This window comes from Mytilus galloprovincialis, chromosome 5 (genome assembly GCF_965363235.1).
Source record: "Mytilus galloprovincialis chromosome 5, xbMytGall1.hap1.1, whole genome shotgun sequence".
Classification (NCBI taxonomy): Eukaryota; Metazoa; Mollusca; class Bivalvia; order Mytilida; family Mytilidae; genus Mytilus; species Mytilus galloprovincialis.
This window is the reverse complement of record NC_134842.1, coordinates 27,170,721-27,242,809: the sequence shown is the minus strand read 5'-3', so window position 1 is coordinate 27,242,809 and position 72,089 is coordinate 27,170,721. Positions and strand designations below refer to the sequence as shown.

General features: G+C 34.1%; 3 protein-coding genes across 3 annotated transcripts in view; 2 read left to right on the top strand and 1 right to left on the bottom strand.

The window, feature by feature from the left end:
- Window positions 1-17,187: 17,187 nt before the first annotated feature.
- On the top strand, window positions 17,188-43,264 carry LOC143075513 (uncharacterized). Its single transcript, XM_076250949.1, has 7 exons — window positions 17,188-17,340; window positions 31,532-32,168; window positions 34,119-34,152; window positions 36,279-36,481; window positions 39,759-40,053; window positions 41,176-41,254; window positions 42,262-43,264. Exons 1-7 carry the CDS (start codon window positions 17,327-17,329, stop codon window positions 42,665-42,667), a joined length of 1,668 nt encoding a protein of 555 aa, XP_076107064.1. The 5' UTR covers window positions 17,188-17,326; the 3' UTR covers window positions 42,668-43,264.
- A 9,362-nt stretch (window positions 43,265-52,626) lies between these two features.
- On the bottom strand, window positions 52,627-65,231 carry LOC143075512 (uncharacterized). The gene is made up of 7 exons (XM_076250947.1): window positions 64,959-65,231; window positions 61,404-61,486; window positions 58,333-59,128; window positions 57,439-57,644; window positions 55,618-55,707; window positions 54,339-54,525; window positions 52,627-53,176 (listed from the first exon to the last, which is right to left on the bottom strand). Exons 2-7 carry the CDS (start codon window positions 61,442-61,444, stop codon window positions 52,856-52,858), a joined length of 1,641 nt encoding a protein of 546 aa, XP_076107062.1. The 5' UTR covers window positions 61,445-61,486; window positions 64,959-65,231; the 3' UTR covers window positions 52,627-52,855.
- Window positions 65,232-70,508: 5,277 nt separating this feature from the next.
- LOC143075511 (protein TEX261-like) overlaps window positions 70,509-72,089 on the top strand; it is a 13,847-nt gene continuing 12,266 nt past the window's right edge. The window contains exon 1 of the mRNA XM_076250946.1: window positions 70,509-70,631. Coding sequence (XP_076107061.1) covers window positions 70,562-70,631 — 70 coding nt within the window. The 5' untranslated portion in view covers window positions 70,509-70,561. The remainder of the gene's footprint in view (window positions 70,632-72,089) is intronic.

Below are 72,089 nucleotides of genomic sequence, written 5' to 3'. Positions count from 1 at the left end.
ACGTGACTAAAAGGAATTTGGGTACACTTCCTGTCTTCTATGTTTACGGTACGCCCAAAGTGCCAGTTGGATATTCAAATTTTATATCAAAAATCGACCCGAGACCGCTTAAATGAGGTTGAGACCCCCCTGGTCTTTCAATGACTATAAAAGTCAACCAAATCATTGACTCTGTATATATGAAGGTTGTATTAGATGGATTTTTGAGAATAACGTCATCTTCAATATCTACGGAGGGCTAAGATTGTCACTTTTCAGTCAAAAAATGTCAAATTTTTAGGACAAAGGGCACAGGGTTATGGTGAGAGCCCCCTGATCTCTCAATCTTTCTAATATTTTACGGACATTTAGTCAATAGGTAGATACAAACGTGACTAAAAGGAATTTGGGTACACTTCCTGTCTTCTATGTTTACGGTACGCCCAAAGTGCCAGTTGGATATTCAAATTTTATATCAAAAATCGACCCGAGACCGCTTAAATGAGGTTGAGACCCCCCTGGTCTTTCAATGACTATAAAAGTCAACCAAATCATTGACTCTGTATATATGAAGGTTGTATTAGATGGATTTTTGAGAATAACGTCATCTTCAATATCTACGGAGGGCTAAGATTGTCACTTTTCAGTCAAAAAATGTCAAATTTTTAGGACAAAGGGCACAGGGTTATGGTGAGAGCCCCCTGATCTCTCAATCTTTCTAATATTTTACGGACATTTAGTCAATAGGTAGATACAAACGTGACTAAAAGGAATTTGGGTACACTTCCTGTCTTCTATGTTTACGGTACGCCCAAAGTGCCAGTTGGATATTCAAATTTTATATCAAAAATCGACCCGAGACCGCTTAAATGAGGTTGAGACCCCCCTGGTCTTTCAATGACTATAAAAGTCAACCAAATCATTGACTCTGTATATATGAAGGTTGTATTAGATGGATTTTTGAGAATAACGTCATCTTCAATATCTACGGAGGGCTAAGATTGTCACTTTTCAGTCAAAAAATGTCAAATTTTTAGGACAAAGGGCACAGGGTTATGGTGAGAGCCCCCTGATCTCTCAATCTTTCTAATATTTTACGGACATTTAGTCAATAGGTAGATACAAACGTGACTAAAAGGAATTTGGGTACACTTCCTGTCTTCTATGTTTACGGTACGCCCAAAGTGCCAGTTGGATATTCAAATTTTATATCAAAAATCGACCCGAGACCGCTTAAATGAGGTTGAGACCCCCCTGGTCTTTCAATGACTATAAAAGTCAACCAAATCATTGACTCTGTATATATGAAGGTTGTATTAGATGGATTTTTGAGAATAACGTCATCTTCAATATCTACGGAGGGCTAAGATTGTCACTTTTCAGTCAAAAAATGTCAAATTTTTAGGACAAAGGGCACAGGGTTATGGTGAGAGCCCCCTGATCTCTCAATCTTTCTAATATTTTACGGACATTTAGTCAATAGGTAGATACAAACGTGACTAAAAGGAATTTGGGTACACTTCCTGTCTTCTATGTTTACGGTACGCCCAAAGTGCCAGTTGGATATTCAAATTTTATATCAAAAATCGACCCGAGACCGCTTAAATGAGGTTGAGACCCCCCTGGTCTTTCAATGACTATAAAAGTCAACCAAATCATTGACTCTGTATATATGAAGGTTGTATTAGATGGATTTTTGAGAATAACGTCATCTTCAATATCTACGGAGGGCTAAGATTGTCACTTTTCAGTCAAAAAATGTCAAATTTTTAGGACAAAGGGCACAGGGTTATGGTGAGAGCCCCCTGATCTCTCAATCTTTCTAATATTTTACGGACATTTAGTCAATAGGTAGATACAAACGTGACTAAAAGGAATTTGGGTACACTTCCTGTCTTCTATGTTTACGGTACGCCCAAAGTGCCAGTTGGATATTCAAATTTTATATCAAAAATCGACCCGAGACCGCTTAAATGAGGTTGAGACCCCCCTGGTCTTTCAATGACTATAAAAGTCAACCAAATCATTGACTCTGTATATATGAAGGTTGTATTAGATGGATTTTTGAGAATAACGTCATCTTCAATATCTACGGAGGGCTAAGATTGTCACTTTTCAGTCAAAAAATGTCAAATTTTTAGGACAAAGGGCACAGGGTTATGGTGAGAGCCCCCTGATCTCTCAATCTTTCTAATATTTTACGGACATTTAGTCAATAGGTAGATACAAACGTGACTAAAAGGAATTTGGGTACACTTCCTGTCTTCTATGTTTACGGTACGCCCAAAGTGCCAGTTGGATATTCAAATTTTATATCAAAAATCGACCCGAGACCGCTTAAATGAGGTTGAGACCCCCCTGGTCTTTCAATGACTATAAAAGTCAACCAAATCATTGACTCTGTATATATGAAGGTTGTATTAGATGGATTTTTGAGAATAACGTCATCTTCAATATCTACGGAGGGCTAAGATTGTCACTTTTCAGTCAAAAAATGTCAAATTTTTAGGACAAAGGGCACAGGGTTATGGTGAGAGCCCCCTGATCTCTCAATCTTTCTAATATTTTACGGACATTTAGTCAATAGGTAGATACAAACGTGACTAAAAGGAATTTGGGTACACTTCCTGTCTTCTATGTTTACGGTACGCCCAAAGTGCCAGTTGGATATTCAAATTTTATATCAAAAATCGACCCGAGACCGCTTAAATGAGGTTGAGACCCCCCTGGTCTTTCAATGACTATAAAAGTCAACCAAATCATTGACTCTGTATATATAAAGGTTGTATTAGATGGATTTTTGAGAATAACGTCATCTTCAATATCTACGGAGGGCTAAGATTGTCACTTTTCAGTCAAAAAATGTCAAATTTTTAGGACAAAGGGCACAGGGTTATGGTGAGAGCCCCCTGATCTCTCAATCTTTCTAATATTTTACGGACATTTAGTCAATAGGTAGATACAAACGTGACTAAAAGGAATTTGGGTACACTTCCTGTCTTCTATGTTTACGGTACGCCCAAAGTGCCAGTTGGATATTCAAATTTTATATCAAAAATCGACCCGAGACCGCTTAAATGAGGTTGAGACCCCCCTGGTCTTTCAATGACTATAAAAGTCAACCAAATCATTGACTCTGTATATATGAAGGTTGTATTAGATGGATTTTTGAGAATAACGTCATCTTCAATATCTACGGAGGGCTAAGATTGTCACTTTTCAGTCAAAAAATGTCAAATTTTTAGGACAAAGGGCACAGGGTTATGGTGAGAGCCCCCTGATCTCTCAATCTTTCTAATATTTTACGGACATTTAGTCAATAGGTAGATACAAACGTGACTAAAAGGAATTTGGGTACACTTCCTGTCTTCTATGTTTACGGTACGCCCAAAGTGCCAGTTGGATATTCAAATTTTATATCAAAAATCGACCCGAGACCGCTTAAATGAGGTTGAGACCCCCCTGGTCTTTCAATGACTATAAAAGTCAACCAAATCATTGACTCTGTATATATGAAGGTTGTATTAGATGGATTTTTGAGAATAACGTCATCTTCAATATCTACGGAGGGCTAAGATTGTCACTTTTCAGTCAAAAAATGTCAAATTTTTAGGACAAAGGGCACAGGGTTATGGTGAGAGCCCCCTGATCTCTCAATCTTTCTAATATTTTACGGACATTTAGTCAATAGGTAGATACAAACGTGACTAAAAGGAATTTGGGTACACTTCCTGTCTTCTATGTTTACGGTACGCCCAAAGTGCCAGTTGGATATTCAAATTTTATATCAAAAATCGACCCGAGACCGCTTAAATGAGGTTGAGACCCCCCTGGTCTTTCAATGACTATAAAAGTCAACCAAATCATTGACTCTGTATATATGAAGGTTGTATTAGATGGATTTTTGAGAATAACGTCATCTTCAATATCTACGGAGGGCTAAGATTGTCACTTTTCAGTCAAAAAATGTCAAATTTTTAGGACAAAGGGCACAGGGTTATGGTGAGAGCCCCCTGATCTCTCAATCTTTCTAATATTTTACGGACATTTAGTCAATAGGTAGATACAAACGTGACTAAAAGGAATTTGGGTACACTTCCTGTCTTCTATGTTTACGGTACGCCCAAAGTGCCAGTTGGATATTCAAATTTTATATCAAAAATCGACCCGAGACCGCTTAAATGAGGTTGAGACCCCCCTGGTCTTTCAATGACTATAAAAGTCAACCAAATCATTGACTCTGTATATATGAAGGTTGTATTAGATGGATTTTTGAGAATAACGTCATCTTCAATATCTACGGAGGGCTAAGATTGTCACTTTTCAGTCAAAAAATGTCAAATTTTTAGGACAAAGGGCACAGGGTTATGGTGAGAGCCCCCTGATCTCTCAATCTTTCTAATATTTTACGGACATTTAGTCAATAGGTAGATACAAACGTGACTAAAAGGAATTTGGGTACACTTCCTGTCTTCTATGTTTACGGTACGCCCAAAGTGCCAGTTGGATATTCAAATTTTATATCAAAAATCGACCCGAGACCGCTTAAATGAGGTTGAGACCCCCCTGGTCTTTCAATGACTATAAAAGTCAACCAAATCATTGACTCTGTATATATGAAGGTTGTATTAGATGGATTTTTGAGAATAACGTCATCTTCAATATCTACGGAGGGCTAAGATTGTCACTTTTCAGTCAAAAAATGTCAAATTTTTAGGACAAAGGGCACAGGGTTATGGTGAGAGCCCCCTGATCTCTCAATCTTTCTAATATTTTACGGACATTTAGTCAATAGGTAGATACAAACGTGACTAAAAGGAATTTGGGTACACTTCCTGTCTTCTATGTTTACGGTACGCCCAAAGTGCCAGTTGGATATTCAAATTTTATATCAAAAATCGACCCGAGACCGCTTAAATGAGGTTGAGACCCCCCTGGTCTTTCAATGACTATAAAAGTCAACCAAATCATTGACTCTGTATATATGAAGGTTGTATTAGATGGATTTTTGAGAATAACGTCATCTTCAATATCTACGGAGGGCTAAGATTGTCACTTTTCAGTCAAAAAATGTCAAATTTTTAGGACAAAGGGCACAGGGTTATGGTGAGAGCCCCCTGATCTCTCAATCTTTCTAATATTTTACGGACATTTAGTCAATAGGTAGATACAAACGTGACTAAAAGGAATTTGGGTACACTTCCTGTCTTCTATGTTTACGGTACGCCCAAAGTGCCAGTTGGATATTCAAATTTTATATCAAAAATCGACCCGAGACCGCTTAAATGAGGTTGAGACCCCCCTGGTCTTTCAATGACTATAAAAGTCAACCAAATCATTGACTCTGTATATATGAAGGTTGTATTAGATGGATTTTTGAGAATAACGTCATCTTCAATATCTACGGAGGGCTAAGATTGTCACTTTTCAGTCAAAAAATGTCAAATTTTTAGGACAAAGGGCACAGGGTTATGGTGAGAGCCCCCTGATCTCTCAATCTTTCTAATATTTTACGGACATTTAGTCAATAGGTAGATACAAACGTGACTAAAAGGAATTTGGGTACACTTCCTGTCTTCTATGTTTACGGTACGCCCAAAGTGCCAGTTGGATATTCAAATTTTATATCAAAAATCGACCCGAGACCGCTTAAATGAGGTTGAGACCCCCCTGGTCTTTCAATGACTATAAAAGTCAACCAAATCATTGACTCTGTATATATGAAGGTTGTATTAGATGGATTTTTGAGAATAACGTCATCTTCAATATCTACGGAGGGCTAAGATTGTCACTTTTCAGTCAAAAAATGTCAAATTTTTAGGACAAAGGGCACAGGGTTATGGTGAGAGCCCCCTGATCTCTCAATCTTTCTAATATTTTACGGACATTTAGTCAATAGGTAGATACAAACGTGACTAAAAGGAATTTGGGTACACTTCCTGTCTTCTATGTTTACGGTACGCCCAAAGTGCCAGTTGGATATTCAAATTTTATATCAAAAATCGACCCGAGACCGCTTAAATGAGGTTGAGACCCCCCTGGTCTTTCAATGACTATAAAAGTCAACCAAATCATTGACTCTGTATATATGAAGGTTGTATTAGATGGATTTTTGAGAATAACGTCATCTTCAATATCTACGGAGGGCTAAGATTGTCACTTTTCAGTCAAAAAATGTCAAATTTTTAGGACAAAGGGCACAGGGTTATGGTGAGAGCCCCCTGATCTCTCAATCTTTCTAATATTTTACGGACATTTAGTCAATAGGTAGATACAAACGTGACTAAAAGGAATTTGGGTACACTTCCTGTCTTCTATGTTTACGGTACGCCCAAAGTGCCAGTTGGATATTCAAATTTTATATCAAAAATCGACCCGAGACCGCTTAAATGAGGTTGAGACCCCCCTGGTCTTTCAATGACTATAAAAGTCAACCAAATCATTGACTCTGTATATATGAAGGTTGTATTAGATGGATTTTTGAGAATAACGTCATCTTCAATATCTACGGAGGGCTAAGATTGTCACTTTTCAGTCAAAAAATGTCAAATTTTTAGGACAAAGGGCACAGGGTTATGGTGAGAGCCCCCTGATCTCTCAATCTTTCTAATATTTTACGGACATTTAGTCAATAGGTAGATACAAACGTGACTAAAAGGAATTTGGGTACACTTCCTGTCTTCTATGTTTACGGTACGCCCAAAGTGCCAGTTGGATATTCAAATTTTATATCAAAAATCGACCCGAGACCGCTTAAATGAGGTTGAGACCCCCCTGGTCTTTCAATGACTATAAAAGTCAACCAAATCATTGACTCTGTATATATGAAGGTTGTATTAGATGGATTTTTGAGAATAACGTCATCTTCAATATCTACGGAGGGCTAAGATTGTCACTTTTCAGTCAAAAAATGTCAAATTTTTAGGACAAAGGGCACAGGGTTATGGTGAGAGCCCCCTGATCTCTCAATCTTTCTAATATTTTACGGACATTTAGTCAATAGGTAGATACAAACGTGACTAAAAGGAATTTGGGTACACTTCCTGTCTTCTATGTTTACGGTACGCCCAAAGTGCCAGTTGGATATTCAAATTTTATATCAAAAATCGACCCGAGACCGCTTAAATGAGGTTGAGACCCCCCTGGTCTTTCAATGACTATAAAAGTCAACCAAATCATTGACTCTGTATATATGAAGGTTGTATTAGATGGATTTTTGAGAATAACGTCATCTTCAATATCTACGGAGGGCTAAGATTGTCACTTTTCAGTCAAAAAATGTCAAATTTTTAGGACAAAGGGCACAGGGTTATGGTGAGAGCCCCCTGATCTCTCAATCTTTCTAATATTTTACGGACATTTAGTCAATAGGTAGATACAAACGTGACTAAAAGGAATTTGGGTACACTTCCTGTCTTCTATGTTTACGGTACGCCCAAAGTGCCAGTTGGATATTCAAATTTTATATCAAAAATCGACCCGAGACCGCTTAAATGAGGTTGAGACCCCCCTGGTCTTTCAATGACTATAAAAGTCAACCAAATCATTGACTCTGTATATATGAAGGTTGTATTAGATGGATTTTTGAGAATAACGTCATCTTCAATATCTACGGAGGGCTAAGATTGTCACTTTTCAGTCAAAAAATGTCAAATTTTTAGGACAAAGGGCACAGGGTTATGGTGAGAGCCCCCTGATCTCTCAATCTTTCTAATATTTTACGGACATTTAGTCAATAGGTAGATACAAACGTGACTAAAAGGAATTTGGGTACACTTCCTGTCTTCTATGTTTACGGTACGCCCAAAGTGCCAGTTGGATATTCAAATTTTATATCAAAAATCGACCCGAGACCGCTTAAATGAGGTTGAGACCCCCCTGGTCTTTCAATGACTATAAAAGTCAACCAAATCATTGACTCTGTATATATGAAGGTTGTATTAGATGGATTTTTGAGAATAACGTCATCTTCAATATCTACGGAGGGCTAAGATTGTCACTTTTCAGTCAAAAAATGTCAAATTTTTAGGACAAAGGGCACAGGGTTATGGTGAGAGCCCCCTGATCTCTCAATCTTTCTAATATTTTACGGACATTTAGTCAATAGGTAGATACAAACGTGACTAAAAGGAATTTGGGTACACTTCCTGTCTTCTATGTTTACGGTACGCCCAAAGTGCCAGTTGGATATTCAAATTTTATATCAAAAATCGACCCGAGACCGCTTAAATGAGGTTGAGACCCCCCTGGTCTTTCAATGACTATAAAAGTCAACCAAATCATTGACTCTGTATATATGAAGGTTGTATTAGATGGATTTTTGAGAATAACGTCATCTTCAATATCTACGGAGGGCTAAGATTGTCACTTTTCAGTCAAAAAATGTCAAATTTTTAGGACAAAGGGCACAGGGTTATGGTGAGAGCCCCCTGATCTCTCAATCTTTCTAATATTTTACGGACATTTAGTCAATAGGTAGATACAAACGTGACTAAAAGGAATTTGGGTACACTTCCTGTCTTCTATGTTTACGGTACGCCCAAAGTGCCAGTTGGATATTCAAATTTTATATCAAAAATCGACCCGAGACCGCTTAAATGAGGTTGAGACCCCCCTGGTCTTTCAATGACTATAAAAGTCAACCAAATCATTGACTCTGTATATATGAAGGTTGTATTAGATGGATTTTTGAGAATAACGTCATCTTCAATATCTACGGAGGGCTAAGATTGTCACTTTTCAGTCAAAAAATGTCAAATTTTTAGGACAAAGGGCACAGGGTTATGGTGAGAGCCCCCTGATCTCTCAATCTTTCTAATATTTTACGGACATTTAGTCAATAGGTAGATACAAACGTGACTAAAAGGAATTTGGGTACACTTCCTGTCTTCTATGTTTACGGTACGCCCAAAGTGCCAGTTGGATATTCAAATTTTATATCAAAAATCGACCCGAGACCGCTTAAATGAGGTTGAGACCCCCCTGGTCTTTCAATGACTATAAAAGTCAACCAAATCATTGACTCTGTATATATGAAGGTTGTATTAGATGGATTTTTGAGAATAACGTCATCTTCAATATCTACGGAGGGCTAAGATTGTCACTTTTCAGTCAAAAAATGTCAAATTTTTAGGACAAAGGGCACAGGGTTATGGTGAGAGCCCCCTGATCTCTCAATCTTTCTAATATTTTACGGACATTTAGTCAATAGGTAGATACAAACGTGACTAAAAGGAATTTGGGTACACTTCCTGTCTTCTATGTTTACGGTACGCCCAAAGTGCCAGTTGGATATTCAAATTTTATATCAAAAATCGACCCGAGACCGCTTAAATGAGGTTGAGACCCCCCTGGTCTTTCAATGACTATAAAAGTCAACCAAATCATTGACTCTGTATATATGAAGGTTGTATTAGATGGATTTTTGAGAATAACGTCATCTTCAATATCTACGGAGGGCTAAGATTGTCACTTTTCAGTCAAAAAATGTCAAATTTTTAGGACAAAGGGCACAGGGTTATGGTGAGAGCCCCCTGATCTCTCAATCTTTCTAATATTTTACGGACATTTAGTCAATAGGTAGATACAAACGTGACTAAAAGGAATTTGGGTACACTTCCTGTCTTCTATGTTTACGGTACGCCCAAAGTGCCAGTTGGATATTCAAATTTTATATCAAAAATCGACCCGAGACCGCTTAAATGAGGTTGAGACCCCCCTGGTCTTTCAATGACTATAAAAGTCAACCAAATCATTGACTCTGTATATATGAAGGTTGTATTAGATGGATTTTTGAGAATAACGTCATCTTCAATATCTACGGAGGGCTAAGATTGTCACTTTTCAGTCAAAAAATGTCAAATTTTTAGGACAAAGGGCACAGGGTTATGGTGAGAGCCCCCTGATCTCTCAATCTTTCTAATATTTTACGGACATTTAGTCAATAGGTAGATACAAACGTGACTAAAAGGAATTTGGGTACACTTCCTGTCTTCTATGTTTACGGTACGCCCAAAGTGCCAGTTGGATATTCAAATTTTATATCAAAAATCGACCCGAGACCGCTTAAATGAGGTTGAGACCCCCCTGGTCTTTCAATGACTATAAAAGTCAACCAAATCATTGACTCTGTATATATGAAGGTTGTATTAGATGGATTTTTGAGAATAACGTCATCTTCAATATCTACGGAGGGCTAAGATTGTCACTTTTCAGTCAAAAAATGTCAAATTTTTAGGACAAAGGGCACAGGGTTATGGTGAGAGCCCCCTGATCTCTCAATCTTTCTAATATTTTACGGACATTTAGTCAATAGGTAGATACAAACGTGACTAAAAGGAATTTGGGTACACTTCCTGTCTTCTATGTTTACGGTACGCCCAAAGTGCCAGTTGGATATTCAAATTTTATATCAAAAATCGACCTGAGACCGCTTAAATGAGCGTGAGACCCACTGGTTGTTCAATGTCTATTAAATTTAATTAAATCATAGACGCTGTGTATATAAAGGTTGTACTAGAAAGAATTCCCAGAATATTGTGATATTCGATATTTATGGAGGCCTTTTATTGTCAATTTTCAGCTACATATTGTCAAACTTTTACATGTAGGACAAAGGACACTTGGCAATGGTAAGAATCCCCCAATCTCTCAATCTTTCTTATATTATGCAGAAATTTAGTTAATAGGTAGACAAAAATTAAAACCTTATTCTGGAAGGGGGCAACTATTCCCACTTGGGGTTTTGAGAGATTAAACAAGCCGCTGACAAACAATTTGGCAAAGAGAGGGACCGAATGAGCTCTTCAAATTGTGAGCTATTGGATGAAAAAAACAGGCGTACCGGGTATGATTACCATGAATTTTAAATTTGTTGACGATAGGACCGAAAGATCAAAAACAGGGTCTAAAAACATTGAATTGGGAATAGTGGTTTTGGGTGACCTAAATTGATTTTATCTTGGATTGTTAGGATAAAGACATTGATCCAATAGCTAAAAAAGATCGATCTTTTCAATTCATTTTTATTAAAAAAACAAGCAGAAATGCATGTGATTTTTTTTTTACCTTTTGATAGATGTATGTCTTTGGTTTCAGAAAACCAACGCTTAGGGGTGTTCAAACAAACTCTTAGATGTGTTCGAACCATCGCTTAGGGGGGTCATGACAACGCTATAAATAAATGACGTTTTAAAAATTACAGACACTAAACAGTGTGAGGCGCTCGCCAGGGAGTTGCAAGAGATCAAGCGGAAGATTCAAGCCAGTAACATGCAGCATCGCCTCGAGAAGATTGTACTCAACCGGGACCTTTCAAAGGTGTTAAGCCTGTGGTTAAGGCTCAGCGAGAGGCAGATTCAACAATACCAAAACAATTGTATACCTTCCTGCAGCAGTGACAGTCCTCCCTCCTCCTCCACCACCAAAGTTTGCCTACCCACTACCCATTGCACCAGCTTCAGACAACATCCTCGGACCTCGAGCACAGCAGTATTTGCAGCTCAGTAACAATCCTTCCGCCGGCCACACCTTTAGATCGCGATCTGAAAACGATGGTATCTTCATCGGAAGCTAACCAGTTACGTCTGACGGTGATGATATTTCGGGAATGCTCTGGGGTACAAAGGAACCCTTGACCTCTTGGAACTCATGGTGAAAAAGAAACAAGAATCGTTTGAGCCCGAAGCTTTTAAAACCTTGTCGACTATGCAGAGATCCTGAACAGTTTCGGTGCCATAAATCGACAAGGCAATTGACCCTCTCTAGAACCCGAAGGCGATAAAAAGTTACAAGTGGACGAATATTGTGTCGCACATCTAAAGCAAGATAAGCATTGTAGCGGACTGCAAACCGTTTTTCTACACTCTGACTTTAACTAGCTCCTTCATATATCACCTGGATCTGTGTAACGCTGCCGACCGTGCTTGAAATAATGGCGTGTGCAACGAGATTGTGGCGATCCTCGATGCCATGAAGAAAGGCGAACACATCAGCACCAAGGAATATAAGCATTTCCATCGTAGTATCCTGTAAATAAATGTTTAATGTTTTGCTCGAAAGTATGCATACGGCGGTAGTTTGTTTGACACTATCGCCGGTATCGCTGGTCGCATGTTCACCTCCTCTGCTGCCAAGGCCTTGGAAAGTAAGACTATGAGCGCTTACACCAATGCAGCCATGATAGGAGTTGAAAGGGGGTGGCCAAAGTCGTCGACCATGTCGTTGAAAAAGTGAACCGCCTTCGAAAACCCAGTGTCTAGCGCAGCAAGCCCAATAAACAGCTCAGTATTAAACGCAGTAAGCCCCACAACCAAACACAGTTAAACAATCTCATCTCCTGTGGCATCGCTACCGTCCATGATTTTGTCCAAAGCTATCACTAAATCCATAATGTCTGACATCCTTACAATCACAGTAGGGTTAACCTACGATGGAATTCTTAAAAAATATTAATACCAGGTTCACGAATTCGTACCTTAAGCCGGAGCCCTACTTACCAACTCTGAAGCGGAGATCCGAATCAACATCGAAACCCAATCGAGCGTTATTTCTTAGTAGAAGGAAGACTTCAAAATCACGACAGCACTGCATATGCAGACGTTGATCTCATTCACAATGGTATCATGTATCTCTTAAACCATATGATATCGACTCTCCGGTCAGCAGATTGAACACATTAACGACCCGGCATCGCCACCGCTATGCTGGGAATGTAAACCTTCCTCGACGACTTCTTCAAAACGCAGGGTCTCAACCGACTGTGGTATAAGGATTCTTCTACCGATGCCGAGACTGAGAACACTGGATTTACAGCCTGGCGTGAATACATTATCACCAAGCGCACCAACAAAGGATCGTACTCGTTTGCCATTCCCCTGAAACATATTATGGGATTATTACTATAAAATAGTGTACGGGTTCAGGCAAGAACTTCCACTCATTCGCTATTCAGATGCCAATGCCATTACGAGGGCTGCCGCCGTCAATAACGTGGCAAAAATAATCCTGTATAAGATCTCTTGGGTCCTCTCTCACAAAGTGTCCATGTCACCCTCAAAGCTGAACGCGACTCAGCCGTCGACTTTAATGCGTGATTTTTACAAAACAAGGTTGCCAGAGTGTTCAAGGAGGCTGTAGACTTCAGAAAGAAATTCTACGACATTGAAAACCTTCTCAGTAACGGTGGTGTCAACCCCTCTGATTTTATTTACCTATAGCCGCTGTTTGTAATCGAGGTAAGTCATTCGCCCGAGTGGACTTCCAGATTCGAGCGGAATTATAGCGTAATGTTCCCGACAACACCGAAGCATTTTTACTTCCAATCTCCGAAGGAATCCTCCAGTTCGAATTGGACGGTCAGAAGATGAACGTCGGTATTTAATGAATACTAGTAAATGGACACCACACTGTTACAGTAAATCGTCGACCACACAGACTAAAAGCAAGGGGTTTCCATCCTTGTCCCTGGAAACAATAGCCGCATTTTACCCGGTTCACCCCCTATAATTTAAGGAATCGAACACCGTATTGGGATTTAAGCGACAGCTCTACACATTTGATCAGGCAACAAACGGTTACGAAGAGATTGAATACATTGTTAGCATCAGCAGTATCAACAGCATCTTGGTGAACAGTGGCATCATCAATGTAAGCTACGTAAACTCCACCCAACAGTCCAATATCTACAGCTTTTCAATCGCATGCAGACATACCTAACCGACCAAGACGGTGATCCTATCAATCTCCGCAGTAAACATATCACCATCCGCTTTCATCTTCGAGAGGTATTAGAAAACAGTCTATCAAAATGGGCCATTCCAGTTAATTTCTGACAGGTGGGGATGGATGGGGAGATTTTTGTTCATACCTATCAGAAAAAACATCACGAAAAACTACCTATCAGATCTATATATTAAGACCTATCAGATGTAGAGTTTCTGTTCATATTGGATGGATGGGCTTTCATGGGAAAAATTGACCTATCAGAATTTTTTACTGCAAGGATTGTACCCATCAGAATTTTAAATACAATACCAGATAATGCATGACACGAAACTGTCTACATTCCAAAGCACCCCTAAGATCTGAAATAGGTATTTTTTGTAACCCCTAAGATGTAATTATTTTTAATTATTTACTGCTGCAAGACCCTCAGAAATTTTTGCATATAAGTGTACGTGTCAGATGAAAAAACCCAAAATTTCACCCCTAAGATGTATAAATTTTACACCCCTCAGAAAGGACCATCCATCCCCCTTTAGCAGATATTAACTGGAATGGCCCAATATGGGTTGAATTTGATAAAAGGTCAAGCTAATAAAACACAAGATGTGATTACCCCGCAACAGATTGAAAAGATCACCAAGCTCCTTCGAAACGTTTCTAGTGGTACAACTATGGAAATAAGCACTACCCAATTGAAGAAAAACATTCAAAAAGAAAGTGGATTCCTACCCATGTAAGCGGGAAGGACAATGCAAGTCATTCCTATGTTGGCGAGCACAATTCTGCCAGCATGAGATGTTGGAGCCCAAAGTTGCCTGGTTGAAATAGCCGTCAGCAATCATGCATTTGGACCTGGAACTTACATCAAAAAGGGTGCTTGAGTGAGCTGTGTGAAGGTGCGTTGTAAAGGTCTGTAAATCTTCTCCGACACCTATGGTGCCTGTTTGTACTTGAAACAAGGTCCTCGATTCTACTAGGGTTCTGCTTTGGTCCTAGAAGCTAACAGTCCATTCAACAGCATTCCCCTTTTGATACAATATTTATATATATAGAATCTATGATTTGGTTGAATTTAATGGACATTGAAAAACCAGGTGGGTCTCAACCTCAATAAAGCGGTTTCGGGTAGGTTTTCGCTATATAATTTGAATTTCCAACAGGCACTTTGGGCGCACCGTAAACATAAAAGAAAGAAAGTGTACCCAAATTCCTTAAAGTCACGTTTGTATCTACCTATTGACTAAATATCTGTAAAATATTAGAAAGATTGAGATATCAGGGGGCTCTCACCATTACCCTGTGCTCTTTGTCGTAACATTTTGACATTTTTTGACTGAAAAGTGACAATCTAAGCCCTCAATAGATATTGAAGATGACGTTATTCTCAAAAATCTATCTAACACAACCTTTATATATACAGTCAATGATTTGATTGAATTTTATGGACATTGAAAGACCAGGGGGGTCTCAACCTCATTTAAGCGGTCTCGGGTCGATTTTTGATGTAAAATTTGAATATCCAACTGGCACTTTGGGCGTACCGTAAAAATAGAAGACAGGAAGTGTACCCAAATTCCTTTTAGTCACGTTTGTATCTACCTATTGACTAAATGTCTGTAAAATATAAGAAAGATTGAGAGATCAGGGGGCTCTCACATTTACCCTGTGCCCTTTGTCCTAAAATTTTGACATTTTTTTTTACTGAAAAGTGACAATCTTAGCCTTCCGTAGATATTGAAGATGACGTTATTCTCAAAAATCTATCTAATACAACCTTTATATATACAGAGTCAATGATTTGGTTGAATTTTATGGACATTGAAAAACCAGCGGGTCTCAACCTCATTTAAGCAGTCTGGGTCGATTTTTGATATAAAATTTGAATATCCAACTGGCACTTTGGGCGTACCGTAAACATAGAAGACATGAAGTGTACCCAAATTCCTTTTAGTCACGTTTGTATCTACCTATTGACTAAATGTCTGTAAAATATTAGAAATATTGAGAGATCAGGGGGTTCTAACCATTACCTTGTGCCCTTTGTCCTAAAATTTTGACATTTTTTGACTGAAAAGTGACAATCTAAGCACTCCGTTGATATTGAAGATGACGTTATTCTCTAAAATCTATCTAAGACAACCTTTATATATACAGAGTCAATGATTTGGTTGAATTTTATGGACATTGAAAGACCAGGGGGGGGGGGGGGGGGTCTCAACCTCATTTAAGCGGTCTCGGGTCGATTTTTTATATAAAATTTGAATATCCAACTGGCACTTTGGGCGTACCGTAAACATAGAAGACATGAAGTGTACCCAAATTCCTTTTAGTCACGTTTGTATCTACCTATTGACTAAATGTCTGTAAAATATTAGAAAGATTGAGAGATCAGGGGGCTCTCACAATTACCCTGTGCCCTTTGTCCTAAGATTTTGACATTTTTTGACTGAAAAGTGACAATCTAAGCACTCCGTTGATATTGAAGATGATGTTATTCTCAAAAATCCATCTTATACAACCTTTATATATACAGAGTCAATGATTTGATTGAATTTTATGGACATTGAAAGACCAGGGGGGTCTCAACCTCATTTAAGCGGTCTCGGGTCGATTTTTGATATAAAATTTGAATATCCAACTGGCACTTTGGGCGTACCGTAAACATAGAAGACATGAAGTGTACCCAAATTCCTTTTAGTCACGTTTGTATCTACCTATTGACTACATGTCTGTAAAATATTAGAAAGATTGAGAGTTCAGGGGGCTCTCACCATTATCCTGTGCCCTTTGTCCTAAAATTTTGACAGCTTGTGACTGAAAAATTATTTTTTTGGCTCTCCATATATATTTCTATTTATAGTTATCAATATTTCTTGAGTTATGGGTTTTTCTTTTTGTCTTTAGAAACATTATACACAGAAGTACATCTTTGAAGTCGTTTTATTGACAAAACTCTATATTACATAAAGACAAAATATATAACATGGAAAAGGGTTTACATGCGAGGACAACGAGAAATTACGACAGCTTAAAAAGGTCATTTAACGATTTTTCTACATATCTTATCAGTCCTTTTAACTATGAAAATCATGCTTTTTATGTTATCAAGTATTTAATTTTCGTATTATTTTTCACCAGATTTTGAATATCCAACCGGCTGCTAGCAGCTGGTTGGATATTGAATATCGAATAACGAATAACGAACCGGCTGCTAACTTCACATACATACAATTGATAAATTTTGTCATTTCTTACAGATCGATTTAGATTTACGATTAGTGCTGTTAGCTTAATCATATAATGTAAATATTTTACAAGTTATCTATTTTTGTTTGGTCAAATTTATTTGTCAAGTGATGGACTGATTTTAAACCATTTGTTTGATTATCTGATAAGATTAAACAAAACAAGAGTGTTATAGAAACTAAAATATGGGGCGAAAAGAAGGAAATTATTGACGAAATTATGATCTTTAGATTTAAATTCTATAGAATAAACTAGTAATGACTCTATCTAAAGCAGGAGATTAAACCTGTTTGATCAGGTTAAACATAATTAAATAGTTGAAATAGATGAAAATGCTAGGGAAAGTAGTGAATTGAATATACAGTTATATAGTCATATGAAATTAAACAGGTTAGTAAAATTATTTTATTTCAATTTAAAACATAAAGTTTGTTGCCTTATAATGATAAAAAGGGTATACATAATATAATATTCTTATAGACCATAAACAACCCAGATATTTCAAATATCAACTCATATAAAAGATTATTAATTCAAATTGTTTTGTAACTACGCTTAGGTGTTGAGGTAAAGTTGGACAAATGGAATAACAAATACGTTCAGTATTAAAGTAATATAAATATTTCACAAAGATAAATATGTGTTCGGATACCAAGTCAGGAATATGACAGTTCTTGTCAATTCGTTTTTGATGTGTTTTATCGTTTGATTTCGCCATGTGATTATGGACTTTCTGATTCGAATTTCCTCTGTGTTCAGTATTTTTGTGATTTTACTTTTTATACATGTTATATGTCACCAGCCCAGTAGTCAGCACTTCGGTGTTGACATGAATATCAATTATATGGTAATTTTTATAAATTTTGTGTGAACAAAACTTTGAATTTTTCGAAAAACTAAGGATAATTTTTCTTACCCCCAGGAGTAGATTACCTTAGCCGTATTTGGCACAACTTTTTGGAATTTTGGGTCCTCAATTCTATTCAACTTTGTATTTGTTTGGCTTTTTAACTGTTTTGGTCTGAGCGTCACTGATGAGTCTTATGTTGACGAAACGCGCGTCTGGCGTATTAAATTATAATCCTGGTACTATTGATAACTATTATATACTTTAATGGCCAAATGTTGATATATAAGACCCCCCATTTAACAAGTGGACGTTAACTTTCTTGTGAAACAAAATCGTTCTACCTGTACACTAATTCACCCATAATTTACCTTATGCAGTGACCTTAAGGTTCAGCATAACCTTTTAGTAAATATGGGCATATTTATACCACGAATTGCACTCTAAGTACAGACAAATATGTACATCTTAAAGTAAAAAAGCCTGACTGGACCTAGATCTACAAAACTTAAATCCTCTTTATGTTTGAGAATATAAAAAAGTTAGATCAAACTCGGTTTTGCTATTCAGTAATAGTTATCACACGAAAACGCGGTGTGTAAGTGTAAAATCACCCCGATAGCTGGAGGCCACCGGATCATCTTAAATTGAAACACTATATACGAGTGGGATCACTATTTTACATCCCAGCTCTTAAAAAAAGACTATATTAAAACAAACATCAACGCTTAATAATAGTTGGTTGGGAATGCCATACAATAATTTTAATGTACTTTTTATATTACTGTATTGTGCATTATCCTTTAAGAATCCCGGATACAAATTTTAAATGATTATGCTAAATAAACATATCATATATCCAGTCGTTCACTTGTAAATGCATTTACCCTGATTTCATATGTTTAAGGTCTTGATTTCGATTTCCTGCATAAACAGTGGAACATATTGCACTTACTATTTATTTCGCATAATCTTTTTTAAATTATATTGTGTATTTGAACTAACCGCCAAAATATTGCAAAGGAAAGAACAAAGGATTTTGGATGTTATTTTTGTTCATTCCTGTGGTAAGTCCCTAAAAGGTGTAAAAGTTAGGGACCCATATTTCATATATTATTATAAATACAATTCAATACAGTTTAGATGAAATGTTGTATCATGTGTGTCCTGCAATGGATTTATCATTTATCTTTTAATTATTGTGTTCCAACCATACCTTCTCTGTAGGTAGTAATGATTTGTTACAAAGGTATTTCACTTCACCCATTTATTTCCTTTTTTATACTGTGAATTCTTAGTATTATTATAACGTCACGCACGCTGTTCCTACAACCCCTATGATTTAAAACAGAATCTTTAAAATTTCCTCCGCAAAACAAAATAAAATGTTAACAAACACTAACCACTATAAAAACTAATTCAGTTTTATGTTTTCCTTTATGTTCTTATAGCTCTTGGTCATATTCTTAGTAATATCTAGTAAATTTGAGGTAGAAAACAACAAAACTTTGTGAAAAAAACGGATATCCAACGTTACATTTTTGAACAACTGTTTTATCTCTTATGTATAGTGATTCTATTTTTGTCTCTCTAATCTTTCCGAAACTTGGCAGAAGCAAAGAAGTGGTTCAGTTCTTGGTTAAATTAAAGCCGTTCTTTTGTCGAATTTCGTTTGACTCGGTGGCTGCATATTAAGCTGGAATAAGAAAAATGTCCAATGACGTTTTTCGTCCAATGACGTTTTTTGCTGCTACTCATTTAAAGCCTTCTTCTCTAATGATAAATGTAAATATGCAAGATAAATTTACTGGAGGTGTGATGAGATGAATGAAGCTGTTAATGTTCTCCTTGATAATATTTACGGACGTTTCGGCAACAAAGTTTATCGACACCAATTTATATTATATAAAGACAAATTTGCAACTTAGAAAAGGGTTTATATTCGAGGACAACGAGAACTTACAACAGCTTGAAGAGGTCATTTTGATAAGTTCCTACGTATCTTATCAGTCATCTTAACCATGAAAATCATGCTTTTAATGTTATCAAGTATTTCTTTTTTTTTAATGATTTTCATCAAAATTTTGAATATCCAACCGACTGCTAGCAGCAGGTTTGATATTGAATATCGAATATCGAATAACGAACCGGCTGCTAACTTCACATCCATGAATAATCATTAAACATTTTAGTCAAGAACGCAAAAAAAAAAAAATCGCCATTAAATTCACGCCCTTAGTGTCCATCGTTCAATTCTTAATCTCGAGAACTAGGAGTCGAGAAAAAAGTTGTAAAAATAGTTAGAAGTGTAATTTAAGATCAATAACTGCAGTAAGAAGCTAGTCCCACATGCACAAAGCTACCATGTTAGTTAAGATTGTTCCGAAAGGACGGGGTTTTCTGCATGTCCTACGATAAATTATTATTACGATTGGATATCTTCACTCCAGTTGTTTTATGCATACGGGGCCCTGGTGTATTAATTAGCATGTCGCATGAAAATGTTAGTCCGAGATTACTCTGACGTCCGACGGCTGTTTTGCCAGACAAGCTGGGGTCGTGGGACGTCAGAGCTCGTCCCATATCAAAAAGTGGATATTTGCCCGTCCAAAATAGAGTCACTGTGAAAACTGTCAAAATATGAGAAAATAAAGGGTGGCAGGTAGGTGAAACTTACACAAATGAAGAGATAAATGAAAAATGAACAAATTGATACCCGATTTATATAATTCAAGGCCGTTAGTCGGCACAAGAAGCGACGTAGCAGCGCATCTATTTTGGACGGGCAAATATCCACTTTTTGATATGGGACGAGCTCTGACGTCCCACGGCCCCAGCTTGTCTGGCAAAACAGCCGTCGGACGTCATAGTAATCTCGGACTAGAAAATGTGAACGACAAAAAAAAAACTGTCAAAAAATCTATATTTATGCTTAAAAATAATAGTTCACAGAACAGCAAAGGTCAAAGCTATCAACTGATGGTCACTTCACGAAAAGACATATTTACAAAAATTTGGCCAGTCATTTGTAAATGTCTGACAAATGTATCTGCTTTTCTGTTAGATATATTTGCGGACCTACTAATGTAAATGTAAATGTATTGTTCCTTTGGCATTACTTAGGAGGTCGTCAAAGATATGCTAAAGACAATTATTTTATTTCCATAGCTTTATTCATTCTCCACAGATATATAAAGATAGGCCATAGATTTGCATATACATTCCAAGATAGGCGATACATGTAAAAGTTTTAAATTTGCATAACTGTTTCACAGAGGTGTGGGCAGTTTTGAGAGACCGCGGTTTATAAAACATTTACAACGTAAAATGTAAATGCTGACAAATATTTGTCTTATATTTGCAAACATTCGTCGATATCGTTCATGTATATAAAGAAATGTATTTTTTTCTTATAATTTCCAGTGTAATAGATATTGATATGTGCAACATATCTTTACAGACGTATGCAAAGTTTCGAGAGACAGCGGTTTATAAAACATTTACAACCAATGTAAATGCTGTCAAAGGTCTGTGTAATATTTGCAAAGTTTGTCGATATCGTTCATGTATGTAAAGATATGTATTTTCTTTTCTTATACTTTGCAGCATAATAGTTATTTTGATAATTATTGATATTTGCAATATATCTTTACAGACGTATGCAAATGTCGGTCTCTGATACTTAATAGTGCATCTCAACTTTATTTTTTCTCAAGAATTATTCTCAAGAAGAACTGGAATTTATCGCAGATCATCGAAAAACTATAGAGTATAGATTTTTTAGGGAAAATAATACCCAGAAAGTATTTCGTGCTCTACGATATTGAAAAAACTAAGGATTTTCTTATTCCAGGCATAGATTACCTTAGTAGTATTTGGCTCAACTTTTTGGAATTTTGGATCCTCAATGCTCTTCAACTTTGTACTAGTTTGGCTGTTTAAATATTTTGATATGAGCGTCACTGATGAGTCTTATGTAGACGAAACGCGCGTCTGGCGTACTAACTTATAATCCTGGTACCTTTCATAACTATTATCACCTCAAAATATATCTTTTAAAATTTTTGAATATATAAATGGCTGGACAAGTTTTTTTTTAGGTAAACCAAACGTCCAAACCAATAATTTAACAGAAAAGCAAAAGATACGAGGTATATCCATCCATGCAGAAAAGGCAATTTATGAACAACAAAAATAAAAAATAAATCAATACACAAAAAGCAAAGGACATTTCATTTATGAAAGAAAAGTGAATATTCTTAGTAATTTGTCATAACAAAACCACTAGTTCAATAAATTACCAGCTATACATAGCTATACAAAGGTTAAATATATTTGGACAAAGTTTTGTGGAAATAATTGTAGAATTTGAATCTCGTTCTATATAATTGTATAAATTTCAAGATTCAATATATGATACAAAAATACGCATCTGTGTTTGGTGTTCTGTGCTATGTGAATGGAAGATGGTTGTTGTCATTCTGCGGTTTACATAATGAAAAAGGTAAATTCACAAAAATACTGAACTTCGAGGAAAATTCAAAACGGATAGTCATAATTAAAGGGAAACTCAAAAGCTCTAGCACATCAAACGAATCGACAACAACTGTCGTATTCGTGACTTTGTTTATGCCTCTTCTTATGTAGAAAGTGGTGGATTGAACCTGGTTTCATAGCTAGCTAAACCTCTCACTTGTATGACAGTCGCATCAAATTGTACTGAATATTTTTTTAATTTTTTTATTTGTATATTTCTCTGTGCTAAGTGTTTCCGTTTATTTGCATTGTGTTCCTGTCATAAAGTGTTGTCATTTAAGCAACATTTGATTACATTGCCATATAAGCGGGAGGTTTCAAATTGGCTAGCCATAAAACCATGTGTTTCCCTCAGTTTTAGTTTGTAACCCGGATTTGTTATCTCTCAATTGATTTATGACTTTCGAACAGCGGTTTACTACTGTTGCCTTTATTTTCCTCTCATTATATTTGATGTGTTTCCCATGGGTTAAGTTTGTAGCCGGGATTTGTTTTCTTTTAATCGATTTGTGAACAGGGTATACTACTGTTTTGTTTGTGTTACATATTTGTTTTTCGCTCATTTTTTTTTATACAAATAAGGCCGTTAGATTTCTCGTTTGAATTGTTTTACATTGTCATTTCGGGGCCTTTTATAGCTGACTTTGCGGTATGTGCTTTGCTCTTTGTTGAAGGCCATACGGTGACCTATAGTTGTTTATTCCTGTGTTATTTTGGTCTCTTGTGGAGAGCTGTCTCATTGGCAATCATACCACATCTTCTTTTTTATAGGTAGATTGAATCATGGGATTATATGTAATGGAATATTTCCTGCAGTCTGCAAGAGACTTGCAAAAGAATCAGGAATCGAGATTATAAGTGATTTAAATTATATTTTAACGTTCGCAGTCAGCACGTATAAGACAAGTATAAATGTTCAGCTGACATAGCATTTTTACAAGCTATAGCATCTCAGGCCCGTTGCTATGAATTCACAAGGGGAGCGGGGGGGGGGGGGGGGGGGGAGTGATTTGGACTCGCGAACACAACTTTAGCAGTCACAATTCAAACAGAACGTTCGACCTCCCGAACCCCCTTGCTACGAGTATGCATCTTATAAAGAACTTGATAGCAAGATAGACATAATGTCAGATGCAAGATATGGCTGTTGTGAGAATGCAAAATATACAAGTGTTGCTTGCATTAGAGAAAAAACCACACAAAGTTATCAGTTGTGAATATGCTACGCAAACAAATGACCATGTATCTCAAATAAAAAAGACAATAAAGACTTGGAACAGAAACGATCTACAACTATTTACATGAAAAAGACGTAACAGTTAATATTCATTGTCATGACAGGAATTTGTCAAAAAACAGAAGTTATTAATCAGAACGATGGTTTACAATTTGGAGTTTAGTATGGCGTTCATTATCACTGAACTAGAATATATTTGTTTAGGGGCCAGCTGAAGGACGCCTCCGGGTGCGAGAATTTCTCGCTACATTGAAGATGGTGACCTGGCTTCTGCTGTTGTCTTTTCGTTGGTCGGGTTGTTGTCTCTTTGACACACTCCCCATTTCCATTCTCAATTTTATTGCATTTTGTTAAGTCTGTAAAAGAGGAAGGTAATTCCAGTTATCGGACACAGCTGAACCTTTGGCTACTTACATGCATTGGGCTATTCAGATCAGTAACCAAGATAAAAAGAAACTACAGAAGAATTTATTGAATATCCTGGATCCCTTTATATATAAGAATAGTCACATTGTCATGATAGTGCCCGGTATAAAGTTGAAGCCGTCACGAATTGTAATAACCTCTCCAGTTTAAACATCTTTTTAACATTGTTAAGAGAGCAACCATTAAACTTTTAAAAAAAAAAAGGAAAAAAAGGGGGGGGGGGATTATGCCTTTTTTTGGGTCTAAATCAGAATTTGTTTTGCGTGCAAAGTTCACTAAATGTTATATTGAATTCAACTGCATACACATATGCAAAGGCTTATGTTCTTGGAAGGGATACAGTTCTATGTCGAAAGGGGAGCAATGTAACAAATATTTATTAAAACAAAAGAATTTGTGTTAGACAATACGATACCAGAGCCAACCTTAGTATCCTTCGTGGAATGAAAAAGACTTTTCTTCAGGGCAACAAAAAGCGTAGGCAGCAGAACAAAAAAAGTTAAATATTTTTTTTTTAATATAAAATTCATCGTCTGCGGTTTCAAGACATTTTTTTTTATTTATTAGGTATTCTTGTTATCGCTTTTTTGTGCATTTTTCCTTTGATCTTTTTTTGTGATAATTTTTCATATCATGCTACTCGCGCTTGAGATGGAAAATTATCGCTAGAAAGTAAGGAGGCACGTGGCGTTGGTAATGTAATTAACAACGTCGTCATAGGTAAAATCAATCTCCGTACAGCGCTCGTTTCCTTTCCGTATACTTAGTACACTACAATACAATAAGTGGAGAAATTACAATAACAGTGCCGCTAAGCATAAGTGGTGCAATTTCATAGATCAAACTTTTTCCATAACCAGTGGGTAGAATTCCAATTATTTCTTTCTTTCCCTTCTGTAACATATCTAACATTTCTAATTGCTTTTCTTTTAAATTAAAACTTTCTTTGTTAAGTACACGAAGGTGCGATTTGTAGTCGGCCATCTTTATGACCTAGATTTTATGTAATCTTGAGCGTTGTAAATCGGTTTGGAGACAAATTCCACACAACGTGTGGCAGAGGTCATATTTAGTGTATAGTCTCGATCATCCAGCCGCTTTATTTTTCAAAGTAGAGCGTCTGGATGACAAGTGATATAAAAATGGTAATTTATGACATTCGGAATAGTATCGGCTTTTTTAGCTTGTTTTTAAAGATAATGTCCAAGACGAATAACCAAGAAGTTGGTTATTGACTTCGGAAGAAATTATATTACGATATTACTATTGAAAAGCCCGAGTGGTACCGATTGTTGTTTAAAGCTATTTATATTTTTTTTGTGACGACATACAAGTCGTGGAAAACACCAGACAGCATGGCTTCCATGACCGCGAAGGAAAATAACAGCACATCAAACCTTGGTAAGATGATATAACAACACAAACTGTTACATAAATTTTAATGCAAACTGAAACATCAAGTAGTTATATTCTTTCATGCATGTCCGTGCTACGTAAGCAAGTTAATAATTATACAATAAATGGCATTTTTTATATTGACTGGGACCACTCGAACAGTCGTGTGTACGCTATAAATACATTTTGGGGTTGTTAACTTTAAAAATACTTGATGGAAAAGTGATATGACGCCGAAATATGAACTTCATCCAAGATCATAAGTTTGTTGTATTTATATGTAGTGTATAAAGGAGTTTGCATCTTGATATGTGTAAAAAAAAAAGGGGGGGGGGAGAGATGCGCAATGTTGTTCACATTTGAAGGAGGGAACGCAATTCAAAACCATAAGCAGAAGAAAAACAAACAAAGTATATCTAGAAGATGCCACTGATTTTGTACATATACCAAACGGTCAAAATGATTTATGCTCGATTTTTTTTAAACAAATGCATTTAGCTTATACAAACATATAAGGAGTGGGACACGTTGTTATGAAAAGTAATTTAAATAAATTGTTAGTAAACCAAGTCTGGACTGGTCAACTTAAAAAAGAAAAAATTAATACTTTTTTGCACTTTTAAGAGGCATTTTTTCACACTAAAAAAAGTCCATAAAAGAATACAAATACTATCAGTGAATATATACCAATTGGCTATCTAAACCTTGAAACAAAACCATGGCACGAGGAATACACTGAAAATTTGTTTTTATGCAAAACAAGACAGTAAAACAATAGATGCAGCATCAATGAAAGGAGGTGTCAATGAGGCAGCAACCGGTGAACCCAATGACATACATTACCAAAAGTAGACATCAACATGATTAACAGGACATCTTGTTGACTGAAACAAAAATTGAGAATAAAAGTACCAAAAGGTCAACATTATACAAGTATAAGAACATGCGGTATGAATACCAATGAGACAACTATCCACCCCAAGTTCAAATGAGGTGGATGAGAGCAAGTATAGGCAACTGTGTGGCCTTTAACAATGATAAAAATGCATGCATGATTTTGATAGAAAATACAGACAGGGAATATGTCAAAGAGACATCAACCCAACAAAAGAGCAGGAAACAACCCAATGCCACCAACGGGTCGTGTCATCACCACAGCGAAATAATATCGCACCCCGTAGCGGGATTCAGCTTGCAGCAAGACATTTCTAAATGTATATTTCTGTATGATGTTTTTTTCCAAACATTTTGTTTTTCATATATGCTATGCTGGTGACCAAAAATTAATATGATTTTATTAACATTTACTTTATTTTGTAGACAAACCAATGATGATTTCGGGACACAGATGTTATGTGTAAAATGTGAAGAATTAAAAAAATCTATATAAATATTAGAATTTTCATTGTATCATAAACAGCTTCAATTTTATAAGAAAAAAGATTCAAAGATTTTTTTTTAATTACTGAAGCAGCAATCATTTTAAATAAATCACAGTATCAAAAATGTTGGGTTAACATTATTTTGATAGCAACCACAAAGGGAAAAAAGGTACACAGACATATATTAAGTAAATAAAACAAACATCAAGAAACACATTGTTGTCAGATATGCCGGAGAATTAAGATTTGTATTAACAAATTAAAAATCATATAAACAATTTAACAGTTTTCACGTTTGCGTTGTATCTCATTTACATGTCTGGCCCTTCTCAGTTAACTATATGGTATGGAGTTTTCTTAATATTTGAGGCCGAGCAGTGATTATATTTGCGAATATCCATGTCATTTGAACTCTGCTGGGTTGTTGCCTCATTAGCAATCATACCAATTTCCTTATTGTATATAAAGGTTCACATGTACAGGAGAATTCGAAGTTGTTGTTTTTGTGAAGCTGCCCTTTTATACAAAAGTCATGATGGATATTATAATAGTTTGTAGTAGGAGAATACACTTTTCAGTTATTTTTTGTACAAGTTACTATGCAGTATGGGATAAATCCCATTTCATCTAATTCTTTTCCATGTGATTGATTAAAACATGCATTCAAAGAGTATTGGGTTTCATGAATGACTGGTTAACTTCTGTATTTCTTCATAGACACGGAGACTGGCAAAGTGGTATTGTGTGAAGGTTGGTCCACAAATGTTTTCTTCCCAAAAGGATTAGGCGATATAGATTATTGGTGAAACATTCAGACTATTCTGTCGTTAGCAATTTTAAGATCAGTTAATTTTGTAAATAAAAATTGAGTTGACTCATTGTGTGATCTCACTGATCTGCAGTGATAAGTTGTTAAGCAGAGTTTTCTACATTGTAATCTTAGTATTTGTTTGAGTTGTTTTTTCTTTCCATAAACGTAACTTGATGTGTGCTTTTCGCGTAAGGTAAGTGCGTCAGATATCTGAAAGATTATTATAAAAAGGAAAGCATAAATTATAACAAGAATTTACAGAAATAAGAATGAGACAAAACTAAGAAAAATGGATAAAAATTAAAAATAAGGAATACAGACTAACGTGGCTACAATATACCGACTGTTGGTTGCTTAACGTAAAATGGCAAATATTTCATGCATGTTCAGAACGATGTGATACAATATAAAGAATAGAGAATATATATAGTGGTGTGCTATACTATGAAAATAGAGAAAAATGGTAGTTTATAGCATGACGATGAGAGAATATTAAACGTGGTGCGTTAAAATATAAAAATAGATTGACTTTTCTTTTGGGTTGCTTTGTTATAGTCTTGTGGTAAATAGTGTAATGTTCAGGACGAAAAAAAATAACAATAATTATAAAGATGAGGTCCTAAATTATAGCCCGTTGGGGATACATGTTCGAGAAATTATAACTCACCAGAAAATTAAGGTATATTGTATTGCTTTATGTACAACGCTCCACCTACGGATCCCTCTCTTAGCGCGCAGAGAGCGTGGTATCCTCTATACACGACCAGTGGCGGATCCAGAACTTGTTATAAGGAGGGCACTATACAGTCATGCTACAGTGTTTCCTTATATGATATAATCAACCAAATTTTTCCCACGAAAAAAATCATGTCTTTAATTTTCTTATACATGTGTACAAAATTCAGAAAAAAAGATCGCCGCTAATTACAGTTTTTTTTATCGTTCTTTTTTTTAACATTGCCCATCTGCAAGTTGGGCAACATAGGATCAGCTACAAGAATGTCAGTTTTAATAGTCACATATAAATGGAACGTTACACTGTTTACTGTTGTTATTTTTTGTTTAAATATAATGGGGATAACGGAAGTGCTATTTATAGATATGTTCTATATTTAATTATTTGTTACGCCCCCTATAAATATCTGACCAGTCCGGTTAATCACCCCAGACGCTATATTTAAATATGCGTTTGGGTTATCGAGACTAATTTAGTGTAGTGATACGAAGTAAGTACGGAACGGATGTGAGCTCTGCGCCGGAGATTGAGGTAAAATAGATAAAGAGATCATCATTGGTCATCTCAACTCGATTGCTTTTGTTCCGGCTAAAGCGAGAAAATCAATCTCGTTGAGATGGATCAACGATAATCTATAAATCACGTCACACGTAATAACGCAAAAAAATCGAATACTGTAATGATTATCATCTGTAATTTTTTTCTATTTCTATTGTTTTTAGTAAGATTGAGGAATTTACTGTAAAAACTTTTATAATTCAGTGGCATTTGACTTACAAATATACACTTCTGTTATAAAGATATATATAAAATGTATCGTTCAGATACAGCCAGCCATCACTCAGTCAGGTCATTAAGTCTAGTGATTCATTGAATTAAGGTTCATGTGGACCCTAAGGCTAAAATGAGCGTATTTTCACCTCAAAATTTACTCTGAGTACAGACAAACCTGCGCATCTGTAAAAAATTTCAGGCATAGCATGCCCTAGATAAATAAATTTCAAATATGTTTTATGTTTTAGAAAAATAAAAACTTACCAGGATTTTGCCGTGCACTTTTTTTCAATCCTCCAGAAGGTGCCAAAATAAACTGAGTTGGGAAACAGGTTTGAGAACTTCCCCACAGGTAATAATTGAAGTGAGGGTGTGGTCACGTTTCTCCAACATTTAGTAATTAGACTAAAACAACACTAGGGATTATGGGGTCCTCTTAAGGACTGGATCTTGATATCTACCTGTAATTCACCTGTTCTTGACCAAAATATTGTTAAAGAGGTATATATTTTTTAAAGAAATATATATTTTTTAATAGTCTCCCAAAATTGTAAAAGTCCATATAGTCTAACACAGTGATGTAATTTTTTATTTTATATGTGAATGGTATGATAGACAATGAGGCAACTCTCTACAAGAGACCAAATGAAACAGAAGTTAACAATTATACATAAAAAAGAAGATGTGGTATGATTGCCAATGAGACAACTATTCACCAGAGAACAAATGACACAGACATTAACAAATATAGATCACCGTAGGCCTTTAACAATGAGCAAAGTCAAACCGCATAGTAAGCTTTAAAAGGACCCGAGAAAACAAATGTTTAACAATTCAAACGAGAAATATAACGGCCTTTTTTATGTACAATATAATGAACGAAAAACGAATATATTACACAGCAACGACAACCACCGAATTACAGGCTCCAACACTCCCCCTTATCTTGAGACATTGGTGCAACAGAACAATAAAAGAACTGTACAAAAACATACATACACAAGCAACAAATAATCTAAGACTAAATTATCAATCACTACACATCCAGTATCCGTTACCGTACGGCCGGAAGCAATTTTTTGCTTTTTTTCATAATTTTGTTCTCTATTTTTCATAATAATGTATCATAGATTACAATGTTGCCAAGAAAGCATACCACGAAAACTGGCTTCGGCTCTAGTGATATACAGACAGAACGACTAGGTAGATAGATATATGGTTCTTCGCACTAGAAGACAATCGCTTTTGGCTGTTTTGCATCGGTTTAGATTTTAACATCGGCATGTAACAGAAATACAAAAATATATCAAGTAATGGAATAAATTACTAAAATGAGGTACAGTCAGTGAACATGTTACTTTAAATAAAAAAAATCTTTAAAAAAAAATAATTTCGAGATTATTTCTTCATAATTTTTTATGAAATTTTCAGTTTGATTAGAATTTCCCTTGTTTATTTAAGGATTTTTTTGTTGAATAACCTTTTTAATTTTGTAAATCAAATACGGCGGATGAAAATAATTACGTAACCGTGTATACTCGACCAAAAATATATGGTTTGTTAATGTTTTGACATAAATATTATTTAACAATATCCCCCTTTTTACAATATTTGAGTTAAGACCTGATAAAGGTGAATTACAGGTAATTATCACGATGCCAGTCCTTATGAGGACCCCCTAATCCCTTATGTTGTTTTAGTCTAATTATCAAATGTTGGAGAAACGTGACTAAACCGAAGTGAGCTGTATTGCTTGACATGGACATGAGATTGACAATAGATACCTGACAATAATTGGTTATTTAAACTGTGTACCTGAGTGGACCATATCAAGATTATAAACTCAACTGTTTGTTAATTTTATCATCTTCTGCAGGGACGAAAAAAAGTGTACGGCAAAATCCAGTTAAGTTATGAACTTTCTAAATCATACAATGCATTTGAATTCTATTTATCTAGGGCATGCTATGCCTTAAAACTTTTCCAGATGCACAGGTTTGCCTGTACTCAGAGTAAATTTTGAGGTGAAAATACGGCCATTTTAGCCATAGGGTCCACATGAACCTTAACTGACGCATACACTACACGTGTTAAGCCCCAGCCGCCACTGCACAAGTCCAGACAAACATAAAATGACTTCTGATAGTATTTGTCGATGTACACTTTATGGGCTGATTTAGGGCTTTCGGAAATCAAAATTGAAAATCATTTTAAAATATCAATACAATCGTTGTGTGCGCTATGAAATAAATTGCTATTTATAGAATAACATTTTCAAAAAATCCCTGACCTATTTCCGGAAATTTACTATCGTATTGACAACACACACTTACATATATGTAGTGCGGTTTAAGTGTTAAGGTATCGTGAATGCTTGTAATTATTTTAAAGTCATTATTTTAAAAGTTTTTTCTTGGATTATCATTTTATTTTATAGCGAATACATGACAATGAGTGTGTCAGGACCTGACGTTGGTTTCACAGACTTTACAGGTCTTGGTAAGGGACATAGAGGATACGCCCATACTCTAACATCATTATTTAATCAATGCGACTTTGGAACAGTGGAAACCCATCGTCATACTATTAGCTTCAAAGAAGCATCGAAAAGACTCAGGAAGCAAATGACGGAATCTTTTGAATATATCGAAATTCAAACAGGTAGGATGGTAAAAGAATTTAATATTGGTAGAACACATGTTTACTCGCAGTATGCAGTTGATTTCAATCCATCACAGCCGACCACTTGGGCTACCTATGGAGGATTACCTGTGAGTTGGGAAAATTATAAAAAGAAAGGATTTGACGGAATGATTGCGTTGGGGTGTGTGATAAAGGATATCATTCCCAAAGTTATTCGCGAAACCAATAAAGCCTTAGAAATGAATTCTCATAGTTATGCAGCTGGATTAGCACAGTCCTTGGTGCAGTATTACCTTCTACAAAATCCTGATGATAGGTTACGCAGTGCAACTGTTGAGGATCTGGGAAACAAGAGTGGGAAAGACGAACTTGATTCCCCAGCTAGTGTAATATATGCAGCATATAAACTAGAACCTAAGACCACCAATGCGGTAAGTCAGAATTTGACATTTAAGCTTTATAATAAAAAAGAAATGAAATAAAAGGAAAAGAGTTTTTATTGCTGTTCCTCAACTCAAAGACACAGTGAGGCCTTCAACACAAAGCAAAGAACCCATCATTTTTGGCTATTTTATTTATTGTGTCTGTTTATTTAACGCATCAATGTAAAAATATCGGAAATTGATGAGACTGTCATTAAAGTGAGAGGGTTAGCGCTATAGAACCAGGGTTAATCCACCATTTTCTACATTTGAAAATGCCTGTACCAAGTCAGGAATATGACAGTTCTTGTCCATTCGTTTTTGATGCGTTTTGTTATTTGATTTTGCCATGTGATTATGGACTTTCCCAATTGATCTTCCTCTAAGTTCAGTATTTTTGTGATTTTACTTTTTTTTTTTCACACACCTTATGCCTTTTCAAAGTTAGCATGTATTGTCTATGGTGGTAGCTGTTCTGCCAAAGGAGATGAGATAATGCTTGTTTAGAACTGAAGTTTTAGTTGAATATCATTAAATAATGCATTATTTCCTAAATATTCCAATAATCAACTTCATGCATTCCTGCCATATTCAAAATGATATCAGTGAACATTCTTTTTCTAAAATAAAAAATCACATTTATTACTTTATATATTCACTATAGAGCAACTTTCAGTAGATACCTTTTGACACATTCACAGTTTGCAATCTCTATACAATCACAAAAAACAAAGGTTTGCATTTGGCTAAAGTCATCCCGAGTTATATTTAATGGAACAAAACCTTATTCTCTAAAAGCAATACAAGTAAAGTACAGAGAATGCTATGCAAAAATATAAACATAAAATGTGATGGAGACAACTTCACATTGGTGCTGTATGAGATATATATACAATATGATAAGTTATTTTATTGGTTTAAAAATGCAAAATTGTAGGATTCATACAAAATTTTACAATAAACATTGGCTATATAAGATTCTCTAATTTTTTCGCTATTTTCACATTCCTTGACCGGTGTGAGAAAAATATTTCTCCTCACCAGTAAAAAATCTGTTCTCGGGAAATGATTTGGTCGAAATTTAATTGTGACATTTAATTTTCATGACGTTGCAATAGTAAATTCAGAAGAAATCAAGAAAACTTTTCGTCATACATGATAATCTAATTTTGACCAATGAAGAACTGAGATAAAAAGAACCACGAGTTATTTAAGGCACAGGCACTCGTCTCAGAAAAAAAATTCTGAGACGAGTGCCTGTGATTTAAGGCCAAATAAAATAATATGTGTGTTTCCTATTACATCTTTGAAAATATTAGGGTAGGTAGGTAAGGAAATCTTTTTATTTTACAATTTTGGTCAGCAGGTTTTTTTTATCACATGTGCTTTGTAAAACTTAGGTAAAATGTAATAGAACATACAGTCATTATTTAGATGTATAGTATTTAGCTGTGAATAGTATGTAATCAAACCTGAGACAATCATGATAATAAACCCATGCTAATGTACTTGCTCCGCGTCAGGAATGTCATAAGTATTTTTCTTTAATCATGTGTTTTTAACTAGTTAAAGCTTATTTTTATTTTTGTATTTTTGTATTGAAAATTTGGTGTTTATCTCAGAACTTAAACATTTTTAAATAAACTCTGTTACATTTAGTAATATTTTGGTTGATGATGAAGTTTGGGGTAACGGAATTTGTATAGCTGGACATTCATAACATTTGTCTATTTTTTAATACTGTATGATAACCTCAAGGTTTCAATCTTATATACCACCACAAGCTCTTCTTTTCAAACAAATTAACTTCTCATATGATGTTTCAAGTGAAGAACATATATATCTGATCATTCTTCTATTTTTCTCTGATATTTTTTTGTGATTCGATTACATAAAATAGCAATTGCATGTAATTTAAAAAACATAAACGATATATTTATGCATACATTGTATATTTAGTTTCAGGAGTTTGAAATGAAAGTCGAACCTGATGGTAAGGTTTAAATTTGCTAGTAGTCAATATATCTATATAATACTAAAATTACGAGGTCCAATTTGTCAGCCGTCATCACGTAAAAACGACGAATCACAGAATTCAACTTTATATATAACTAATATAGTACAAAGGTGTAGATTAAAAATTACACCACTCCAGGCCCTTTTGTTTTCCACGTAATCAATATTGCCAATAATTAAGAAGTTCCGGGTCGAGTCCGCTACCGATACCAATAGTATATTCACCTGTTACCTATTACCTTATCTGTACGTTCCGCATCTGACAGGGGCACCACCAAACGTTGTATTCAGGACTAATATGCTATATACACGGGTCATAACCACAGGGTTAATTTGACACTACTTAATTGTAAAATTGTTACCTATTGTAGTATTTTAATCAGTAAGACTTTCTAAGATAACAATACGAATACTAAAAATCTGGACTAAAAATAAGGCGTATAGGTACAGTTTTCAATTTGTTAGTGGGCATGACGTAAAACAGCAAAGCAAAGAATTCAACTTTAATTATAACTTATATAAGACAATGCTGTTGATTAAAAAATACTCCATTCCACGGGACCTTTTGTTTTCCAAATAATTAATATTACCAATAACTGATAAGTTCCAGTTCAACGGGTTCAAACAGAAAGACTTGAAAGCAGAGAAAAACTGTGTATCTTATAATCGACATGACTTTATCAGCTGACAATACTAATACTAAAATAAGGCTTGCGCATAGTTATATACTTTAATTCAGTCACGGACCCGTGATATCACGGGTGTGTTCTAGTATATATGTAAATATACTGTAAAATGTTGATGTTGCGCATGTTTTGGGCCTTTTTTAGCTCCCTAAATGTACATTAGAATCAATCAAGTTTACGGTGACAACATAAAATAAACAAAATTAATTCAGTTGCAAAAACGAATCAAAATGTCGTAAAATGTAAAATAAAAATGAAAGCAATTAATTTAATCGGTTATATTGATGTACGTATTTACATTTGCTGCAATTTTTCGCTGATTGTCTTTATCTCTTGAAGTCTAAAATAAATTACATAATTCATTTTTAGTTTAAACAATATTTATTCAGATAAATCAACATTAAACGATATTATACAAATGAAATAATATCAAGGATTCAGAAACAAGCAATTTGCTTTTACAAATCTGTCTCCTTTTACAAAAATAATACACTTATTGACCAATACATAAATATAAATACTGGCATGCTCTGTAATAAATATATGAATATGAAAAAGGTGAAAGAAGAAGAAAAAAATTATTTTTAATTGGAAAAAAAAAATAAATAAAATAAAAATAAATAAACATGAATTATTGTAATGTATACAGTGTGAAATGCTTCGGTTCCTGTAAAATGATGAAGCATTAACATCAAGGGTTAAAAAGTTTACTTTTAATAATATATTTCTGCACCAAACTAAGTAAAAGACTATTTTGCTCATCTGTAAGTACCGTTGATCCAAAAAGCAAAGTTGTTGTGTTAACCTGAGACTACTATATATATATATATGTTAACAAAAAGCACAAAGTTGTTGTGTTAACTTGTCTACGCTACGAAATATATGTCGCAAAAGCAGAACTCAGAGATCCTAGATTCCGTCGTCGGCGCAACATTTAGATTCAGTTTGTGGTTAAAGTTCTTAGTCATCAATAACTTTGTAAAACCGTCATGGAATTTACACGGTGTCTACGCGGTTGCTTTTTAACCAATCATATTCCTAGAAATGTATAGTGGTAAGATAAAAGAAAACCAATGACTGACATAAATATGAGCCCGTATCCCCTGTTGGAATCCCGATAAACATATATATTAATTAATAATTATTAATAACCGAAATAATCTGCTGACACTATTGAACTAAATAAACAAGTAAAATACGATGCGGCTTGTTAAATTCTAAGGTGTTGCGATTCATGCTTGAAATGTTTCTGCTGTCAGTAAGGACCTCAAGTTTACATACAGCGGGGAATTGGAAAACCTCTTAAATCATGTACGTTCTGGCAGTATTACTTTCAATTAATCTCAATTTTAAAGTTCCTTGCTGAAAAATCATTGAGCGACCTATTACAAAATGTAATTCTGCTTTGATTTTAAAGATTTCATAGTTAACCAGTCAGCCATAGATCTATTAGAAGCGAAACTGTCAGATGAAGGTTTATACTTCCGAGGTGAGATATCAAATGATGGTAACTCGTTTTTCCGATCATGCAGTGACCAACTTGAAAGATTAGAAATGCCGTCCATGGACCATGCTGAACTAAGACAGAAGATTGCTCAGCAATTGAGAGGGATGCCTTCAGTAAGTTGTTACATGATACTGACATGCTGCAATAGGTTGTTGAATTCATAACCTTATTTATCAACCTTTAAAGTAATAACGAACTTAATATAGGAGCAAATCGCTATTAAAGTATGTGAAGCATTCTCAAATATGTTTAACCCCGCCACTTTCATATGTGCCTGTCTCAAGTCAGGAGTCTGTAATTCAGAAGTTGTTTTTTTACAGAATATCATATTTGATTTTTTTTTATCGTTTCGCACATTTTATTGTTTCATACAGTCCTATACATGCATGTATTTTTTGCCACTGGATATTAAGCAACCCACAATCGGTCGTTTCGTACATTAATCAGGCCCTTAGTTGAGGATCTGGATGGGGGGGGGGGACTATTATTCTGTAAACATTTAATTTTCACCCCTTTTTTCTCTAATCTTCATTTTTTGCCCGTTATTCTCTGATCTTCATTTTTTAAGGGTCTTATTCTTTAATCATTTAACCCCATCCAAACCCTCTTAGTTTTCTTGTTTGAATTGATTTACATTTGCCTATCCAGGGCTTTTTATCGGTTGCTCATTGTTAAAGGTCGTAATGTGAGCTTTAAATGTTAATCTATACGCTATTTGATCTCTGATTGAGAGTTGTTTGCATGGCAATCACGCCACATTTTCTTTTTAATATTTATAGACTTATCCGGCTTTGTTTACTTTGGCGGTTTCAGCTTTTCCTACCAACTTCTACATTTTTATACGCTCGTTTACTAGACGTATTATGGTATATCGTTGTCTGTTCGTCCGTCTGTCTGTCCCGCTTCAGGTTAAAGTTTTTGGTCGAGGTAGTTTTTGATGAAGTTGAAGTCCAATGAACTTGAAACTTAGTACACATGTTCCCTATGATATTATCTTTCTAATTTTTAATGCCAAATTAGAGATTTCCCCTCATTTTCACGGTCCACTGAACATAGAAAAATGATAGCGCGGATGGGGCATCCGTGTACTGGGGACACATTCTTGTTAATCCAGTATTTGTGACGTAGTTCTCTTATATTTGATGCGTTTCCCTCAGTTTTAGTTTGTATCCCTGATTTGTTTTTTCTCTATCGATTTATGAATTTCGAACAGCGGTATACTACTGTTGCCTTTATTTGATAAACTAAAACGTAATGATGATCCAACAAATTCAGGACAATTAGATAAATTGATAAATAGAAAAATCGTTAAATCATTTTTTTTCTGCAGATTATAATGGCTCGTAGCTTTGGAATTTCTAATATTAAACTTTCATGAGCAACATGATGGGTGCCACATCTGGAGCAGGCTCTCCTTACTCTTCCGATACCCCTAAGATCATCCCCAGTTTTGATGGGGTTCGAGTTGCTCATTCCTAACTTTTCTATGTTGTGTTTTGTGTACTGTTATTTGTAAGTCTTTTTTCTAGCCATGTTAATATTTTCGACTTATGAGTTTGAATGTCCCTTTGTTATCTTTGGCATCTCTTTGACAAAGATAAGTAAACAGTCATAGGAGACATTATTTTATATTTGATACAACATATTGGGTTTTGCATGTATAATAATCACAGATTTACCCTAGTTATATTTCTGCCCAGACAAAAAAAAAAACAACGCCTTAGTATCTTGGCTGAAATTGGCTTTCCATTCAATTTGAATTATTATTGAGGAGTAACTGGAATAAACAAAAATAGAGAAAAAAAAACCGCAAATGAAAAAAAAAACACGGTACAAAGAACACCACATGACATATCGGCCATTGTGTCATCCCTCGACTCTTATTGGTACAATAGGCCTAAACCATCCGTCCGATAATGGAGTTGAGGGCTGATCTGAAAAATGTCATGGTGTAATCTATAAGTATGACTCATGCAACACACAATATAGCTCACCGCGTGATATTCAACGACGACTGTATTATGTATATTCTAATTGTGCATTTAGTATGGAACGAGTTGTATTATTTATAATCTGATTTTTTATTTTGATGTTTTGACGCCACTTTTAAGCACCTCATTTAGGCTATTTCGTGGCGGTTAGTTTTTTTTGGTGGAGGAAACCGGAGTGCCCGGAGAAAACCGCCGAACTTCGATTGGAAAACTGGCAGTCCTAGTCAATTAAGATTGGAATCGAGTTCATCGAGCGGGGTTCGAACTCACAACCTCAGTGTTAACCAGCTTGTGATTACAGTGTGACAAAAATGCTGTTTAGACAGAAGACAATATTTGTTAATCAATGTTGAATTATTATCTATAATAAAGTACCCGCTCGAACAATGCGTTAACGAAAACTACATTAAAAATCATCCTTTTATCCTTGGTTGTTATGAGACGCGTTAACTGTTGCTAGGATGCTCTCTTCGAGGTCCGCGCTCTTGGTATATAAAGACACCGAATCATTGTGCGAGTTCGGTCATTTGTTCTTTGGCTGTTGACGGATATGCTTATCGGAAAGTGAATCCCAGCAAATAAAGAAGTTAGAAATCGCAAGTTTGTAAACCTAGTTTGAGTTGAAAGCTTGTGGTTTTGAAGCAAGTGGTTAAGGAGTCTTTACGATTGTTGCAATCTACCGGGTTGTTCCGAATCTGTAAATCCCACGTAAATGGCCGCGGTAATTTGTAATAGTCTGGTGATTCGGAGACCAAGTGTTTTACGATTATTGGAAGCTATCGGGTTGTTCTGAAACTGTAATCTCCCTCGGAAATGGTCGCAGTCCCTCGAACAGGTAATTGGTAATAGTCTGGTGACTTTGGTGCTCCGGGGTTTTAAAACTAGTTGTTTCAGGAACTAGGTGTCTCAGGAACAAAGGTGTCTCGGAGACTAGGTGTCTCAGAACTAGGTGTCTCAGGAACATATGGTTTTGAAGCTTGTTCTTATTTATTAGTTTTTGAACGGTTATAATTGTTGAGCAAATCCGTTGGGACCTCGGAGACAGTGAAAGAGTTAAGGATAAATTGAGGTTATAGTTTTTAGACTACTTTTTGATAAGAAAATAATTGTGTAAATATTGTTGTTTCTTTTTTAAGTTTCAAAGTTTTAATGGGTTGTCTTGTAGAATTTAGTATTTAAGCCTCCAAGCTATAGTTGGGTTTTGAGTAAATTAAAAGATTGATGTTGGAGTATCTCAGATTCTGTGAAAACGGATACGAACAGATAGTTTATTGGCCGAACACGTTACAACAGTTGTAACGACTTGGCCACAGAGGGCCTTTGTATATACTTAGTACATGTGATGAAATATAATCTTTTTGTGAAATACCTCATATTTTGCTTTTGTATATTATTCCAGGGTCAAATTTATGATGCACATTTTACAAATGAAGAATGGAACATATTTATTAAGAAGATCGCCGAAGATGGGGAACACATTGAAGATGTTGTTGTGGAAAAAATGGCAATGCTATTAAAAAAGAAAATTGTCATATATTCACTATCCTATGCCAATGAAATTAGTAAAAAGTCAATTAATGACGAGGCATCCGGGACTCCTTTATTACTTGGAAAGGAGAAAAGTTATTACACAAGTCTTGAAAGAGGTCAGGGCCCTTCACCTGTCAGTAAGGACAAACAGAAAGCATGTCAAAGTAAGTTGAATTGTTATCATTCATTTAAGAATTAAATGCTTCTTTTTGTAAATTCATTGGGGTGTAAAAGCGTTGACCGAAGTACATTTTGTATGAAGCGCTAAAATGTGTGCACGGTCAACGCTTTTACAACCCTATGAAATTACCTTATAATAACATTTTTTCTCTATCAGCTTTAAAATTATTTTTTTTCTTTTATTTACCTGTGCACTTTATTGTATGTAGAAGCACGTGTCAACATGAATGTTACAATTCATTTTAAAATGAAGTTGATTAAGGAATAACGCGAGATTGCAGTTAGCCAATCAGAATAACGTATTATAATGAAACATACTTCTAATGTAATTATATGGTTTAATTTTATCATGTCGATAAATCTTGCTGGTTTTTTTTTGGCAAACAGAATACAATATATTCTAAGAATCTATAAAATAGACTTTTTTCATAAAGCATTCTTCATGAAATAGCAGTTTAACAAAGAATGAACCTCCATTTAGTATATTTAGCATTTACAAGATGATGAAATGACAAATTATTTCCTTTATTTACATTGAATTTAATGAAGGCGTTGGGTGTTACATCATTCGGCAATCCTCGGTAGAATCCGCTGCTCTCTGAGGGTACGGAATCAGCCGAGTTGAGTCGAATGGGTGTTACATTACAATAAAAAGGTTACCACCCCACAAAAAAAAATAAAAAAACCACAACCACAAGACAGAAACACAAGCACATAAAACAGCAACGTTTTTAACCAGAAAAAATTCCAAACTTTTACAATAGTATGCATGTTATTTCAGTTTTGTTCACATATCTAAATAATTAAAGTTTGCATCGTGTTGAAACTAAACAAAAATATGTGATGAGTATTCACATATGAGAGGGTCTGAATGGAGGTTTACAAAATAGACAATAATGAGCAAACAATATAAAGAATAGAAAAAAATATACAGAAGTATGAGGTTCAATTACTACTTTTTAATTTATTATGTGGAAATTTGTATGAATTTGAATTCGAAGATGCATTTGTAAATAAAGAAGTCCTGATGTACTGTATTTTATAAGTAAGAAACTGTTAGAATTATAATCATTTAAATAAACATCTGTTGTTCTTGTATTTCTCAGAGAGACCAGCGAAGAATGTTCAATTTGCTGACGATGTGTCACTTGCTAAACAGCCAAAACAAGAACAGGAAGTAGACAGGTATGATTTCAAGTTATATATACCCAACATATTCTAAATATTTATTTTCTCTGTTTACAATATGTCTGTTTCTCTGCACACTCATATATCTCACTTGTTTTCATTGTACTGACATTTTTATCATCATCATCTTCTTCCAATAATGTTCAGGAGTCGTAGATGACTGAATATTTACCATGTGATCGGACAAATGCATATGGTTAATCGAACAGCCATAGCAAGAAATTAAATGTTAGAAAGGTTAAACATGTTGGTTATCATAGTTAGTTCCACTTTCCTCACAAATGTTCTTTTTTAGAAGTTATTGATTTGCCAGAGATAAGAAAAATATTTCATGTACCCAAAGTATTCTTAATTTTGTAAAACAGAGTATTCCTTTAATATTGTATGATTTCAAGCCTTAGATAAATCGTATCAGTAAACAATTATCAAATCATTCAACCACATGTTCTTGACAGAGGTGGACTAATAAAACCATTATTGACTGGCAATTTACTCATAATTTTTTTAATCAAAGTCATATTTAAATATGGTAAGATTCCAAGCCTTGTATAGCAATAAATCAAATTAGTAATTGGTCGTATAGTTTTCTTTTCAATTTAACAACCAACAAATATATCAACCAATGATAATTGATAGTGGGGGTCAAAACACTTCAGTGACAATCAAAGTCTTCTTTGATGTATACAGACATTAAATTTGTCACGGTCCAACCTTGGTTGCAGGTTTTGATTTCTGCTTTTTCTTTTTAGTCAAATCTTCCTTATTTTTTTGTATTCATTCTCGATTTTATTTTATCTTATTTGAAAAATTTCCAATAATAAATTACTCGTAAAATTGGGCATCTTGCATTATTTGTTAATAAATTGGTTGTTTTAATAAATTAAATTATATATCGAGAAACAAGGGAAAAAATTACATGCTTCAACTATGTTTTTTTGTTTTTTTGTTTAAATCATCGTTGATTATGTAAAATTGTAATTAATTGTCACACTTGATATCCACAGGAACGCAGAAGTGGCATCCAATGGAAAAGTTAAACTAGACAAGGATTCTCACAAGTCTACACCAGTGAAGATACTACAAGCGGGACCATCAACTGACGGAGCGTCAACTAAAACAAACACAAATCAAGTCAATACACCAACGAAGAAAATAACCAAAGATGAAAAGTTATTGATACTACGCTGTTACCATGCATTAGAGGTGAGAGACTGGGATAAATTGGCTGAAATGGTGTACACTAAAAGACACGAAAAATTATCACGTGAAATAGTTCATCATTATGAACAAAATTTAGATCTGAAGACAACGCTAAAGAGCAGAATAAAAGATTACGTAACGAGAGTTAAAAAAGACAAAGGAAAAAACGTGAAGGACCCAGACGTAAAGGCTTTAATACAACTGATTTAATTGCTCACTTATGAATTTCGTATACAGAAAATATGCATTCAATACGCCATATATTTGTATATGCATAGACAATCTTCCGAAACATTATATCCTGATGAATTTTCGGAATGATATTTAATTCACCAATTTTTCCAATTCTTTGAGGTGTTTCATTTTTATAGAACTCATGATTGTTTCGCTTTACTTAAGTTCAGTGTATTTTATTGCATAGTGTTGTTATATTGCATAGTTTCATTTAGTCATGTAAGTTCAAATTGCTTGCATTGTTTTGTAATTTAATATGATTCATGTTTCTTAAATCATCATTTTAGTTAAGGTCATTGTTTCGCATTTTTAATACTTTATATAATATATATTTTAGTTTATTTGATTACGTCGCTTTGCTTATATTTTAATATCATTCAGGTTGCAGTCTTGTAATTGACTGCTCAATAGGCTTACATGCAAAACAGCTGATCTTTGAAAAGAAGAAAAACAAATGCTACATAGAAAAAAATAGTCCATGTTCATATCATGTATGTACTAATGTGATATTGTGATGTAATCGAAAAAAAAGTGGGTCATGCCACGAAGAATAAAAAGTTACGTAACCCCGAATTCATATCATTTTTTTTCTACTTTCTGTTTGCTGTTTTTACTAGGCCGCACCATTTCCAGTAACCATGATATCCTTCCACTTTCCTGGATTGATATCCCCAGAAAGATGCAAGATTTTTTTTAAATCTATATATATGTTTCAATTCAGCATAAACCTATAATCAAACAGAAAAAAAATTGAGTCCCGAATTTTGTTAAGAAAAAATGGACTATTTTGTTTCCCTCCATGTTTTGGCATGCACCGGAAACTGGAAGTGTAATACAAGACTGGTACCTATGACTTTGAATAAATCATTTACTTAGTTTCATTAAGTAGCCATATTTGAACATAAAAAATGCCATTAAAAGAACTGTTTAGTTCTATTAATAAAAATAACCCCATTATTAAACAGTACCCCTTTCTGAAAACAGGCAAAATTTGGAAACCAGTCATGTCTATCAAATGATCTGTTAATCTCATTCTAGTCTATCCTAATGAATGTTTTCTTATTTTTTGGATACTTTAGAACTAGAAGAGTATTCTTATCTATTATTTTTATTTTTGTCTTTCTCTTTGATTGAACCACATTCAATAGTTTACCCATTCCCCTTTTTTCCTTGAAATCTACCCAAGTGGGCCTCTTGTTTAAGTCAAAAATTGAAAAAACTACCCTAAACTTTTTCATATTGAAGAATTTGCTATAATACAACTATCTAAAGACAAGAAAGACCATACCTTTCTCTTTTTTGACTATACAAATCTTTATATATGCCTACTATATCATGGTTTTTAGACTGTACTTGACACCCCAATGCATATACAATTTGCAAGAAAAATCAAGAAAAAAACCAAAATGAATACTCAAGTTGGTGTTTTGGTAAGAATATTGATTACTTTTCACACCCAATCACAAACTCCTTGTCATGATGAATAGTTTTAGAAAAATTCTACTTTGTAAACAAATTTTTAACCAAAATATTGAATTTTTAATTAACCATGCAGTGCAGCAGACAGGAAAACAAGTATAGACTCATGCAAAGTGATTATTTTGTGAAAATCTTTACACAAAAAGTTCATTTTATACCTATTCTACAAAAATGTCTACAGTTAAGCCACAAAAATAATAACCCTAAAGAAAAAAAATATGCTTTCGTATTTAGCTGTCTCTTCAACTTTGCACTGATTTTCAATAAAACTGTGCAACTAGAATTTGTATCACAAGAAGAAGATTTCATAGAGGAAAAAATCTTTCTATGTTCTTTTTAATTTAAAATCATGTATATAATACCATCAAATCTCAATTTGCCTCAAACTGTTGTGCTTTATATCTACTAATACTTTTGAATGGTGTCTAGTATAAAAAGGCATAATTATTACATAATTTCAGTTTTTTCAGTGTAATTTGATACCCAATGATTTTTTTCTCTTAAAAAAATCATTAAATCATGTTTTGTCATTCTTGGCACACAAAAGTCCACATGAGCTACTTCCTTGCAGTGAACATATGAAAAACACCCTATACAGGTTGCAGTCTTGTAATTGACTGCTCAATAGGCTTACATGCAAAACAGCTGATCTTTGAAAATAAACAATAAAAAATGCTACATAGAAAAAATAGTTCCTGTTCATGTGTCAAGGTATATTTGTTCCACCTAACAGAAGTTCCACTGGAAACTTTGTTATAAACAATGTCATAATATCTATTCTTGTTGAAACAAATATAGTATTCAATACCATTTATTCCGTTAGGAACATATACTGTAATATTTATTCCTGTGCAAATAACATATTTTCTAGTTACCATGATATCCTTCCAATTTCCTGTATTGATATCCCCAAAAAGGTGCAATTTTTTTTTTAAATCTATTTATATGTTTCAATTCAGCATAAACCTACAATCGAACAGAAAAAATTAAGACCAGAAAAAATTTCAGAAAAAATGGACTATTTTGTTTCCCTCCATGTTTTGACATGCACCGGAAACATGCACCGGAAACTGGAATTGTAATACAAGACTGGTACCTTCATGTTTATTATTTACTATAGTTGATTAAGCTTATTTATTTGCATTGCTTTGTATGTTTATATAGTTCATAATATCGATATGTAACACACCACATATTTAATAATAAAAAAAAGGTTGAGAGTTATCAATAATTTTTATATAATATCAGTCTAAAGATTTGCACAACGATCCGGTACATAGTAAATTTGCTGGTTGGTCGTTTTTATAGACTTTTATATATATATATATATATATATATATATATATATATATATATATATATATATATAAATTATAGGACACATTTGAAGAACATCAACAACACAGTTTAGCCACAATAAGAACATGCTTCATATATAACTAATACACATTTGAAATTGATTAATCGATTGGTTAATATATAACGCTACTTAATCGGAACTACTCGGCCTTTCTGATTGCATCGAGAAATGGCGAAAATGGCCGAGTAGTTACGATTTTGACGCTATTTTAGTCCTATTGTCTACATTGGAATGAATCCTGAGAAAATAACCAGATATATGACCACAACATCAAAATATTTGTTGATGTTAAATAACTATAGTTCACCAATGTTTAAAAGTCGTTAAAAATGACTAGAATATATGGACCTAAATTAAAAAAAATAGATGATTACATAACCGCCTTTTATAATAAAAATGTAATAGCGCTATTCTGTACCAACTCCGTTAGAAAACTAAAAAAACGGTTTTAAAACGTAATCAATACCACAACATTATCAGTAATAATTTTAAGAAAAGGTAAACATAGCCCAGTAGTCAACACTTCGGTGTTGACATGAATATTAATAATGTGGTCATTTTTTTAAATTTCCTGTTACAAAACTTTGAATTTTTCGAAAAACTAAGGATTTTCTTATCCCAGGCATAGATTACCTTAGCCGTATTTTGGCACAACTTTTTGGAATTTTGGATCCTCAATGCTCTTCAACTTTGTACTTGTTTGGTTTTATAAATATTTTGATATGAGCGTCACTGATGAGTCTTGTGTAGACGAAACGCGCGTCTGGCGTACTAAATTATAATCCTGGTACCTTTGATAACTATATGTTTAGTGTTAACATATCAGCAAGATGCATATTTTCCTTCACTATGAAAATCATGTAATAAATATTGCTTTGTCTGTTAGCAGTAAAACCCTTAATAATTTTTTTCTTTCAAATACCTAAACATAAAAAAAAACCCGGGTCTGATGAATTCCTGTGAATCTCCATTTTCTACTTGTGTAATTCAGAACAAGATGCTACAAATCTTTAAGGAGTCGTTATTACATATGCAAACAAAGTACAACTTCTATTGAAATGGTATGAAAACTTTAACTAATTTTGAATCACCATTTCGAAAATATGCTGTATTCTATACTCAAACAGATAAATGAAATAAATTTGTCTTGGTTTTTATCAACACAATTGTCAATTTAGATACAAATATATTGTTGAAGAACGAGATAATTCTTTCTTTGTAAAACGATTCCCGAAAGGGACTTCCAACCAGCCTTTAAATTTACAATTTAGGACACCACAAGTACAAATCAGTGTTTTTCTTACATGTTCATTCCCCAAAAAGCAGTGATGATCAATTGAAAATATCTTTTTATTTTATAAACCCGATTTCCGAAAAAAAAAATAATTTTGGGATATAGTGCAGGCCTTTCCCTTTCTGAACCCTACAGCAATTCATTGATGTTTTTACTTGATCCTGTTTGGGGGTCCCAGATTAGCAAATAAAATTTTCAACAAGAAACTCGGTTTGCTGTCACTCTGATAGTCTCTTTACTTGTATAGCAATATTCGAGCACCAATTACATATGCAGCCGAGTCTTATAAAGTGTGTGTTTCTTGTAAGTATACTATGAAGTAGGTTTGCTCAAAAGAGAAGCGATACACTATTGGTCAAAGGGTTTTTCGTTATCTCATTGAAATTTCAGAATCATTCTAAGCATTTTAGTTTTTATATCCAAAAACATAGATGGTGTCAATATGATTTGGAATTCCAACTGGCTTGATTCTAGCGACTGTGATGAATTTTGGTTATACGACAGTCTGTCTTACGGAATTTTTTTATGATACACAAATGTATCTTTATAAACGAGTATATATGACCTGTAATATCACTCTTTATTATATAATAAAATAATATATGGGTAAAACATGACCTCATCACAATGTAAATATCTGTGTAAATATTTTAAACCCATATATCCCAAGTAGGAGTGCTACGATATATAAAACATGACTTCTAATTTGTTTCATAAATCTAAGTCTCGATCCCAACATTTTCACGTTGATGAATTATGACCAAGAACGATTTTTCATTGGATTTTTAATTGTGACGAATAACAAGATTGGAGACACTTAAAGTGCAACATTTAAATGAAAGCCATTGCAAGATCTGCGTTATACCCGGTGGGTGTTTTGGAGAATTAATGATGTTCAACCTTCATTTTAATACGGAAGGTTGAGTACCTATCCTATTTTGCCCTTTAAACTGCTTTGCTGATTTCATTTGTCTTATGTTTGAGATTGTGAGAACTAAAAACTAAAAATACCGCACTCCAAAAAAACAAATTCAAAACGGGAAGTCCCTTAACAAAAGGCAAAATCAAAGCTAAAACACTGATTGCTTTTGTTATTTCGCAAATGTTTGCGTTATAGGGAAAACGGTAGTATTAAATTTTCCCAGCATTAGGTTGGCCTTTTGTGTACCCAAGGCAGGTGAAGGAAGTCAAATTAGGAGCGCTGTGATTAGATGTAAGGGTACAATATATTTTTTATTTATCTATGAATAGCTGCAGTGTGTATATTTACAATATAAATTTTGAAACCTATTGAAATATTTTCTAGAGAATTATTCGAAAAGACTTCCAAAATTTCATAAATTTAGTGCAAAATGACGTGGGCATGGATAACATAAACAAGCTCCGTTGGAAGTTGGTCATGATACTATTTGGCTTTAATTTTTAAAACAGAATAATAAAGTACTAACACAACATATAACTGTTTTATCCAGGTTTTTATCTAAAAAATGGTAAATTTAGAAAATGTTACTATTGTCGCCTATGGCAGAATAAATAGTACCGTTTTCCCTATAACTCAATCATAGGAAGAAATTTAAAAAAAAAAAAGATGTGCGGCGCTCATGCGCTTCCGTACATAAAGGTAAATAAAGTATTTATTTTTCAATATCGTTTTCATTTGACTGATAAATGAACAAATGATACATAATGTAGATACTTTATAAGTGTAGATTGTTCACAGTTGACCAATGTAGCCTAGATCACCTTCTTGAGATATCCAATTACACATAGTGTTGGTGAAAATTAAACATGCGCCAATACCTTAACCCAAACATATTTAACACACAATAACATGTTTGTTAAATATTATTTTCGGTTACGCCTTTATTAAAATCAAAATATCAATGTATTTTATTTCGTTTGAAATAGGGTTTTCCCCGTTTGCTATTTGTAGTAAATATTTATAGATTGGAACTAGTATAACTAGTTCGGATACTGGTTTTGTAACAGTATGTACTATTTATAAATTTGATATTAGGTGCAGAAGGCACGAGGAAAGTTTTGGCGGTTTTTACGGGTGGGGTTTAATGGTACTGTTCTGTTCTGTTCAGGTAGATTCCTCCGTTATATATCGGAGCACTCCCACTTGGGGATATATGGTTTTAAAATATTTACAGATATTTACAGATATTTACTATATAAAGTTTGGCATTTAAATGTTTTAGTATCGAAGGTGCTCGCAGTTACGTCGAATTGAAGTTGGTCACATAGGTATATATGCAGTTGCTGCTATGTTTATTTTACGTACAGGCGTTGGAGGTATTAGCCGAGGAAAAAGAAACGATGCGACAGAGGAACAATGTTTATATGAAAGCACAATGAACGGAGTTGAGTAAAATGTTGACTTTATTTACAATTTTGGAATCATGTCTGGAGATCATATTATTAAGTTAAAAGCGAATATCAAATATAATGTGTTCTTTTAAAAACCGTTTTACCGGTTTATGATTTAATTTTAAATACTACAGAATTTGGTTATATAATAATTCCAGTCAATACTGAACCATGTTGAGTTCATTAATCTGATAACAAATCAGCTTTTAAGCATGCAACTTTTATTTAAAAGTTGATAGATGAAATTCTCACTAAATATTACAGTGTCCACCTTTTGTAGTAAATCTGATTACTGTTTCAGTACAAAGTTCAGATAAAGAATTCGTAAGACTTGTACTAGATTTGAGATATGTAAACAAATATATAGAAAACAAAAGGTTAAATATGAAGGCATTAACTTTTGCACATAATAAAATTTAGTCCTGGTATCAATGATGAGTTTATTTACAACCACTGGGTCGATGCCACTGCTGGTGGAGATTTATTTCCCCGAGGGTATCACAAGCCCAGTAGTCAGCATTTTTTGTTGTGCTGACATGAATTATCATTGATATGGCTATATTTATAAATTAACTGTTTACAAAATTTTGATTTTTTTGAAATACTAAGGCTTTTCTACCTCAGGCATAGATTACCTTAGCTGTATTTGGCAAAACTTTTAGGAATGTTGGTCCTCAATGCTATTCAACTTCATACTTTATTTGGCCTTTTTAACTTTTTTGGATTCGAGCGTCACTGATGAGTCTTTTGTAGACGAAACGCGCGTCTGGCGTATATACAAAATTTAGTCCTGGTATCTATGATGAGTTTATTTTCAATATATGTATACATTTGATTTGAAGCATAGATGAGAATTGTAATCATCAATTTTATAGTTTTTTCATAAAAATACCACAGTTTTGCTTTCATTTTATCAGCAGGTCGCATTTACTATAAAACTATCAGAGTTGTAGTACCATATTGGAGACCTAATGTCTGACAGGATTACTTTCCCGGATGCCACAAATATGCAGGTGTAGGTATAAAAAGTAGCCCGTTTTATGTGAGATAAATCGGACAGAACCAAGAGTTTAACTTGGAGAGACTTTAAAACGGTAAGCAGTTATATTTTACAGTCCGTACACATGGTACATAACATATTGAGTGGAAAACTTGTTTAATTTACACCGATTATCAAAATGTAACAAAGATAATAAGAAAAATTAGTACAAAGTCGGAGCTTCCGACATAGCTTTAGAGTTTTTTTTGTTGTTTTTTGTTGTTGATATAACAGAAATGAGACATATATATGTTAAGGTTTTCATGAATGTAACATAAAGGATCACACAGTGTGATTAGAAGTTGATGTATATAGATATGAGATGTATATATGTTTAGACTTTCATGAGCTATGTTGCATAGTGTAACATAAAGAATCACACAGTGTGATTAGAAGTTGATGTATGTAGATATGAGATGTCTATATGTTTAGACTTTCATGAGCTATGTTGTATTGTGTAACATAAAGAATCACACAGTGTGATTAGAAGTTGATGTATGTAGATATGAGTTGTCTATATGTATAGACTTTCATGAGCTATGTTGCATTGTGTAACATAAAGAATCACACAGTGTGATTAGAAGTTGATGTATGTAGATATGAGATGTCTATATGTATAGACTTTCATGAGCTATGTTGCATTGTGTAACATAAAGAATGACACAGTGTGATTAGAAGTTGATGTATATAGATATGAAATATGTATATATCTATAGATGTTTAATGTTTATCTGATTAAGATGCACGTACATGTATATATGAAGTTTTGATTGTTTTCTTCTATTTGCAGAATCAATGAAAACAGTTTGAGAAATTATCCAACGATTCAAGATTTGCAAAAGATTTCTCTGCATTACCATCTATTGCGGAAGCGTCCGGTTCAATATGTCGTATTTGACGTTCCGATTGACGACTTGAAATTGATATTGGTCCCGTTTAGTGGTTAAAGATTTATCTTCAATTACTGATATCTTAAAGACTTTTTATATCGGCATCTTATTCTGAACTGTTTCATTTCCTTTGTTTCGATGTTACTGCGAGCAACTAATCTTATATCTGTGTTTGTCTTGTTTATAGCCTATTGAATTTAGAGAATAAATACTTTAAATTTGGACGAGCACGGCGAGGGAGTATTTAAATGTATTTTATTTCGTTTGAAATAGGGTTTTCCCCGTTTGCTATATGTAGTAATTATTTATAGATGGGAACTAGTATAACTAGTTCGGATACTGGTTTTGTAACAGTATGTACTATTTATAAATTTGATGTTAGGTGCAGAAGGCACGAGGAAAGTTTTGGCGGTTGTTACGGGTGGGGTTTAATGGTACTATATAAAGTTTGGCATTTAAATGTATTAGTATCAAAGGTGCTCGCAGTTACGTCGAATAGAAGTTGGTCACATAGGTATATATGCAGTTGCTGCTATGTTTATTGTACGTACAGGCGTTGGAGGTATTAGCCGAGGAAAAAGAAACGATGCGAAAGAGGAACAATGTTATACGTCATGTATTTATATATTGTTTCAATCGAAGAAATATGTACAATAAAGTAAAATAAAATATTGTATCGCAAGAGAAAATAAGATGTTACTGCGAGCAACTAATCCTATATCTGTGTTTGTCTTGTTTATAGCCTATTGAATTTAGAGATTAAATACTTTAAATTCGGACGAGCAGGGCGAGGGAGAATTTAAATGCCAATATCACAAAATGAAGTAAATTTTGAAAGTTTTTTGCTGGTTTTCATTTCATTCGAAGTAATTTGAAACGTAAATGAGGTGAACAAATATTGATATTGATTGCAGATTAATGGACGTGGAACATATGAGGGATATCATTTGGCTGATGTGAAATACTTTTTTTCCTTTTCAAATTGAAAAGAAAAAAATGGTCTTTATCAGAGTAATTTAATGAACAATGCTATATATGACAATGTTCTGACTAAATGCAACGACAATATATGGTACGTAGGAGAGAATGAACAGTGATAAGCAGAATAGGTTGCTTTTCTGTAAATATAGACAATGCAATTTCTCATAGGAACTTCCTTTACGGCTGCAACTGTGACACTTTTACTATGAAGTTTCGTGAAAATTATATCAAAGAATGGAAAGTTGATATGCACATCTATTTTATTCAAAGGTCAAAACATAGAGCTGTGCGGCATATTTTCAACTTTCACCGCAATTGTATGTTTTTATACTAGTAATATAGTTCCATGTTATGTCTCTATGAGATGAAACACAAACATCATATTTTGGAACCTGTATGTCAACAAATCAAATTATCTATGAATATGATTTATCTCCCCAAAAGAGGCGTGGTTTGAGAAACAGCTGTATTTACAAAGTGCAACTTATACCCGCATCCATCGTAGCAGAGGTATATTAATAATTATAATTAATGTTTAATACATAAATATAACAACGAATGACCAATACAAGTTTATTACAATATATAACCATTGAATTAGAATTGCCATATCATTTACAAGTTTGAGCTAAAGTGAAAAATAACAATGTTCATAGCTTCTTTCTAAATGATGTCTTTTAAAAGAAGTTTATCTTCAACTTTCTGATATAGATCTTCAAAAATCACGCAGGTCGCTGCTTCCATTTCATTAACGAATAGCTACTGAAGTAATGGTAACTTTAATAACTTCTTTTATACCGGGTCCTATGGATGCAGAAATCAGGAATTTGTCATTCTCACAGTCATATGTGCCTTGTGATATTGCGTTGATCGACAACATATTTAGAAATGAAAGATGCCCATATGCAACTTGAACTTCAACTTTGTTAGGTCTAAGGTGATTATCAAACATAAATGGAACTGACCACATTATGTTTAAACGCTCACATATATATCCAGTCAAGTCGGCAATATGCCATGAGACGACGCCACCAGTTCCGTTCGCAGAATATGGAAATTTATGCGTAACCTTTAAAATAGAAATACATAATTAATAAAGTATTTTTTTCCGATTTTCAATTCTTTATTCATTCTGTAATAGTATATTTGAACAAAATCAATATTAATTGGTATCCAGCTAAACAATAATATAAGATTTTGACTTTTCCCCCTGAGAACAGTTTTGAAGTGTCATACATTTTCTGTTTTTTTATCTCCTTGTTGGTGCATGTCGTATAATTATCAAAAATCGATTACTTCAAAAATTGTATCAATTTAAAAATTTATTTAACATAGAAATACGACGATTGCCGACAGGGATCAAATGACAAAGAAGGTTCATAACTATATATCATTTATGGCCTTCATCAATGAGCAACATTTATTTCACATATCAAATTATAAGATGTCCCGAATACAACTCATTCGAGAAAATAAAGGCCCTGATTTATGTCTAAAACAATAACCGAAAAGAAATTTGATATTCAACAACAAACAACAACTCCTGAATTAAAGGCTCTTGATTTGGGAAAGGCACATACAGTTTTTACGGGCTCCCTATAACCTTGGACAGTAGGGAAAAGGTCAATAGAAGTACACGAAATGAAAATTAACTACAAAGGGCTGGACTAATCAGATCGTTACAAAAACAAAATGTACAGATTTGATAAGTTACTGAAAGCTAGTTCAAAGCCAATGATAACTGAAAAAATCATCATGACCTTAACTAAATTGCTTCAATCAGTACACATTAAACCTCAAATAAATTCAGTGTAAAGACGTCATTAGCAGTCAGAGAAAGCTTTGTGCAATGCTGAAAAATAGGTATCGATAGTACCGTGAATGTGCATATATGTATAACAATAATATTTATTTGCGTTTAATCCATTGATAACAAAATCAATATTTTAAACAATAGTAACAGTGTTGAATATGTTACCTTTTAGATTGATTATTGCTAATCTCACCCGGGTTGTATTCTACATTGCGGGCTAGATTTAAAGTTCTTCGTAAGAAACAGGCAGCATTTACTCTTCTGTGTAAAAGCTTCAATGTTCTATTAATTATAATCTGTATAGATTAAACTGTTGATAGTGAAAATAAGACATAGTTGGAAACATAATTCATCTTTCTCCTTTGATTATAAACTAAATTTTATATATAAAAAAACATGAAAATGTACGTATACCTACCATGAATCCTGACGACATAGGTTCTATTCGTTTTGGTGATATCAATGTCACACCCCTTTCAAGTGTAATCTTTGGATCTGTAAATGTGTAGTTTGTCAAATTTATTACTTCAATTCCACAGACTACGACATATTCAAGCTGTTCAATCATGACACGTAAGTTTTCCGATGCAAGTTTCATTTGTTCCCTGTCAAAAATAAACAAATTGGGGAATGACGAGTAAAAACATACCATATTATAAGTATAGTTTCCCTGTTACCTTCAATTGAGAATGGTGAGGTTAACCGTTTAAGTAATCGTAGAACCAAAGCAGACTCTACGCGACTGTATGAGTTAATGTGTTCGATCCACGATCGAGTGAAACTTAGCCCTGAAAATCAACTATTTCTTCTGTTAAAACCGATCCGCATTTAGGAGTAAGAGCAAAATCTTGTCGGCCCAGAAAATTCAACTCACGAGTTTGAATGTCTCTTTGGTATGTTTTGCAACTCTTTTGATGCCAAATAGTTCCTTAAAGAAAATTATATGAGGAAATGAATGATGGACAGAACATTGGCAGCATATTCAACTTCAAATTAATCGGTGCAAGGATTTTTCTGCAAATATTGAAGTTGAAATTGGCATGATCAAAGTTTCTACATCAAGTTTTTCTAATTTATTTTTCCAACGGTAGAAATCACATCAGTTTGTTAATACAGTAAAACCTGCCTAATCCGACACCTGAGTATACCAACATTCTGCTTTAACCGACTCATTTTCATGGTCCCAAATTATGCCTATCCTTGCAGAAAAAACTCTGTATATTCCGACACCTTGCTAAATCCGGCATTTTTTTCTGATCACCCAGTGTGTGTGATAACATGTGCAGGTAAAGTTCACTTCTTGTTCTTCACGTATTCTAATTGCCAATTGTTTCCACACGGCTGCACATGTAGAGCAGGCTATGCGCACTCTTTTTGTGCACCTAACATTACGTTCCCTCTTATGGGTTTCATGTTGCTAAGTGTGTACATTGATATGCTGTGTTTTGTATACTGATTGTTTGTCTTTTGGTCGTTTTTCGTGTTTTGGAATAGTTTTGTCGTCAACTTATGTGTCTGAATATCCCTTTGGTTTCTTCCGGCTCCCTTTTTTTAATTATAGATTACTGTCAAATGGTTTCAGAATTACATTCAACCCAAACTAGTTTGATCCATGTATGAAAGAGATATGTTGTAATATATACTAGGTAGCACAGAACATGTCGAGCTTTTAAAGAGGAAGTGATAAAATATGTAACCTGTTATTTTCTTCTCGCTTCTCTAATCGCTTTCCAACTTCATGCCTTGGTCTGTTTTCTGTGATTTCCAAACCTTGATTCATGTTTTCACTGTAAAGGTATCAAATATCTTACATTGTCATTAACTCAGAAAACAGAGGTCATTCTATTTTTTCTTCATGAATACTTGATTAATGTCTATTTAGTGGTGCTTGAAGTTAAAATGTTTGAAATTCAAATAAAACAAACACCGCAGAGCTGCTACATTAAATAGAGGCTCTAAAGAGCCTGTGTCGCTCACCTTGGGCTATGTGTATATTAAACAAAGGACAGAGATGAATTCATGACAAAATTGTCTTTTGGTGTTGGTGATATGTTTGTAGATCTTACTTTATTGAACAACCTTGCTGCTTACAATTATCTCTATCCATAATGAAATTAGCCAAGAAGGGACAGTGGAAAATATTTTGTAAAAATTTACAAAAATTTACAAAATTGTTTAAATTTGTTTAAAATTTACCATAAAAGACAATATCTCCTTAAGGGGTCAATTGACCGCTTTGGTCAAGTTGACTTACAAAAATTATTTGTAGTTCTTACTTACTTTGCTGTACATTATTGCTATTTACAGTTTATCTCTATCTATAATAATATTCAAGATAAAAACTAAAAGCTGCAATGTTTTTTTAAAATTACCAATTAAGGAGCAGCAACCTCACAACGAGTTCTCCGATTCATCTGAAAATTTCAGGGCAGATAGATCTTGACCTGATAAACAATTTTTTTCTAGTCAGATTTGCTCTAAATGCTTTGGTTTCAATATATATAATCTACATTTTACCCCTATGTTCTATTTTTAACCATGGCGGCCATCTTGGTTTGTTTACCGGGTTATAGGACACAATTTTGTAACCTAGATATCCCAATGGTGATTGTGGACAAGTTTGGTTTAATATGGCCCAGTAGTTTCAGAGGAGAAGATTTTTGTAAAAGTTAACGACGACGGACGACGACGGACGCCAAGTGATTAGGAAAGCTCACGTGGCCTTCCGGGCGAGGTGAGCTTAAAAGGACTAAAAAGAAATCAGTGTATGCAGGGAATGTTATGTTTGTCCTACATTTATTTCCAGTTTTTAATGGGCATTTAAGTGGTGGAAAAACTGCATGTTAATTATTGTATAAAAAAGGTACAGATTTTCTAACCTTTAAAAGGTTGTTTTATCCTGAAATTCAGCTGCTGTACATATTTGATTGTGTAGTTTCTGTTTTTGTGTTTAAATATAGCGATATTTCATAAGCTAACGCCTGCCTACAATATAGGACCAGGTGCAAACAGGCTGCTTTAAACAAGCTTATTTCATAATTGCAGTTTCATAATTGAAAAAAAACTCGCCAAACTGTGTAAATCAGTTGCAATTAAAAAGGATATATCATGGAGGAATCAAAGACCGAACTTTGATGTTGGAAAGGCGACACGGGTAAAATAATTGTAAGCCCTCAATCTTCTTCAACGTCGTACTCTTTTTTTTTTTTACTTCACTTATGATTCACGCCAATCTAGTACCAACAGTTTAATTTTGATATCTATGAGAATCTCTTTTTATAAGAGATCAGCTAACCAGGAGTCCACAATTCACCACACAGAGGTCTATATATTTAGCAACAAGAAACTCATAGAAAACACAAATTTAACTTAATCAGGGTCAGCTATATTACATTAAACACCTAAACAAGTCGGAAGAGTAATTTCAGTGATAATAATAAATTCTGAGAAAAAGGAGATATCTGTCATATATAATGGAACAATACATATTATTCGTTCTTTAAAATGTTTTTAAAAACCTTTCTTTTCTGTCTTTTTCTTTCTGTTTTCTGTCTCTGTTCTCATCTTCTTGTCGTTGCATTTCTTCTATTCTTCTTTGGTTTTCAGCATCCATTTTCTGTCTATCCCTCTCCAATCGTTGTCTCTCTCTGTATAATTCAGCTTCAGCATCTAAGTTTGCTTTCTTTTGCATTTCCAATCTTTTTTCTTCTTCGATTGCATGCATCTTAAATACAACATAATTGATTAATGTTTATCTTTTTGTTGTTCTATATATATAAGAAGATGTGGTATGAGTGCCAATGAGACAACTCTCCATACAATCACTATTTGTAAAAGAAAACCATTATAGATCAAAGTACGGCCTTCAACAAGGAGCCTTCATAGTTGGCTCGCACAGAACAACAAGCTATACAGGGCCCCAAAAATACCAATGTAAAACCATTCAAATAAGAAACCCAACGGTCTAATCTGTTTAAAAAAGAGAGAAACGCGAAACACTTGTGAACCACATCAACAAACGACGACCACTGAATACAAATTCCTCTCTTACGAATGATGTTTTATGGAAAAATTACGTAGTACTGAATTGTTTATGACCTCTCTAATGCATAGCTTTTATTCTTTGTCCGGGTTTGGCTTTGCTTTTTTATCTGTATGATTTTGTCAGCTCTTTAGAGTTTGTATACGGTTTTGGATTTTCAAATATTTCTACCTCGAACATCAATAAAGAGAGATCAATTTTCTAAATGAACATATGGTGCAGTAAGATATATAAGTACCGTAAATAAGAACATTCTTTAATTCATGTAAAGATTTTCATTTGCTGCCAAAGTCCGTTTCAAGATAGTAATTAAACATCGTCCGTTTTTTCTCGAGTACATTAGCCATTAAATAATATAAATTATATTTACTCTTTTGTTGAATTTACTCTTTTCTCTTTTTTCTTTTTTCTTTGCAGCTTTTCGACGGGTTTCCTCTGCTTCCCTGTCTCTTTTCCTTAATTCTGCTTGTTCTCTTGCAAGTCTCTCCTTTTCTTCTCGTTCTTTTCTCTGTCGCTCGTCTTCGATCTCATCTAACCTAGCCTTATACATCTGATTGGTATAACACTGTCCATTGTTTGCTTTTGTAACACGACTTATAACATGCATGAGCTCCTGAACTTGAGAATCTCCCCCATCACCATTGCTGGCGTTCTCAAAAGCCACACACCTGTCCCCATATTTTGAAAGAATGGGAAATGACTTAGTAGTAGATGAAACATATTCACAAAATGTCTTCTCAGTTCTTTTCAAATGTTCACGGTGGGTGAACAGAAATACGATATGATCCTCAATTCCGCTACCAAATTGATCCTTGAACTTCTTCAATGTTGATTTGTCTTCTTGTGATATCCTACCTATTGCTGTGACAAGTACTATCACGTGGGGTCCTGGTAATGTCATCTGTATGAATCTTGCAATTTCTGTCTGTGTGTCTTTTATTTTCGCATTGGGGTCAAATAAACCCGGTGTATCCACAACTGTTACTTTTTTACCCGATATAACTGTCGTCTGTGATTGGCACAACTGTGTGACTGATTCTGCCATCATATCTGTTTTAAACCTTTTGTCTCTTAAGATATTGTTCGCAGTCTCACTTTTTCCAGAACCAGATTTTCCAATTAAAACTATCCTGATATCATCCTTTGAGATCCTCATATGTTTCATGCTTAATTAGAAATAAACAAAAAAATAAAAGTATACTCATGTTTTGTTTTTCACGCTTCAGTGAGATTATGACAGTACATGCCTGATTTCTTTTCTAAATTTCTTTTATTTGTATTTATCTATGAATTTGTTTTTTCTTTTACATGTTTGGAAACGTGTGTTCGTAAACTTGAAGAATTCCGCTAAAACCAGTGCTAGGGTCGTCTTAAAAGAGGGACGAAAGATACCAAAGGGACAGTCAAACTCATAAATCTAAAACAAACTGACAACGCCATGGCTAAAAATGAAAAAGACAAACAAACAACAGCACACACGACACAACATAGAAAACTAAAGAATAAACAACACGAACCCCACCAAAAAACTAGGGGTGATCTCAGGTGCTCCGGAAGGGTAAGCAGATCCTGCTCCACATGCGGCACCCGTCGTGTTGCTTATGTGATAACAAATCCGGTAAATAGTCTAATTCGGTAGGTCACATTCAGGAAAGGGAAGGGGGTTGTAGTTACGACGTAAGGAACATATCCGATATCATTTGTGATACGGTTATTCCATAACGGTCAACCAACTCGTGATGGCGTCCGTAAAATTTACGAAGGGATGATTTCAACTTCATCATTTGGAACTCTTGGTTTAATAGCTTCTTTGTGAGCAGCAACCCTCTTTCAAGAAAATCATGATAGGAAATGCAAGCACGGGAATATCGTATCAATTGGGAGATATATACCTCGTATGCAGGTGCTGCTGGAATGTTGCTACTTAGAAATGGAAAGTTCACAATTGGAAAGCTGAAATCATCTCTTTTGTCGTAAAGTTTTGTTTTCAACCGACCCTCATTGTCAATTTCTAGATGTAAGTCAAGATATGAGGCCGACTTAACTGTATCTGTAGTATCCTTTATCTCTAGCTCGATTGGATAGATGCGTTCCACATAGTCACCAAATTTTGAATTGTTTAGTGAAAGAACATCATCTATATAGCGAAAAGTAGAGTTAAAGGATAGTGCTAACTTCTTATCTTTCTTCCTAAGAAGTTCCTGCATGAAGTCAGCCTCATAATAATAAAGAAACAAGTCGGCAAGTAGAGGGGCACAGTTTGTTCCCATTGGAATGCCGACAGTCTGTTGAAAAGCACGTCCTCCGAACGTAACAAATATGTTGTCAATCAAGAAATCAAGCATCTTGATAATATCAGTTTCAGAGAATTTTTTGTTCGAATCAGAGTGATCCTTTACAAAGTAGGATTTATCCCTCCCCAAGACAAGATACTTGTATCTACGTTGGCCATTCTTTTTTACGAAGCAAAGCAATACCAACTCTTTCAATTTGTCTTTTAGTTTGGAATGTGGAAAACTAGTGTACAGAGTAGAAAAGTCAAATGTTTTAATACTGTTACAAGATGAAAGAGAGTTAGATTGTATGTACTCTAAAAGATCTTTGGAATTTTTAAGTATCCACATCTGATTCACGCCCCCTCTAGAATAATCTTGTAGTGAAGTGGGAGTTTTTGCTCGGTGTTGAAGGCCTCAATATAACTTTGAGATGAAGACCACCATCTGCTTTTTTGCTGTGCATTCATTGGTTTTTTTAAGTCATGGATGGATACCCCTTTCTTTTCTGTTAGATTATGCTATGAATTTTCATTGTTTTCTTTAATTCGACAAATATGTAAATGTCTAGATACTAGTAGAACAACCACTACAGTTATGAAAACCACTGCATTATATCAATTCATAAACGACAAAATATGTGTCACCAAAATATTGCAAATGCTACTAACAAGGAAGATAGCAAACCAAGGGTTCCATGTAATGAATTTGAATTCATCTCTACGAACGTTTTACGGACGCCATCATGAATTAGTTAAACGTTATGGAAGATTTGTGTCACAGATGACCACATATGTTCCAATTGTCGAAACCACAATCACATCACCTTTTCCTTGATTGCGAAACCACCAAAAGAGAATTATCACCGGATTTTTACATGTATAAGACAAACACCACGTGTGGAGCAGGCACTGCTCAGCCTTCCGTTGTCCCTGTGTTCACCCCCGGTTTTAGGTTGGTTTGAGATGTTCAACCTATTATTTTCTATGTTGTGTTTTGGGGACTGGTGTTTTTTTGGTTTTTTTTCCTTTTTTGTTGTTTTGCCTTTTCATCTGAATAATTGCTTTCTAATAAATTGACTGTTTCATAAGTTAAACCTTTTGCAATTGAGATTCATCTGAAGGTGCGATTCGATCAGGTGAAATATTTAAGAAATATTCGTACTTACTAGGCCTCCTGAGCACTTCTTATTTCTTTACTTGAAGCCATGATGATATGTTTTTGTTCAAATTGGATTACTTCACGGAAAATCTACAAACGTATTATTAAAGAGGTTAATGTCTAAACTTTTTAATTAATGTACAGTATATCTAATGATTTGAGAGTCGAATTTGAAGAGCATAATAATACCATTGAGGACCAAATACAGCTAAGTTAATCTTTTTCTGAGGTAGAAAAGCCTTTAATTGTTCGTTTATAAATTTATACTTTTTTTAAGAAACTGAGTTTCAATTTTCTCTGGCAAAATTGACTATCGATGGCTTTGGCTATTGATCTAAGGCCCTTTTCGGTCATATTGTTCTTCAAATGTTTCGGGTATTTTATATAATTGGTTTTCCAGTATTACACTTTGAGCATTACTGATGAAGGTTATTCCAGAAGTGCGTTTCAGCCTCAAAAAGAATACATTTTTTTTCACCAATTGTGTTAAAAATCATTATAATTAGATTATATACTTGTAATGTGTAGTTAATATAGAACTATAAGTAAAGTGCTGCCTATATTAATTTTGAAATTCCCCCATATGATTCCACTGATACATACTAAAAAAGGTATATATAAATATACCAAGATAAGTTCTTAGCGGTGTAATATATAGAGAATAATACATGGCAAAATCCGTATCATATGTCGTATCATCCCGAGACATCAATATCAGCCCAAGGGCCTTTAGGCCCGAGGGATGATATTGGTCGAGGGTGATACGGCATGTGATACGGATTTTGCCATGTATTATACGCTTTATCATATATTTCAACAGAAGAGTATTATATTTTATTATACTTCACGTTAAAATGCCATATTTTGATTGGCTAATACGAGGGTGTCATTTTACTCTATCACATAGCTGAGAGGGTGACAATTTTTTTGAATGTTACCCTCTCGTCTAAACCAATCAAAAATCGACAATTTAAAGGACAATGGATTGAATTTACATCAAGTAGATGAATACAAAGTCAATGCTTAAGTTTTACGTTCTGGATCAAATTTTATTATTTAACTGTCAAAATGAAAAAAAATAAACCATCTTGTTGTTTATTTCTAACACTCGTAACGTTGTTATGTACGTGACGTCATAGAAAATCCTTTTGAAATAAAATTAATCTGTAAAAGACAAAAATGGTAGGACGTTCAGTATAATAAATTAAATAACACATAGCTGAGAGGGTGATAGAGCAGATTGGTACCCCTTGAAAAAGCATTGTCAACCTTGGCTTCGCCGCGGTTGACAATGTTTTCTCGGGGTACCAATCTGCTCTATCACCCTCTCAGCTATGTGTTATTTATATAATATGAACTGTTTTCTGATCCCGATAGATTAGCACTGGGTTACCTTCAGTTCTGCTTTTGTCTTGGTTCAAAGCCTTAAAATAACTGCTTATACAAAGCACCTGGGTTACCTTACCATTTGCCTGCTGCTGTTTTAAAAATATTTTGTTTATTATTGTATTTATTTGAGTGTTTTGTATTTTTTATAGTTGCATTTAGTGTGCCAAAAAATATGCAAACTTGATGTTCGTGACGTCACATACAATATGAAAACTTGACGTTCGTGACGTTACATACCAAACAATGACGTCATTAAAAAAAATGACCTATTTTGAGGAAATTTTTTCTTAAGCAAAAAAAAAACAAAAAACTTTATGTAAAAAAAAAAAAAAGGTATGCGATACGGGTTTTACCATGCGATACGGGGTATGCGATACGGGTTTAGCTATGCGATACGGGGTATGCGATACAGGGTAGGTGATACAGACTGGAAAAACAACCTTCATTAGATATACAAAATATCTGTATTTTGTACTAAATATATGATAAAGTGAAAGGAAAGACCTTAATAATAATAACAGTGTTATTATTATTAAGGTCTTTCCTTTCACTATAAGGAAAGACCTTACTGTATTTCTTCTGATTATTATTATTATTCTTTCCGCCAAACTTTAACGACATTTCCCAAAAAAAGTACGCGACATGTTAAAATGATGTTAGGTATCTAGTATCGGTTGACCCAAAGCTATCTTGTGGTTAGGGCACGACCCCGTAACATTTCCTTTATAGCGGGTATCTCCCCTAACACCGAAAACCCAGTTATCATTCTAAGACTGGAACCATAATAGGTAGCACTCCACAGTTAGGTGTGTAGTTTCCCATTGGATTTTTCAAATATGAGAGCTAGTGTGCAATAATATTCATTTTTGGATAGCTGAGTATTAAAATAGCCTTTGTATTGGGTTTATATGAACATCAAGGTTATGTAATGTATGTAATATAGGTTGTTTTCTGTATGACAGTCCGTATTTGCATTTCCCTACCATACATTGGTCCGGCAATTATTGTAATGTTTTGTTTTTTTCTAACTTTTGATCGCACGAATTTTGTGATTGGATTTTACGAAAAAAAATAGGCGAAAGACTCCCATGTTTTATTTGATCATTAGAAAGATTAGTTGCAACAGTTTCTAAAAAGGTATCACTCAAAGGCATTGAAATTCTAGTTTGATCCAATTTCTGGGGGGATATGTGACATGTCCCCCCCCCCCTTTTTGCAATATTTTATGGTAAATAAATGCAGAATGTCGCCATGGATACACATAAAAGGAATTATTTTTCATCCTTTTAACTTTTGAAAATCGACTCTATGGAAGATACTGATTACATACATACAATGTATGCACATGTACAACACAAACAGTTAGATTAGTGTATTAGAAATCCAGGAATAGGAGATGATAAAACATTTTGTGGCTCATTTTTAATTTTATTTTCTTACTGTGGAGTGCTACCATAGGTAGACAAAAAACGAAGGGTGGAATTTGTTCAGGAACAGACATCGGTTCTCCGTTACATTTGGTTCGAAAAGATTCAACGACTCATTGGTAGGATTGTGCCCTTTGAAAATTAACCAAAGTCGGTTGGCCACTAAAACTCAGAAACCGTAAGTTGCAGCCACCTAGGATTTTCATCAATGATCATCAATTCACGTGACCATGAAAAACTGTTTTTCTGGTCCGAAATGATGATTATTTGCTTATAACTCAAAAGAGGTTAGAGATAGAAAGAAACTTTGAATTGCAAAAATGTTCAGCATTATAAGATCTACACAGTAAGGTCAAGGTCAGAGGTCAAGGTCCCTAGCAACGACATAAAACACCTTAGCAACCATATGTTTTTGAACTTGGAAGGCTACGAATAATATAATTTTTAATACTGGAAATGACATTTTTGTCCCTAGCAACGACATATAAATTCTTATTTTTTTTAACTTTAAAGACTGAATAGTGAATATCACATTCTTAATACTGGAAGTAATATTTTTATACTTAGGAATGATTTTTGTCCTTAATAACCACTTGTTATGAACATAAAAGTCCTTAGCAACAATATTTTTGTTTTGTTTTTGAACTAAGAAGACTATCAATAAAAGGAAAAAAGGAAAGACCTTTCAATTGTTCATGAACAATTGACTTTTAATTGTTATTATTATTATTATTATACAATCTTACCTTCTGTTATATTGTAGGTTGAACTTTACTCCTTGTAAATACGGCGAGAAAGATAATCCGTTGTGTCAATAGGACCTTGTACAATTACAGATATCTAATGTCTTTCTGAAAGTATATTTTTTTCTTTAAATGAATAATTTTTTTCTCAAATATTGGATACAAAATAGAATACATGTAGCTCTGAATATTGTAACACAATATTTGACATAACTTTCGGAGAACAAGGTATACACTCATACCTTTACTTTTTACTACATAAGAACAATGAACAATATATTTATCAAACTCCTAAGTATCCATCTGACAAACAATCTAGTTTTTAAGTCAATATCATAAATACTCAAAGATAACTCTGTTATAAATTTTAAAATAAGAAATGTTTTTAATTTTGTTGATTTTTCTATAAGAAGAATAACTAAAAATATATATGTTATATTATTGATTTACGTTTTGAAAACTGTAGATTGTATTTCATCCTTCGTGTTTTATTCATTTTATATTTAAAGACTGGTTTCTTCAAATTACAGGTTTCAGTTTGATCTCGCATGCCTCTAGCTACATCAGGCAACAATTGCCTTTACATCAGTCTCAGCATCAATGCCATGTATACGTTCATAGACCGTTTTCGCAAGCTAGTTCCCTCTACGATATAAAGTCGTTCTTTTGTCGAGAAACAAGAAAGCTGGTGTACAAAACTATTTTTACATATACCATACCTATTAGGACACGACCCTTCAACTTAAAAGGGGGGTGTAGGTTTTATCTAAAAAAATTATTCTGATCCTCATGGCCAATTTGACGAAGAAAAAAATATTGTGGACAAGTAGATGACAGAATAAAATTATGAATCCAGATTTTCCACATACCTTAATTTTTGAAGATTTTTTTTTATTTGAAAACATAAAAAAAAAAACACCATACACCCCTTTTTGAAGTTAAATAGTTCACTCACTTACAATACATACATGTATTTGTTACAAAAAAGTACAAAGTTCCTCTGGTATTAAAGTATTGTCGCAGTCAGTACACTTCTTTTAAATTCTTTATTTAGTCTACACTTCAAAGATTAGTTATATGCAATTTCAATGTGCAGTCAGATAAACAACATGAACAACAGGCGACACAATTATGAATTATATAGCTTAAATTCAAACACACAAAATGTATTTTTTTAAGTATGTATATGCATTAGAGCAACATTACTTTACCGATATTGAGATCTCATAAATCCATAAGTTGAGAAGATACAAATCAAGGAAGAACTTATGAAATGGATGGGGGGGGGGGGGGGGGGGGGGGGGGTCTGTTATTCTGATTTTCACCCCTTTTTTCTCTAATCATTAAAAAATTAAACCCTTTTTTCTCTAATCTTCAAAACATTAACCCCTTTTTTCTCTAATCTTCATTTTTATTGCCCGTTATTCTCTAATCTTCATTTTTTAAGGGCATTATTCTTTAATCATTTAACCCCATCCAAACCCTCATGTATGTCGACAGGATAGTGCTTCCTGGTCTAGACTATGCATTTATACATTCACCCGAAAAATGAACCCGGACCTCGCTACAATAACATATACTGTTCTTTTGTTTTTATATCAATCATATTATAATGTTTAATTTCATATTGTTTCTAAACATGTATTATGTTTTGTCTATTATGATTTATTTGTTTGTAATTGATATGCCTATAAATAAGGGCCCTTTGATTAGGAAATAAACATAATTTTATTATTATTATTATTAACATCAAACTAAGTCTCCACGACATAAGCAAGCCCAACTTTAGTAAAGCAGCTGATGAACTTGGTCTTACTTCTGATCATTTAAAACATGTTCCTTATTTGGTTACAAGTTTCTTACCAGCTCTCTGGTGAAAATTTCTGATTGAACTTACAGTCCTCCGAAATATTAAGTCTGGTATTCTTACTCCTGTGGTGAAAAGTGGAAAATATCCATCAAACATGAACAATTGCAGTTACACCAGTATCTCCACACTATGCAAAATACTATCGTACCAACACTTTGTACCAAATGCATACACTCTAACATACAAAGCAAAAGCTGAAACGAAGCATATAACATTAGATCCACAAAAAAGCTGTTCACGTAGTTGAAAGAAGAGTAAAATTACAAAAATACCGAACTCCGAAGAAATTAAAAACTGAAAGTCCATAATCAATTGGCAAAATCAAAAGCTCAAACAAATCAAACGAAACGATAACAACTGTCTTATTCCTTGCATGGTACAGGCATTTTCTTATGTAGAAAATGGCGGATTTAACCTGGTTTTATAGCTAGCTAAAGCTCTCACTTGTATAACAGTCGCATAACATTTCATTATATTGACAACGATGTGTGAACAAAACAGACATAATAGGTAAAAATGTCATACATAGGGATACAGCATTCAATATTGCGCTATAAAATGCTTTTGAATGGGGAAACAATCTTAAAAAAACACGTTTATCCTATGTTGGAACCCCCTTTTCGAAAATGGCTGGATCCAAATTTAGTTAGAGGGGCGATATTCTGACGCGTTGTTGCAAATTTGACCTTAAGACGTCAAAGAATTTCCCATGATGCAATTATTGCATATAAATAAAAAAAAAAAACTATTATACCAATTGAATAAAAAATATTACATTTTAATGAAAATTATACCATTTGAATGAAAAATTATACCATTTGAATGAAAAATTATACCATTTGAATAAAAAAATATTGCATTAAAATGAAAACTTATACCATTCAAATTAAAAAATTGCATTTAAATGAAGAAATATACCAATTGAATAAGAAATATTGCATTTAAATGAAACGTATCAAATTTATGCAACCAATACCATGCCATATATGTAAGACTCAGATCGACGTCCGTTCTCTAATCGACGTCCGTTCCTCATATCGACGTCCAAATCTGACGTCACAATAAAATATCCTCCAAATCGACGGCCAATGTAATGCCTATCTAATCGACGTCTTTTTTTTGTCTTCTCTAATCAACGTCCAATTTCTAGCTTCTCCAATCAACGTCCATTTTGGACAAAGAATACACAATTGACACGAACCGACAGCAGCTGAAACCTTTAGACCTTTAAACATATAGGTTATATTTTTGTTTTTTTTCAAAGATTTATAAAAGACTAGACTAAATATATGTAAACAGGTTGTGATATCATTTTCTTTTTTTAATTTTAGAGATTATATAAAAATATTAAGGAGATGTAGTATGACATGAATCATGTAAACAATTCAAATTAGAGAAATAACGGTCTTATTTATAAAGAAAAATGACAGACATAAACCATCGAAAACCACTGTACTACAGGCCCATAAAGAATATGTCGGGGTTATAAACATAGAACAGTTGTATAACAGCACAACATAAAACATAATGCCAATTACTTGCGTATATGAGAACAGTTGTGTAAAAGCACAACATAAAACATAAAGCCAATTACTTTGGTATATGAGAACAGTTGTGTAACAGCACACATAAAACATAAAGCCAATTGCTTGCGTATATGAGAACAGTTGTATAACAGCACAACATAAAACATAATACCAATTTCTTGCGTATATGAGAACAGTTGTGTAACAGCACACATAAAACATAAAGCCAATTGCTTGCGTATATGAGAACAGTTGTATAACAGCACAACATAAAACATAATACCAATTACTTGCGTATATGAGAACAGTTGTGTAACAACACACATAAAACATAAAGCCAATTGCTTGCGTATATGAGAACAGTTGTGTAACAGCACAATATAAAACATAATACCAATTGCTTGCGTATATGAGAACAGTTGTGTAACAACACACATAAAACATAAAGCCAATTACTTGAGTATATGAGAACAGTTGTGTAACAACACACATAAAACATAAAGCCAATTGCTTGCGTATATGAGAACAGTTGTGTAACAGCACAATATAAAACGTAATACCAATTACTTGAGTATATGAGAACAGTTGTGTAACAACACACATAAAACATAAAGCCAATTGCTTGAGTATATGAGAACAGTTGTGAAACAGCACAATATAAAACATAATACTAATTGCTTGCGTATATGAGAACAGTTGTGTAACAGCACAACATAAAACATAATACCAATTACTTGAGTATATGAGAACAGTTGTGTAACAACACACATAAAACATAAAGCCAATTGCTTGCGTATATATGAGAACAGTTGTATAACAGCACAACATAAAACATAATACCAATTTCTTGCGTATATGAGAACAGTTGTTAAACAGCACAACATAAAACATAATACCAATTTCTTGCGTATATGAGAACAGTTGTGAAACAGCACAATATAAAACATAATACCAATTGCTTGCGTATATGAGAACAGTTGTGTAACAACACACATAAAACATAATACCAATTACTTGCGTATATGAGAACAGTTGTATAACAGCACAACATAAAACATAATACCAATTTCTTGCGTATATGAGAACAGTTGTGTAACAGCACAACATAAAACACAATACCAATTGCTTGCGTATATGAGAACAGTTGTGAAACAGCACAACATAAAACATAATACCAATTTCTTGCGTATATGAGAACAGTTGTGTAACAGCACAACATAAAACATAATACCAATTTCTTGCGTATATGACGGAGAACAGTTGTGTAACAGCACAACATAAAACACAATCAATGCTGATTTCTTGCGTATATGTTTCACTCCAGGTGTAAAACTAAAAAATGTGTTAAAAATATCTTGCTATGTCCGAATTATAATACTCTTTAAAACAATGGCTATACTTCTTTATTTTGTCTATTGTTGAATATTGAATAATGACCTCAAGATGTCGTTTGTTTTTCTTTGACGTTATGTTGTTTTCTCCTTGACATACACTTACATGTATGTCATTTATCAACATGCATAGGAATGACACATTACTATGTAGATCGATTCAATTAACTTTTTACCCAAACTTTAATATGCATGATACCTAATTCGGGCTGAAAGAAATCTATATGGAAAGTATGCATAAATGCTTGAACCCTACAAAACATGTACATGTATAAAATTTTTATAATAAATGTAAACAATGAAATCCTGAATTCATTATTTATTCATATTGGACATCGATTAAAGACGACTACACTCAATCGGGCGTAGTTTTAACAATGCATGCCGTCACATTGGACGTCAATTAGAGTATCAAAATATTGGACGTCGATTTGCGAATGTGACGTCAGATTTGGATATCGATTTGAGAAACGGACGTCGATTTGAGGAACGGACGTCGATTAGAGGCCGGACGTCGATCTGAGTCTAACATATATAAAAGGTGCATATCATTTCCTACGGTTTGAATGCTAGGATGTTTTAACTTTGCTAGCATCACTTTGTCGAGTTATAATTAATCTTATATTCGTTGTTCTCTTCATTTCTTTGACAAATTTGGTTTTAAAGAATTCACAAGTTAAACCAAACGAGGTTATTTTTTTAGGTTTAAAAAAAAATGATTATCCGGAACTTTCGGGAATCGGTTTCGGTCATTACCGATGTACTTCCGGTAACTCTGAGAATAGCCACATTTCGATTCTACTAGAAATCAACTTTAAAATGTGGTTTATGTATCTTTTGAGCTGGATGGCATTGTTAATCCAAATATGTCTAATCACGTTAGCGATTGGTAAAGTATTTTAAATATATTAGTTCTATTTTTATATAAAAACCAGTGTCCTGGCACTCATTTTAAAATCTAAAGGAGTACAGATGATTGGTTCTTCTCATTCTATAGTGACAGTAATGTACATAAATACTGCATACAATGTAGTACACGCAAGGTGATTGAGATACATGTAACATTTCTAGTTTATGTATCCTTTGTACCACAAATCTGGAGTCTGAGCATACTACAAATGGATATATGGCCCGGTAGGGGGGGGGGGGGCACTTGCTATATAATTAGTGGTAGGGATTAGCCGCTGGAATAGGTCACTTTTTCATGCTCTATGATATATGAAAAGGGTGAGAAATTCAGATGAAATATATCAATAGGTTGATATTATCACTTGCTTGATTATATATCATAAGTATCTGAAACTAATCAGATGTCCGTATTTATTCTTGATGCGGTTAAACCACAGTCGTAAATGCATCAGTTATTTGTTAAACCAATTAAACTCTATTTATTCTGATGTGGTATTTCCACTGATGCCAGTGATAGATGCAATAAATCCAACTATTTTGACATTTGCACCTAATTATCATTCAAGGGTTTGTATACATAAAACATGATAACAATTATTTAAAGAAATTCCATTGTGACAGCGTCCTTTACGAGGGAACGGCAATTAAACTTTTATCAATTTTTAATTAATATTTAAACATGTTAAAATTAGTGAAGGTGTTACACTCTGGCAATTCTGGGGTGATATCATATTACATTTATCTGACCATAGACGTAATACTATCTATGATCTGACCAAACGTCTTTTATATGTATTGTATTTTGGAATTGAAATATCTTCATAATGAAAGATGTAAAATGGGCAATAAGAAAAAAGTGTTTAAGATATGACCAATTTATTGGAAAAGAAGGTGATTTTATTGCGACTATTTTGCTTCTTAACAAGAACGTGATGATGAGCGGTGAAAATATTGAAATATATCTATAGGTCTGTTTTTTGTTAATTAATATATGACAAGGTATATATTTTTGATTAACAAAATATATGAAAAGGGTGGGGTACTTGATGTCTCAGCTGCTCACCCCTACCAAAAAAAGTTTGACGTGCCCCCCCCCCCCCCCCCCCCCCCCCCCCCCCCCCCCCGGAGATATGGCCAACATCAGTCATCAGCATTCACTTGTATAAAATTACCGAGATTTTACCTTTAATAGGGCTCTTCACGGTTAGTTCAGCCATATTGGATAGGGTGCAGATTTTCATAATGGAGATAAAAATGGAGTGAAAATACGGGAAAACATCATTAAAATCAATGAAAATAGAGCAGTTGCTTGGAAACACACATAGGATTTCCCATACTTTCATACTATTTCCATCTCTTTTTAAAAAATCTGCCCCCTATCCAATATGGCCGAACTAACCATGAAGAGCCCTATTGGAATAGGTTCAATAATTGCAAA

Bases quoted from the DNA above. Each gene is read 5' to 3' on its own strand.
- LOC143075513 (XM_076250949.1), top strand. The intron at 32,169-34,118 runs GTAAGTCAGAAT...TTGTATATTTAG, and splicing joins AACCTAAGACCACCAATGCG to TTTCAGGAGTTTGAAATGAA. The intron at 34,153-36,278 runs GTAAGGTTTAAA...TTGATTTTAAAG, and splicing joins AATGAAAGTCGAACCTGATG to ATTTCATAGTTAACCAGTCA.
- LOC143075512 (XM_076250947.1), bottom strand. From the start codon at position 61,444: ATGGCTTCAAGTAAAGAAATAAGAAGTGCTCAGGAGGCCTA. The intron at 57,645-58,332 runs GTAAATATAATT...GTTGTATTTAAG, and splicing joins AGAGTAAATTCAACAAAAGA to ATGCATGCAATCGAAGAAGA. The intron at 54,526-55,617 runs GTTACATATTTT...TATTTTTGACAG, and splicing joins AAGCGAGAAGAAAATAACAG to GGAACAAATGAAACTTGCAT.